The following is a 65,281-nucleotide window of genomic DNA, read 5'->3' as shown; positions in this document are numbered from 1 at the left end:
ATCATACGGACACCACTAGAGAGAGCTCACTACATACAGATTATACAGCCACCACTAGAGGGAGCTCATTACATACAGATTATACAGTCACCACTAGAAGGAGCTCACTACATACAGATTATACAGCCACCACTAGAGGGCGCTCACTACATACAGATTATACAGCCACCACTAGAGGGCGATCACTACATACAGATTATACAGCCACCACTAGAGGGAGCTCACTACATACTAATAATACAGCCACCACTAAAGGGAATTCACTGAATACAGATTGTACAGCCACCTTTAGAGGGAGCACAGGGTGCCTCAGGGACAGAGCAGAGCAGCAGGATCTTATTAGACCCTGCTCAGCTCTGCTCCCCCACAGGGGCCGGGTTTTCCCCAAAACTGGAGTTCCTTTGGATTGTCCCTGTTACAGTGGAAATAGTTAAAAATATGAGTTGCAGTGTCTCTCTAAGATCTTTCTGTGACCTCGTAGGGGACAACTTTTGTGACAATTTGTTTTTTAATAATAATAAAATGTACAATGATCTCCAGCACATCCCCCTGTGTAATCAGGGATGGTCTACAGATAATCCACTACTCCCCATTCACTTTGCATCGGCCTTGTGTAATAGGTCGTTGCTAACAAGTGACGATCGGCATTTTTTGTGTTATCCCTCTTGAAATAGAGCGATGTGACAGTGCGGCCCTCCAACCAAAAAAAAGTTGTACTTCCCTCCCTGGTCCTAGAGACACAGAGACAGGGGCCTGATTTTGCTATTAAGTAAAGTTCCATTAAATTTCCCAGTTATAAGAAAAATAAGTAATAAAAAATAAAGTAGCTGAAGCCCGGCCCAGGTGCTCCGATCCCGGCAGTTTAACCCCTTACATGGGCAATAGTAAATGTAACATCCAGAGTGTCAGCCGACTGGCACCCCCTGACTGGTGCAGGGAAGATGATGTCAATTTGTTTCCTGGTAACTGAGAAATATCAGGTGGGGACTTCCAAGATTACTTGCTGTTCTCTTGATTAAAGACGTAAAGGAAGTCATATGACTTTAAAGATTCAACAGGCTCTTTAATCCAGTGGACGTCTCAGTGACATACATGCTCTTATTATCTGCTTCCAGCATGAAGCCCACCATGCTCCTCCTTGTACTACCACTCCTAATCTGTGCTGCAGCAGGTGAGATCCGCATGCTGTATATAGCCTGTATGGGTAGTGTGTTAGACGCACGTACAGTATACATTGGGCATAGGGATTAGTGTGCACCCTCATTCAGATAACAAGATTTAGATACAATAATAGGCGTCATTTGTTTTGGTTCGAAAAGGGAAATTGTAACCACAGGGAACAATGTTACTTTCAGTTTTGATTCTTAATTGTGTCATGACCTGTAATTGTATGATGAAAGACTTAATGATTTATACTTATCATACAGTCATCTCACGAAAAGTGAATAGGCAAATATTATGGCGGCAGTATCATGTTATGGGTCTGTGTCTTCTGTATGTGGGCGGGGTGTCCTACCGGGGATCTGTGTGTAATCTCTGGAACCTCTCTACTGTATATGTGACTCATCCTAATTGCTAAATATTCTTTCTGTATAAGCTTTGTCTCTAAGATCTGGTATGTTATGGTTAGATTAAATGTCAGGGGACCGCCATGGGGTCCAATATTACCCCTATATTAATACACGCCAATATCAACAAATACTGTGTAGATAATGACCTAAATGTCAGCATGACTAACTCATACTCCCCTCACTGTCTAGAAGATTGTAAACTCGTCTTGAGCAGGCCTCTGATTCCTTGATATAACTTTGCTTTCTTTTCCTTTTCCTGTTCATACTGTATTAGAGCTGGTATTTATATATCTGCTTCTATGTAAGGCCCAGGGCTGCACAATATAGTAGTGATATCTGAATAAAGGATAATCCTCTAAGATATCTGCCTTCAAGAACTGTATACTGCAAAATGGAAGTGTTCTTGCCTGCTGTACTATAAGTCTCACACTTGGATGCATCAAATCATTACAAGGTCGTGTCCCCAAATAAATTGAATTTGTTTTATTAATATCTATTTAGGTCCTAAGGTAGTTAAAATATATAAAAAAAGAAAACATGATGAAGCCAGGAGGGTGTGTAAAGGTGCTGCAGATCATTTATGGGTATTTCCCTAATGACTCATACATTTCTTTACATCATTGTATCACCCGATAATACGTCATGGAGGGGGGGGGGGGGGGGAAATCTCGATAGAAGATGTTTATGTTATTTACAATCCCATTATCTATCAATTTATCAGACATTTTATCATCCCCTTACTGACTGAAGCCCCCCACATTCCTACCTATACTTCTACAGCTATGGAGGAGAACCACGTGCTCTATATAGTCCTGTATGTACCTATATGTGAAAACCACTGAGCTGTGAGTTCAGTGGGCAAATCCTCTTAAGTATGTACCTATGGTTCGGTTAGGGTCCTGGGGATGTGTGTCTAGCATATGAAACCTCCTTATGGTATCTGTGACTCATCTTAAGTGCAAAACATTTTTACTGCATAGATTTTGACTCCTTGATCTCATACGGCAAAGTTATATTTCAGGGGACTGTCATGGGGTCCCAAACTACCCCTGTTCTATAGCAAGAGCATCTATAGCATTTCTTACACATTGCTGAGGACTACATGAGCGAACATGCATTTTTCAAGTTCTGGTTTGGGTATTTGTGCAATTCCGTTATCGATTCTGTTATCACGGAATATAACGGAATGCTATGATGGAATGTACAACAGAAGCCTTTAAGAGGCATTCCGTTTTGCATTCCATCAAAAGAGAAGTCAATGGGCGGCATAACGGATCCGTCTGGTTTCTTTTATGATATGCATCCCGTCACAGCATTCCGTTATATTCCATGATAATCCATAACGGAATTGCACAAATACCTGAACACCGAACTTGGAAAATGCAAGTTTGCTAATCCCTACTGATGACATCACTGGATACTTGCGCCCTTCATCCACAAAGTGCGCAGCGACATCATGTGGTCCAGTTCTGCAGAGATTACTCAAATAAGAATTCAAACATAACTTTATTTACAACATGAATGTCCTTTATTAAAGAGACTTCAGATAATAAACAGCAGCATTAATGAACAGATCTGCACACACTGCAAGGAAAAGGCAAGGAAGAGGCAACATAAAGGGTCACTCCACCTTCACGTAACACAAATTCAATTTAGAATCCCATAATAGGGTGTTGTGCCCAGGTCTTCTACTACAGTCCTCCAAGTCATAAAGAAAAAGTGTTGTGTGTTAAACTTTTTCAGCAGCCACCACTAAGGGAGCTCACGACATACAGATCATACAGCCACCACTAGAGGGAGCTCACTACATACAGATTATACAGCCACCACTAAGGGAGCTCACTACATACAGATTATACAGCCACCACTAGAGGGAGCTCACTACATTCAGATCATACGGACACCACTAGAGAGAGCTCACTATATACAGATTATACAGCCACCACTAGAGGGAGCTCACTACATACAGATTATACAGCCACCACTAGAGGGAGCTCACTACATACAGATTATACAGCTACCACTAGAGGGAGCTCATAACATACAGATTATACAGTCACCACTAGGGGGAGCTCACTTCATATGGATCATACAGCCACCACTAAAGGGAGCTCACTACATACAGATTATATACTACATACAGAATATACAGCCACCACTAGAGGGCGCTCACTACATACAGATTTTATTACAAGACCCGGAGGCTCATATTGCTATTCTCCTTCTTTACTCTGACCAATAGCAGCAAAGAACAAATAAAAATATTGAAACATGTCATCAGCCCCTCCCCATAGTCTCTCTATAACAGACCACACCGCCTGCAAATCCCCCTCTTTCTTTGCTGCTGACCGCAGAGATAAGTATTGCGATTTGTTTGCTTCTATCATTGTGTCTTTCATATATATATTGATTGTCATTTTGGGGATTTACAGTTGTTTTCTCTGTATTTGTTCCCCCCCCCCTTTTTGGGGTTATCTTAGAGTATATATCGATCTATATATATATTTTTTTTTTTTCTGTAGCCTTTTTCCCCTTAGGTTGTTTTTCACCCTAGCCTGCGGCTATCAGGGGGTTAATTCGGCGCCTCCCTCTCTCCTAGTTGTCGGGCGCTCTGTCCTTTTCTTTCCGCTTGTCACCCTTGCTGTGCCCTCTTCTGCTGCTCCTCCCTTCCCCCCTTGTGATCGGATGGGCTATTTTCCCGCCGCCGCTTACCTCCGTGCGGCTGCGGCGGCTTCCCCTTTCATCCTCGCAGGCGCGCCCGAGATCTCGCGAGATCTCGGGCGCTTCCGCTTCCGGTTGGCGTCTTCCCACGATCGGAGCTGCCTGCGCCTCGGCCCGTCCCTCGGCTAGTTTTTTCTTTTAGGTTTCTTAGGTTTTCTTCTCTGTCTGGCCTGGGGCAAATCCCCTTGCCGGCACCTTACCCTCACTTCCACAGCGCCAGGTTATTAACCCTTTAGGGGCCGATCCTGACCTGTGGTTACATATCCTATATATATTTTAGGCATCAGTTGTGGTTAACCCTAATTTACCAACTGGTCAACATGCCTAACCATGTGCATAGTGGCCAGGGCCCTGCAGCAGAGGATGTCCCTCTGGTTGAATTAACCCCTTCTGGGGAGGATGCTCATACTATGGCCCCTGGTGACCAGCCCATTGATTTTCAGGCCTCACTGTCTAACGCCATTGCCGCGGCCATGGGGTCTATGACTTCGGTCATTTCCCAGACAATTGCCCAGGCCCTTGCGGCCCATCCCGCTACCTCCCAAACCCCGCAGCCCGTCATGGTGTCCTCACCCACCGGGCCAGGGCCATCTGCCTCCAGAAAAAGAAATAAAGGTGATGATGTTTCCACCAATGTTGGCGCGCTTGGTCCGCGCAAGAGAGCCCATACGCGTCGGGCAGAACGCACGCGCAACTGGAAAAGTGCTAGAGCACTGCAGGAGATGGATTCCGACTCTGATATCGGATCCGAGGAGGAGGCTTTAGATGACGCCTTTGAGGAGGCAGAGGAGGACCCATCAGGGGTCATGGAGGATAACCCCCTACCTGGGTGTAGCTCCCTAATGTCCGCTGCAGAAGGTATGCCTGCATCTTTGACGGATCCCTCTGGGGAACCATTGTTCGACCCAGATTCGCTCCACCACCCCCGCTCGGCTGAGTGGTTACCATTGGTGCACGTCTCCAAATATTTGGAGGCTAGAGTGCGATGTCCTCTTTCCAAAGAGGCTCGCAATAAGCTTAGGGCGGAGTGCCCCAGACCCGTCATCCCTAACAGGGTGTGCGAGACTCCAGCGGTCGACCCCAAGATGACGCAGTTCCTCGCCAAATCGGGTTGGAACCCGCGTAGGGGTCTGGAGTCGGCGCTACGATCCTGCCAGGATAAACTCCTGGACATATTTGGCCCGCTAGCTAAGCTTTTTGACCTGGCAGAGACAGCTAAAGCCGAGGACAAGCAAGTTGACCCGCTGGAATTGCGCGAATGGGTACAGAGGGCCATTTGCATAGCAGGGAACGTGAATACGTCCTTGGCTATAGAGAGGCGAAAGGCCATCCTCTTCAAAATTGAGCCAAAGCTGTCAAACCTAGCTCTGACGGAGGCTGGAAAGGAGGCCCAGGGCCTTTTATTTGGAGAACCGTTCATTAAGGACCTAGGGAGGTTTGTGGGGGCTTTCACGGCCTTAGACAAGGCCCAGTCCTCCATGGAGCGAGTTTTTCACGGTAGGGTCTCTACCAGGGCCGGCAGCTTCAGGGGCCGCCTGTCCGGCCGTGCCCAATTTCAGTCCCGTGGTTCGGGCCGAGGCTCCTACTCCCAGAGGTCTTCATTCCAGGAGCACAGACGAGAACAGTCTTCGTTCTTCCCTTCACGAGGAAGCTCCTGGCGTCCAAGAGGATATCGAGGAAATCCGTCTTCTAGACGTCCCTACGGTGAGTCTACCAACTCATTTCAATTCTTTAGAGGCTTGTATAGGGGGCAGACTACGTCTTTTTTCCCCAGCTTGGTCCCACATCACCTCGGACCGTTGGGTCCTGTCCACGGTCAGGGGTTTCCATATCGAGCTGACGTCCTCTCCACTATCCCTCCCACCCCCGCACCCGGCGATACTCTCAGCGGAGAACCGCATGCTGGTCGACTCAGAACTGTCGGACCTTGTCCGCAAAGGAGCCATAGAACCGGCTCCGATGTCCCCTGGCCTGATAATCAGCAATATTTTTCTAGTGGCAAAAAAGGGGGGCCAACTTCGGCCTGTTATCAATTTACGCGCCCTCAACGCGTTCGTCAGATACCGCCATTTCAAGATGGAGGGCATCCATCTCCTTCGGGACCTCCTTCAGATGGGCGATTGGATGGTCAAGCTGGACTTGAAGGACGCTTATCTTACTGTCCCAGTAGAGGACGCGTCCAGGAACCTTCTCTGTTTCTCTTGGCAGGACAGGATTTGGCGATTCACGTGCCTCCCGTTCGGCCTCTCTTCAGCTCCCTGGTGTTTCACCAAGCTGATGCGTCCGGCTATGGCGTGGCTGCGCAGTCGTGGAGTTTGTCTCATCATATATCTGGACGACATTCTGATCATGGCCCAGAATCGGTCAGTGTTACTGGATCATCTTCGCTGGACCATGGATCTTCTGTCGGATCTGGGTTTCCTCCTCAATCAGGAGAAGTCTTGCCTCACCCCGTCTCACGTGATGGAGTTCTTGGGGTTTCTGGTGGATGCCACGGCAGGGACGCTCAGCCTACCTCCGGCCAAGGTTCGGTCCATACGGAAGGAGTTGTGCAAAGCTCGCTCGTCTTCCCAGATCCCTCTTCGCCATCTAGCCCGGATCATAGGGCTGCTGGTCTCGTCTATCCAGGCGGTTTTCCCAGCCCCGCTTCACTACCGGGCTCTGCAGCGCCTGAAGATCTCCCACCTTCGGGCGGGGGCTTCCTATGCGGATTGGATCTCGCTGGACGAGGAGACCAAGGAGGAACTATCCTGGTGGATCCACAATCTTCAAGCCTCGAACGGCAAGGCGATCTTCGGCCATTGTCCGGATTTCGTGGTGGATTCGCATGCCAGCCTGTCGGGCTGGGGAGCTCACTGCGAGGGGATCACGACCGGAGGCGGTTGGTCAGAGGCCGAGGCGGGATTCCACATCAATGCGCTGGAACTGTTGGCTGGATCATTTGCAATCAAGAGTTTCACGAAAGGCACGGCCAGATCCTGCATCCAACTACGCATGGACAACGTGTCAGCGGTGAGGTACATCAACGGCATGGGCGGAACCCGCTCCATCATCTTGTCTCGTCTGGCGAAGGATTTCTGGGACTACTGTCTAGCCAAGGAGTTGGTTGTTTTGGCGGAATATCTCCCTGGCGTCCAGAACATTCATGCGGATTGGAGTTCTCGGTATCTTTCCGATTCCAGCGACTGGCAGTTGAATCCAACGGTGTTCCGTTCCTTAATGTCAGTTTGGGGTCCTTGCTGCATCGACCTGTTTGCTTCCCGTCTCAACTCACAACTACAACGTTTTTACGGTTGGCGCCCGGACCCGGAAGCCGAAGCGGTGGACGCGTTTCTGCAGGATTGGTCCAGAGATCTGCTTTACGCGTTTCCTCCATTCCAGCTGATCCCCAGGACCCTGATTCATGTGAGACGTTATTCGGCGGATCTGGTGCTGCTGGTCCCATTTTGGAACTCCCAGTCATGGTTTCCCCACCTTCTGGAGATGATGATAGAGATCCCGTACCTGCTCCCGACGTCTCAGACTCTCCTCCAAGGACCGAATCGCCAGCTGCATCCTCTTCTCCTAGACGGATCCCTGCGCCTGCTGGCATGTCGGATTTCAGGGGTCCCTGGGAGGTCCCAGGAGTTTCGGGAACAGCTCGAGTCCTTGTGGAAAATGCATGGGCCCCAGGCACCAGACGATCTTACAGGTCAGCCTGGGGATCTTGGGCTCGCTGGTGAGTGGCTAGGGACTTGGATCCCGTATCTGCACCTGTGACGGAGATCTTACATTTCCTATCTTCTCTGTTTGACCAGGGCAAGGCTTATCGCACGTTCGGCCTGTTCAGATCGGCTATGTCTGCCTCTCACCAAGGGTTTGATGGTACCCCTGCGAGACAACATCCTTTAGTATGTCATCTCCTGCGCGGTTCTCGGATGTCTCGTCCTCCTAGGCCTAGATTTTCTGCCACTTGGGATGTGTCTTGTGTCCTTTCCTTTTTATCTTCTTGGCCTCAGAATGCGGACCTTTCCCTTCGGCAACTGTCGGCGAAGCTCGTCAATCTCTTTTGTCTGATTTCCTGCAAGCGGGTTTCAGACGTCCGGGCGTTGGACTTTGATGCACGCTCGTACACCCCGGAGGGGGTCTCTTTTGACATCTCGAGGAGGACTAAGACCCACATACGCTCGGTCGCTTATCCTGCTTTCCCGGCTTCACCTTCACTTTGCCCAGTGGCCTGCCTCAAGGAGTATGAGGCTCGCACCTCTCCGCATCGGTCACGTGAGTTCCCGCATCTTTTCCTTTCGACCATTCGTCATTTTGCCCCAGTGACCACTCCCACGCTGGCTAGGTGGATGAAGTGGATCATGGAACTTGCGGGAGTAAACACTTCTGTTTTTTCGTCGCATTCCGCTAGAGGGGCATCTGCTACCTCTTTGGCGGTTTCGGGCGCCAGACTGGAGGACATTTTGAAACTGGCGGACTGGTCCGGAGTCTCCACGTTCAGGGAATTTTACTTCCATCCAGGTCCTCACGTTTTCTCGTCAATTATTGAGAATTTATCTTAACTTTGAACTTGCAATACGAGCCTCCGGGTCTTGTAATAAAATCTGGTGATTTTCCTATTTCATGACGTAAAGTCATGATTTTATTAAAGACACGGAGGCGAGTATTGCCCACCCTATGTTTTCCCTCCCTATGTGAGTTTTTTAAAAATTTTGGAATGATTTTAATAGTATGTCATCGGCATATTGTTTTAACTCTATGAGTTTTTTCCTGAGTAGGTTTGTCGCAACCAATTGTTTGTGAATACAATGCGCCAATTTGCTTCTATCATGGCTTTGTTTTTCGCCTTTTTTCAGGTTGAGATCGGCCTATTCGGTGGTATCCTTTGGTCTACGTCCTGGTTCGGAGGGTCGGCAGTTTGGTTCCAGCCGATCATGTGATGTGGACAGCTTCAGGAGATTCTTCAGCGTTGTTCCTGTTGTTCCAGTTTGCTTCCGGTTGGATGGCGGTTCCGGTTCCTGGTTGGCGGTTCAGTTGGACTTTTCGTGTTTGGACTTACAAAGAAAGAGGAGGTTTTGCAGGCGACGTGGCCTGTTATAGGGGGACTATGGGGAGGGGCTGATGACATGTTTCAATATTTTTATGTTTTCTTTGCTGCTATTGGTCAGAGTAAAGAAGGAGAATAGCAATACTCGCCTTCGTGTCTTTAATAAAATAATGACTTTACGTCATGAAATAGGAAAATCACCTGATTATACAGCCACCACTAGGGGGAACTCACTACATACAGATTATACAGCCACCACCAGATGGAGCTCACTACATACAGATTATACAGCCACCTCTAGAGAAAGCTCCCTACATACAGATTATACAGCCACCACTAGAGGGAGCTCACTACATACTGATTATACAGCCTCCAGTAGAGGGAGCTCACTGCATACAGATTACAGCCACCACTACATAGAGCTCAATACATATAGGTTGTATAGCCACCACTAGAGGGAGCTCACTACATACAGATTATACAGCCACCACTAGAGGGAGCTCACTACATACAGATTATACAGCCACCACCAGAGGTAGCTCACTACATACAGATTATACAGCCACCACTAGAGGGAGCTCACTACATACAGATCATACGGACACCATTAGAGAGAGCTCACTACATACAGATTATACAGCCACCACTAGAGGGAGCTCACTATATACAGATTATACAGCCACCACTAGAGGGAGCTCACTATATACAGATTATACAGCCACCACTAGGGGGAGCTCACTACATACAGATTATACAGTCACCACTAGAGGGAGCTCACTATATACAGATTATACAGCCACCACTAGGGGGAGCTCACTACATACAGGTTATACAGCCACCACTAGGGGGAGCTCACTACATACAGATTATACAGCCACCACCAGAGGGAGCTCACTACATACAGATTATACAGCCACCACTAGAGGGAGCTCACTACATACAGATCATACGGACACCATTAGAGAGAGCTCACTACATACAGATTATACAGCCACCACTAGAGGGAGCTCACTACATACAGATTATACAGCCACCACTAGAGGGAGCTCACTACATACTGATTATACAGCCTCCAGTAGAGGGAGCTCACTACATACTGATTATACAGCCACCACTAGAGGGAGCTCACTATATACAGATTATACAGCCACCACTAGAGGGAGCTCACTACATACAGATTATATAGTCACCATTAGAGGGAGCTCACTACATACAGATTATACAGCCACCACTAGAGGGAGCTCACAGATTGTATTACCACCTTTAGAGGGAGCCCTGGATGTCTCAGGGACGAATTTGGGCGAATATTCGTCATATATTCACAAATTCGTGCTCTCCAATCATTATTTTCTTGATTGCGAAAATCAGCAATCGGAAAATTCACAATAAAAATTTGCGATGCGAAAATTTGCGATCAACACGACTCCTAAAGTCAAAGATATTGCAGCCTTCTCATTGGCCCACAAGCAACAAGCAGTGAGGGATCATGGGTACTGATGAAAAAAAATCTAGAATATTTGTGATTACGAAGATATAGCACTATGTTCTAGATATTTACAAATTCTTAAAGTGGCAATATTCACGATCAACACTATCCAGCACATCCCCCTATGTAATCAGGGATGGTCTACAGATAATCCATTACTCCCCATTCACTTTGCATCGGCCTGTGTAATAGGTCGATGCTAAGTCTTCTTTCACACTGGCGTTTTGGCTTTCCGTTTCGGAGATCCGTTCAGGGCTCAGCGGTTTAAAACGGATCAGTTTGCATTCTAATGCATTCTGAATAGAAAAGGATCCGCTCAGAATGCATCAGTTCAGGCCCCATGCACACGGCCGTTGTTTGGGTCCGCATCCGAGCAGCTGTTTTGGCAGCTCGGATGTGGACCCATTCACTTCAATGGGGCTGCAAAAGATGCGGACAGCACTCCGTACGGAGGCCTCAGTCTCCATTCCGCTTTGGAGACAGACACCATAAATGCTGTTTGCAGCGTTTTGGTGTCCGTCTGATGAAACTGAGCCAAAAGAATGCGTCCTGACACACAATGTAAGTCAAAGGGGACGGATCGGTTTTCTATGACACAATCTGGCACAATCGAAAACGGATGGGTCCTCCATTGACTTTCAATGGAGTTCATGACTGATCCGTCTTGGCTCTGTTACAGATAATACAAACGGATCCGTTCTTAACAGATGCAGATGGTTATATTATCTGAACGGATCCGTCTGTGCAGATCCATGACGGATCCACACAAAATCCAAGTGTGAAAGTCGCCTTACAAGTGACGATCGGCATTTTTTGTGTTATCCCTCTTGAAATAGAGCGATGTGACAGTGCGGCCCTCCAACCAAAAAAAGTTGTACTTCCCTCCCTGGTCCTAGAGACACAGAGACAGGGGCCTGATTTTGCTATTAAGTAAAGTCCCATTAAATTTCCCAGTTATAAGAGAAATAAGTAATAAAAAATAAAGTAGCTGAAGCCCGGCCCCGGTGCTCCGATCCCGCCAGTTTAACCCCTTACATGGGCAATAGTAAATGTAACATCCAGAGTGTCAGCCGACTGGCACCCCCTGACTGGTGCAGGGAAGATGATGTCAATTTGTTTCTTGGTAACTGAGAAATAAAAGGTGGGAACTTCCAAAATGAGTCAAGAGAACAGCAAGTGAAGACTTAAAGGAAGTCACATGACTTCAAAGATTCGACAGGCTCATTTATCCAGAGGACATCTCACTAAGATACATGCTCTTATTATCTGCTTCCAGCTTAAAGCTCACCATGTTCCTCCTTGTACTACTACTCCTAATCTGTGCTGCAGCGGGTGAGATCCGCATGCTGTATATAGCCTGTACAATATACATTAGTGTGAAGCTCTATCCCTGGCTAAAGCCTCGTGCTCTCATACTTCTCTGAATAACACCATTCAGATACAATGATAGACGTCATTGTTTTCGAAAAGGGAAACTGCAGCCACAGGGAACAATGTTACTTTTAGTTTTGTAATTAACTATCATGACCTATAATTATATGATGTGTAAGACTTAATGATTGATACTTGTCATCGTGTCAGTACAGTGTTGTGGCTCCATGGCTTCTGTATGTGAGCAGGATGTGCACCCGTGGATCTGTGTGCAATCTGTGGAACCTCTCTACTGTATATGCGACTTATCATAATTGCAAAATGTTCTTTCTGTAAAAGCTTTGTCTCTAATATCTAAGCATATTAGAGTTAGATGAACTGTCAGGGGACCGCCATGGGGTTCAACATTACCCATGTGTTAATAAAAGCCAATGTCACCAAATACTGTGAAGATAAGTAACTAAATGTCAGCCATGTATGCCGCATACATAACTCATGCTGTCCTCATTGTCTAGAAGACTGGAAGCTCGTTTTGGGTAGTGATGAGCGGGAGGTGCCATATTCGATTTCGCGATATTTCGCGAATATTCGATTGAATATTCGTGTTATATTCGTCGAAATCGAATATTCACATATTATTCCAATTATCGCGAAAAATATGCGATTTTTTCAATCACGTATTGCGAATTTTTTCTTGGCTAGGCTAATATGTGTATTTTACGAAATTTCGTGATTTGCTCTAACTTCGTCTCTTAGAATATTACGAATATTCTAAAAGACGAAGTTAGAGCAATATTATGAAATTTCGTAAAATACACATATAGATTGTAATTTAGCCACCACTATAAAGAGCTCAATACATATAGGTTGTATAGCCACCACTAGAGGGAGCTCACTACATACAGATTATGCAACCACCACTAGAGGAAACTCACTACATACAGATTATACAGCCTCCAGTAGAGGGAGCTCACTACATACAGATTATACAGCCATCACTAGAGGGAGATCACTACATACAGGTTATACAGCCACCACTAGGGGGAGCTCACTACATACAGATTATACAGCCACCACTAGAGGGAGCTCACTACATACAGATTATACAGCCACCACTAGAGGGAGCTCACTACATACAGATTATACAGCCACCGCTAGGGGGAGCTCACTACATACAGATTATACAGCCACCACTAGAGGGAGCTCACTACATACAGATTATACAGCCACCACTAGAGAGAGCTCACTGCATACAGATTATACAGCCACCACTAGAGGGAGCTCACTACATACAGATTATATAGCCACCACTAGAGGAAGCTCACTACATACAGATTATACAGCCACCACTAGAGGGAGCTCACTACATACAGATTATACAGCCACCACTAGAGGGAGCTCACTACATACAGATTATATAGCCACCACTAGAGGAAGCTCACTACATACAGATTATACAGCCACCACTAGAGGGAGCTCACTATATACAGATTATACAGCCACCACCAGAGGGAGCTCACTACATACAGATTATACAGCCACCACCAGAGGGAGCTCACTACATACAGATTATACAGCCACCACTAGAGGGAGTTTACTACATACAGATCATACGGACACCACTAGAGAGAGCTCACTACATACAGATTATACAGCCACCACTAGAGGGAGCTAACTATATACAGATTATACAGCCACCACTAGAGGGAGCTTACTATATACAGATTATACAGCCACCACTAGAGGGAGCTCACTATATACAGATTATATAGCCACCACTAGAGGGAGCTCACTACATACAGATTATACAGCCACCACTAGAGGGAGCTCACTACATACAGATTATACAGCCACCACTAGAGGGAGCTCACAGATTGTATTACCACCTTTAGAGGGAGCCCTGGATGTCTCAGGGACGAATTTGGGCGAATATTCGTCATATATTCACAAATTCGTGCTCTTTAATCATTATTTTCTTGATTGCGAAAATCAGCAATCGGAAAATTCACAATAAAAATTTGCGATACGAAAATTTGCGATCAACACGACTCCTAAAGTCAAAGATATTGCAGCCTTCTCATTGGCCCACAAGCAACAAGCAGTGAGGGATCATGGGTACTGATGAAAAAAAATCTAGAATATTTGTGATTACGAAGATATAGCACTATGTTCTAGAGATTTACAAATTCTTGAAGTGGCAATATTCACGATCAACACTATCCAGCACATCCCCCTATGTAATCAGGGATGGTCTACAGATAATCCATTACTCCCCATTCACTTTGAATCGGCCTGTGTAATAGGTCGATGCTAAGTCTTCTTTCACACTGGCGTTTTGGCTTTCCGTTTCGGAGATCCGTTCAGGGCTCAGCGGTTTAAAACGGATCAGTTTGCAGTCTAATGCATTCTGAATAGAAAAGGATCCGCTCAGAATGCATCAGTTCAGGCCCCATGCACACGGCCGTTAATTGGGTCCGCATCTGAGCAGCTGCTTTGGCGGCTCGGATGCGGACCCATTCACTTCAATGGGGCTGCAAAAGATGCGGACAGCCCTCCGTACGGTTTGCGGACTGCAAAAAACGGAATGGTCATGTGCATGAGGCCTCAGTCTCCATTCCGCTTTGGAGACAGACACCAAAATGCTGTTTGCAGCGTTTTGGTGTCCGTCTGATGAAACTGAGCCAAAAGAATGCGTCCTGACACACAATGTAAGTCAAAGGGGACGGATCCGTTTTCTATGACACAATCTGGCACAATCGAAAATGGATGCGTCCTCCATTGACTTTCAATGGAGTTCATGACTGATCCGTCTTGGCTCTGTTACAGATAATACAAACGGATCCGTTCTTAACAGATGCAGATGGTTATATTATCTGAACGGATCCGTCTGTGCAGATCCATGACGGATCCACACAAAATCCAAGTGTGAAAGTCGCCTTACAAGTGACGATCAGCATTTTTTGTGTTATTCCTCTTGAAATAGAGCGATGTGACAGTGCGGCCCTCCAACCAAAAAAAGTTGTACTTCCCTCCCTGGTCCTAGAGACACAGAGACAGGGGCCCGATTTTGCTATTAAGTAAAGTCCCATTAAATTTCCCAGTTATAAGAAAAATAAGTAATAAAAAATAAAGTAGCTGAAGCCCGGCCCAGGTGCTCCGATCCCGGCAGTTTAACCCCTTACATGGGCAATAGTAAATGTAACATCCAGAGTGTCAGCCGGCTGGCACCCCCTGACTGGTGCAGGGAAGATGATGTCAATTTGTTTCTTGGTAACTGAGAAATATCAGGTGGGGACTTCCAAAATGAGTCAAGAGAACAGCAAGTGAAGACTTAAAGGAAGTCACATGACTTCAAAGATTCGACAGGCTCATTTATCCAGAGGACATCTCACTAAGATACATGCTCTTATTATCTGCTTCCAGCTTAAAGCTCACCATGTTCCTCCTTGTACTACCACTCCTAATCTGTGCTGCAGCAGGTGAGATCCGCATGCTGTATATAGCCTGTACAATATACATTAGTGTGCAGCTCTACCCCTGGCTAAAGCCTCGTGCTCTCATACTTCTCTGAATAACACCATTCAGATACAATGATAGACGTCATTGTTTTCGAAAAGGGAAACTGTCATACAGTCATTGTGTCAGTACAGTGTTGTGGCTCCATGGCTTCTGTATGTGGGCAGGACGTGCACCCGTGGATCTGTGTGCAATCTGTGGAACCTCTCTACTGTATATGTGACTTATCATAATTGCAAAATGTTCTTTCTGTAAAAGCTTTGTCTCTAAGATCTGTTATATTAGCGTTAGATGAACTGTCAGGGGACCGCCATGGGGTTCAACATTACCCCTGTGTTAATAAAAGCCAATTTCACCACATACTTTGAATATAATAACTAAATGTCAGCCATGTATGCCGCACACATAACTCATGCTGTCCTCATTGTCTAGAAGATTGTAAGCTCGTTTTGGGCAGGCCTCTATTTCCTTTGTATATCTTCTTTACATTCTTTGCCTTTTCCTGTATATACTGTATTAGAGCTTGTATTTGCAACTTGACGGCTATGTAAGGCGCAGTGCTGCACAATATGGTGGTGATATATGAATAAAGGATGATCACCTCAGTTATCTGCCTTCAAGAATGGCCTACTGCTGTACAGAGGTCTTCTCAGCTATTGTACTACAAGTCTCAGAATGTCAGAATTCCTTGGATGCACCAAATCACTACAAGTTATCCACAAATAAAATGTCTGCGCCTTATTGTTAGAGTATGAAGAAGAGAAAATGATTCCTGAAGACTGTGATCAAAGTGGTGTGATTTTGGAGTGACGTTGGCCTAATGAGTCACTCATATCTCTAGATCATAACATGGCCGGATACAACACGACATTAGGGGGTGTGACATTTTAGCAGATGAGGTTTATGTTTATTCACTTTACCATTAGGCCACCTGTATTATCAGACCTTCCATCACCTCCTCACTGACTGCTTCCAAGATGAAGACCTCCATGTTCCTGCCTGTACTATTACTCAGTAATGTTGTTGCTGCAGGTGAGAATAATGCACTGTATGTAGTCCGGCGTGTATGGGGAATTACTTGCACCTCTATAGTGTGCGGAAACTACTGTGCTGTGAGCTCCATGGACACATCCTCATGATATCTACATTCTGTCTCTAGAATATACATGTGGATTATAGGTTCTGATGGGAAACGTTAGACACTATGTCGGCTTCTTCTTTATTACTGTAACTTACAGATATAAACTATGTCTATAGAAGTAAACTATGTGTATGGCTTGGGTGGGGTCTGAGAGATAGGTCTAGTATATATAATATCTCTATGGTATCTGTGACTCATATTAAGTGCAAAAGATTTTTACTGTATACTTTTTGTCTCTATCATTTGATATGTCTAGGTTATACTTCAGGGGACTGCCACGGGGTCCAACACTACCCCTGCTCTATAGGTATTGTTGTACAACAAGTTTCAGCATTGGAAGATTTTTTTTTGTAACCTCATAAAAAGGGCAGTGTAATATGTACCATTGTTATATTCTGTATTCAGTGTCTCACAGTTTACCCAATGTTAAACAAAGACAACCAACCAGACAACATCTCTACTGAACATATAAAAATCCCACTATGTGTAAACTAATTAACATTATTCCAAATATCTCCACCTCACACAGTGACTTACCTTCATCGTCCTCCTAGGGTCATTCTACTGTATAATTGTGTATCATACCAGGACTACACTAAACTGATATTAAACAATTACAAATAACAGACTGAGCCCATGATATCATTGTCCTGATGAGCTGTATACAATTCCAGATGATGTCATCTGCAGTATCAGTGATGACTTCTCAGTCTGATATCAATGTAGATTGCCCTCCTCTGAGAGACAGAAATCCACCTCTGTAGTGCTAAATATTGGAGGTACTTACAGAATCATCAATATCCATCAGATTTACAGAGCTTGCAACATGTCTAAGTATATTACTCAAACTACGAGCCTTCTTCAGACAGTTGCCCCTTATCAACACAAAGGATGCTTGGTCATCTGGATAGGAAGCCTCTGATATAGGTCTCAGTGGGTGCTGAGAGTCCCACGACTGGTGTAAGGAGAAGGACAGGCAATTATTTCAAGGAAAAGGGATATGCAGATTTGCTCTCCTCCAAAAGAAAGAAAGCTGTCTCTGTAGGTGCCACCTAGTGGAAGTAACTGATGAGGGGCAAGAAGCCTGAAACAGCTGTCTGCAGAGGGGTCACTTTTCCTGTTAGAGAAGGTCCTTAGTTTGCCAATATCCTTAGTCATGTTGTTATGTTAAGGGGTCAGTCAATGACTATAGAGCAGCTACCCCCACTAGGTGACACTATAGAGAGATCTTTCTTTCTTTAGAAGAAATCAAATCTGAATATAATTTTTGTAGGTTCTACAAAATCCCAGTGCCAGTTCTGATGCTTCCCCTCCCCCAGTATAAGAAATGAAATCCTTGACGATGTGTCAAAAATCCAATATGATCTAAATGGATGTTTTCTGTGGGGTCCTTGTGTCTGAGGATTTCTTCCATCAGGAGATATGATCTTCAGGTCTCGTTTATGAACCCCTTATTCTCCCTAAACTGGAGACAATCTGTAGGATCTTATTACTATACCAGGGCTTCCATCCAGATGAAAAGGTAGAAGATCAGGAATAATGTGAGATTATTATGGACTTTGTCCTTAAAATTCCATAAATTAATTAAAAAACACAAGACGGTTTCTGAGGAATTTCTTGTAGTTTCTGAGAAGATTGTCTCCAGGGTTTCGGCAGCCACCGTCCTGTATGACCTCAGTTGGTCTAAGATCCCAAAGGTTCAGTTCTGGTTCTGTCCATGAGCAGCTCTCTTTCTAGTTGTGTCTTTCTGCCCGAGCTCAGTCTCCTCGGTGTGGAATGTTCTAGGCGTACACTCCTCGCCTGTACTTTTATAGTGGCTGTGCCTCGCCCTTCTGTGACGTCTTATCCTCCTGACATATGTGTAAAGTCCCAACAGCTCAAAAGAGAAAATGCAACCAAGACTCTGTCCTCTTAAAGCTACAGAAACTGCACCCCCCACACCCCTGGTGTTTCCAGTATTGGTAATGGAGGAACCATTCCTGACACATAAACTCTGTGGAGCAGCAGACTCAGATTGTAAAAAACAAAACAGAAAGTTAATTACTTCAGAGCTGCATTCACAATTACTGTCACATACAAGGCTGAATTCTCAATTCTGATGTTGTATTGCGCCTTATACTCAGGTGACATCCGGAGCTGTATTCACAGTTCTGCTATTATATTGCACCATACACTCATGTTACATCTGCGACTGCATTTACAGTTCTAGTTCACCCCCCGCAGTCTGGACGCCTCGAGACACGTGAAGTTGCATCATGTCACATCCAGAGCTGCACTTAGTGCTGATGTAATTATGGCCGCACCCGGCACATCCCCAGCAAACACCCCTGACAGTAATCTGGATCTTCCCTTAGCATCAAATGAAGCCCATTACATGTATTTACCGTACCATAGAAAGGCTAACCCTAACCCCCTCAAACTTGTCCTGCTTACACAGCTGAGAAATTGTTACAATGTATCAGTGTAAATAACTGCTATAGCAGGGAGATTGTTACAGTGTATAAGAGTTGTCAACCTGGAATTACCTACACTAGTACACTGTAACAAGCTCCTCAGCTGTGTAGAAGACCTAAGAAGAGAGCCAAGTGTCTAACAGTGGAAATCCATCCATCAGCCTAGAGGGGATCTCAGAGAGGTGCAGCCCCTGTAATTCCTCCATAAGTGAGACTGGAAAACCCCGGTAGTACCTGAGGGTACAGTAGGTAGAAGCGAAGGAGCTGCATTACCTACCTGAAGTTGGGACAGGACAGTCTGGCTGAAGCCATGTGGAGGAGATAATGGTGTTACTTGGGTTGGCTGGTGACATATAGACAGGACAATGCTGTTCTTTATGTCTGTCATGTCACCAGTGGGTTTGTAGGATAGATCCAAGCATTAGACACCCTGAGTGGGCTCTCTGCACCAGGCTGTCCTTCTTGTGTTCAGTATCTTCATAAAAAGAGTTTGTAGTACATTATAGTTTTAGGTGTTAAAGTTTTTGTGACCTAATTCTTCTTCTTCTTCTTTAAATTCCTCCAGGGAATGCTGAGATCCCAAAATATGGAGCTGTTGGGTCATCATTCACTTTTCCACCAGTAAAAGTTTCTCCTGGAACTCCATATGATTTAAGAATAAGAGACAGCCAAACACTTATAGCCACCTATCATGACTCTGAGAATGTGAGGCCACCGTATAAACACCGGGCTAGCTTCTCAAGAAATGGGACTGACCTGAGGCTTGTTCTGAGACAACTGACCAAAGAAGACAGCAAGACGTATGAGCAAGTGGTGAACATGAAGGTTGTGGCTCAGATACATCTCATTGTGATTGGTGAGTCCTGCTATTGATGACCAGTACTTCACGTTTCCTTAATCTCCTACTATTTCTTCTTTGAAAAGAATACTACAAAGTCCAAAGACCAGGATAAAACTGATAGAAGTCCCTGTAGTGTGCACCTTGCTTGGATAGTGGTCATGTAGTATAATTGTGGACATTGAAGTAGTTGTTGATCTGATTTTATCATCTCAACAATGTACGTTTTTGGAGAAGAAAATGTTAAAATTGGGTTGAAATATCTGTGTTTAGGTTACACTAGAAATTTTATTCTGCAACTGGTTTTGCATTTGTAAACCTGGTTGCAGAGTGCAAGGAACTCTCCAACCTCCACCCCATCCAGGAATGGACTTTTCTGGTTGGTTCCTTAGGTCAGGGTCCATGGAGTACTCAGTAATTGGTGGTGTATACAATGCACAGGACATTAAGCAGACAGGTGTCATAGAGTGGAAATGGGGGTCTGGATAGCCAAGGGTTAATTCCTGGGAAAACAATCACGTTGGTAAAAATGATCAGAAATGAGCACAACTGAGCCTTCAAAGTCAGAAAACACAGTCAGGACTAGTAAGTTCAGAGGTAGGGTCAGAACATATTCGGGGGAAACTATCAATAGAGTTTCTCCAGGAAACCGATCTACATTGTGGTGGAAGCTTCATTTGTGGAAATGTGACATTTTTTAAGATTTTCTGCAGCTTTTCTGCGCAGACAGGCAGAGATTATACAAATTTGTTGGATCTTACTCTAGAGCAGTTTTGACTTGGCCCGGCTACTTTAGCAATGTTTGTGCTAGCGATTGTTAGTCCATCATGAGGTTTTCATCGATCAGTGTGAAGACTTTTTAAAGGAACGCCGATCAAACTCCTGTTAATCAGCACACATTATGACTCCACATGTCCCTTTAAGTACAGTATGTCCTGACATGGTCACCGGACACTGTTGGAGCTGTAGACTGACAGTACCACATTGAAGGGAAGAGTTGTGAGGAGCAGGAGCAAAGTGCTGGGCCAAAGGGTGTAAACCATCAAGCTAGAGAGGACAGATGTGAGAGTTTTTGTTGAGGGCTTGATGGAAAGAAGACAATGCATGTAGAAATGTGTCATCTCCATCTATGGGTCTAGTACAGGAGCTTTTTCTGACTATATAACTTCATCTTTCTATAGAACCAGTGACTAAGACAACCCTCCGGAAAGTGAATGTAACCATAGATGGCAGCCAATGTCATGTCCACCTACAGTGCAGCGCCCAGGGAGCAGATCTCCTCAATGTGAGATTTCATAAAAATGGAGAAGAGATCACTGGGAACATCACCAGGATGGGCAATTCCAGCTTCTTGATTATTGACCCCTTGGATCCATGGTCTCCTAGGACCTACACCTGTGAAGCATGGAACCCTGTAGGAAATGAGACGTCTCCAGAGATTCTATTACCATCTACTGGTAAGTCAAAGTCACTAAAGTACTAACTTTGGGTTCTCTTCACATCTTGGGGCATTGGATTCTCACATAATGAAGTGAATGGGACGTTGTGTCTGTACCTGGTTTTAATTCTTCTCATCGAGGATTCAGTCCTAGGTCCACCAAGGAAGGACGTGGTTTATAACCTCCACTATTCACAATGCCTGAGGATATACCTTGCTGTGTTGGGACAACTAATAGTAATAGATAACCCATGATGATGTCTGTTTCTCTTTCAGACAATGATAAGTGCAAGAATGCAAAATCAAACCCTCGAAACTCGTGTATCATCATAGTTGTCGTCCTTGGTATCATCATCATCATTATTGCTTTCCTACTTTACAGGAAATGTAAGTAGACCTTTCCTGTCAGATGCTTTATTGGAAAGCATTGTCTGTTTGCACCTTTACAACCAAAATATATTAAACTGAGAAAAACTGACTGTAGAACAGATTGGCCATATACATGACTGGACTGGGATTTAGCACCTAGACTTAGAGCCCTGTGCAGAACATCCGGACTTTGGCCCACGTGGGTGGCCCACCGTATAACCTAGAAGAGAGGCCCATCAGAGAATTGTCAACTGGGGCCTTAAATTGAGGTTTTAAGTCGCTTGATTTCTACAACAATAAAAAAGTTTTCAATTTAGGTTATGGCCCAAAAACAGAGCACAGACGAAACCTGCGCCTAGTGCTTATCTGTCATCAGCCACCTGCATTGACGAATACCCCTGTCAGTATAAATAATGCACCCCTTTGTGCCCCCAATATAGATAATTGGCCATTAATGCCCCTCGGTAGTTATTATAGCCCCAGTAGAGATATTAGTGACCAGTTGTGACCCCCCCCCCTCCCCCAGTGCCAACATTAAACAAAACAATTAAGATACTCACCTAACCCATGTGAAGGTGATGGGACACCCGCTCCTCACTGGAAGCAACAGGACCTGACACTCCCAGCGTGATCATGTGACCATCAAGTTCTGCTGCCTCCAGTGAGGACCCATCGAGTGCAAATGGTTGAGGTTTTTTTTAACCCCTGAAAGGCCCTTTTTTCACTAATGTTCCCTTTTTAATGGCTGTTAGATGGGCGCACTCCAGGCTAAACGGCTGTCTAAAACCGCCCCATTGATATCATTGGGGTTCATCTGACATTTCCTATTTTTGACGGCACCTTTATAAAATGGCCATGTGAATAGCTCCATAGACTTTGGCTCTAAATACAGCTGTATGGCGGCCGCTACATAGTGCCGTGGGCATGTAGCCTAAAGCATATGAAGGAGGTATTGGAGAATAGGTCCCTAATACAGCATCAGATGGAGCATCTCTAGGCGGCACTACTGTACTGTTTGGACTTGTAATAAGGCTGCCTCGCAGTGGCGACTCTAGGAACAATATATAGGGGGGGCACAAAGATACCACAGTCAAAAATGGGGGGGCACAAACAAAATAAGTATATATCAATAAGATTACAAAATACGAGAGAATTGCGATATGCAGGGATACAGTTATAATAAAGCAATTTACTTACAAAAGAAGCTATTCAGTCGTCTGCTGTGCCGTCCTCTGCTTGCTTCCACGGATTCTTTCCCCTTCTTTCTGTCTCTCGTCAGTGCACAGGCGCACTGTTATGGTGGATCTGTGGAAGACACACTGTTATGGGGGCATCTGTGGATGACACATTATGCCTCTCATTAGCCCTCATTATGCCTCTCATATCAGCCCCCATATCAGCCCTTATGCCTCATTAGCCCCCATATCAGCCCTTATGCCTCATTAGCCCCCATATCAGCCCTTATGCCTCATTAGCCCCCATATCAGCCCTTATGCCTCATTAGCCCCATATCAGCCCTTATGCCTCATTAGCCCCCATTATGCCTCTTATTAGCCCCATTATGCCTCTTATTAGCCCCATATGCCTCCTATTAGCCCCCATATGCCTCCTATTAGCCCCCATATGCCTCCTATTAGCCCCCATATGCCTCCTATTAGCCCCCATATGCCTCCAATTAGCCCCCATATGCCTCCAATTAGCCCCCATATGCCTCCAATTAGCCCCCATATGCCTCCTATTAGCCCCATATGCCTCCTATTAGCCCCATATGCCTCCAATTAGACCCCATATGCCTCCAATTAGCCCCCATATGCCTCCTATTAGCCCCCATATGCCTCCTATTAGCCCCCATATGCCTCCTATTAGCCCCATTTGCCTCCAATTAGCCCCCATATGCCTCCTATTAGCCCCCATTTTCCTCCTATTAGCCCCCATATGCCTCCTATTAGCCCCCATATGCCTCCTATTAGCCCCCATATGCCTCCTATTAGCCCCCATATGCCTCCTATTAGCCCCCATATGCCTCATATTAGCCCCATATGCCTCCTATTAGCCCCATATGCCTCCTATTAGCCCCATATGCCTCCTATTAGCCCCATATGCCTCCAATTAGCCCCATATGCCTCCAATTAGCCCCCATATGCCTCCAATTAGCCCCCATATGCCTCCTATTAGCCCCCATATGCCTCCTATTAGCCCCCATATGCCTCCTATTAGCCCCCATATGCCTCATATTAGCCTCATATGCCTCCTATTAGCCCCCATATGCCTCCTATTAGCCCCCATATGCCTCATATTAGCCCCATATGCCTCCTATTAGCCCCATATGCCTCCTATTAGCCCCATATGCCTCCAATTAGCCCCATATGCCTCCAATTAGCCCCCATATGCCTCCAATTAGCCCCCATATGCCTCCAATTAGCCCCCATATGCCTCCTATTAGCCCCCATATGCCTCCTATTAGCCCCCATATGCCTCCTATTAGCCCCCATATGCCTCCTATTAGCCCCATATGCCTCATATTAGCCCCATATGCCTCCTATTAGCCCCATATGCCTCCTATTAGCCCCATATGCCTCCTATTAGCCCCATATGCCTCCAATTAGCCCCATATGCCTCCAATTAGCCCCCATATGCCTCCAATTAGCCCCCATATGCCTCCTATTAGCCCCCATATGCCTCCTATTAGCCCCCATATGCCTCCTATTAGCCCCCATATGCCTCCTATTAGCCTCATATGCCTCCTATTAGCCCCCATATGCCTCCTATTAGCCCCCATATGCCTCATATTAGCCCCATATGCCTCCTATTAGCCCCATATGCCTCCAATTAGCCCCATATGCCTCCAATTAGCCCCCATATGCCTCCTATTAGCCCCCATATGCCTCCTATTAGCCCCCATATGCCTCCTATTAGCCCCCATATGCCTCCTATTAGCCCCATTATGCCTCATATTAGCCCCCATATGCCTCCTATTAGCCCCATATGCCTCCTATTAGCCCCATATGCCTCCTATTAGCCCCAAATATGCCTCCAATTAGCCCCAAATATGCCTCCAATTATCCCCCAAATATGCCACCAATTAGCCCCCATATGCCTCCAATTAGCCCCCAAATATGCCTCCAATTAGCCCCCATATGCCTCCAAATGCCCCATATGCCTCCAATTAGCCCCCATAATGCCCCCAGCAGCCACATTTTCTATAAAATAAAAAATAAAAACACTTACCTCTCCTGCTCCTGGACGGACGCCGCCTGCCATTTTCTCCTCAGTCGACTGTGCTCTAAACTGGCGCGCACAGCGTGAGGTCACAGAGCGACCTTACGCTGTGCGCAGCCCTGCACAGCCGACAGCCGAGGACCAGGAAGTGGTGAGTACAGAGCGTTCACCACTTCCTGGTCCTTCGGTACTAATAAGCGCTTCCATAATGGAAGCGCTCATTAGTATTCACTCGGGGGAATCAGCGGGGGGGCACCTGGGGGGGCAAGGAACAACATAGGGGGGGCAATTGCCCCCCCTCGCCCCCCTCTAGCGACGCCACTACTGCCTCGTCAGGACTGTACCGGAGAAGCCGGTACAGCGATCTCCGTATCTGAACATCTGCTCCTCCTCTGTATCTGCCAGACCCTACAGGCTGTGTACCGGCTTCTGTCCGTCTGTCTGCATTCTATTCTGGTGTTCCTGTTCCTGCTCCACTGATTTTGTTTTGTAGTCCTTTTGTGCAGTACCTCAGACCTGGAGGAATCCTGTACACCAACATGTGAGGCATGTTTGGCAATGGTTGTCAAGGAAATGGCTCCCCACCCAGTTCATCTCCTCTTGGTAGGAGTGGTCTCGTCCTGCTTCCTGCCTGAGCTCCTACTCCAAGGGACCATATCCAGTTCTCCTGTGAGACCTTCACTTCAGTAACAGTGTCAGAATCGAGAACATTGCTTCTGAAAAAGATTCAGTGAGTCTAGACAGTAGAGTGATCAGCAAAATCATAGTTTTACAGACCCTGATGCATGTGAGGGACTACAGCTCAAACACCCATCACCTAGACCTTCTCCAGGCCAGTCAAACACCAGGTCTGTATCATACCGTAAATATCTATATCCACAAGTGCCTGCAAGTGCTATTAAATTGCCATATAACCTTAAAGCATACCTCATCATCTTGTGATGGAACTGCACTTTGTACTGAATACTGCTTGATTTACCACAAGTTATATTTTGAACTAAGTAAAGACAAACATTTATTCTATTACTTCTGGCCTGATTCTTCAAACCACCTTTCCACCGATCCACAGGGAGCAACGGCCTGAGGGAGTGCACCATCTCACACAACATCTCATCACGGCTACCATCCCCATCCTCTGCACCAGCTCCTTAGGGGCTCGCTGTGTTTGCACTTATGCCAAATATCTTGTTGTATTGTCTGCCTGTGTCCTGTGCCTTGGTTGGTTCTGTCTTGGTGCCTTTCTATGATGTCGGTGGGTCAGCAGGCAACCACTTCTGCAGTTGGTACAGTGTCTCCACAACCAATGTCCATAACACATGATAATTCATTGCAGTCTATGGGAGAAGAGATTCAATGATCACATTTTAAGTTCCTCTAGGGGGACCATAAAAAAGCAGGGGGAAAAAAGTCAAAATAAAGTTTATAAAAATGCATAAAAATTTAAATCACCCCTCTTTCGGCATATTAAAAAAATAAACAATAAAATGAAAAATTTATAAAAAAATAAATGGAAACTTATTTCTCCTGGACGGTTAACAGAAAAAAAAATCTAAATGGTTGAGTCAGTATTTTTTCCTCTCTTCACCTACAAAAAATATATATTTTATTTTTTTTAAGTATAAAAATACATGAAAATCTCTATAAATATGATACTGTTGTTTTCATAGTGACCTGGAGAATGAAAGCCACTGAATAGTAAAATCTGTGGTGGAATAACATATTTTTCCCCAATTCCATCCCATTAATAATTTGTTTCCAGCTTCCCGCTACTCCGTATGAAATATTAAATGGAGGCATTAGAAAGTACAACTTGTCCTGCAAAAAAAACAATCTCTCATACAGTTAGGTGAACAGAAGAATAAAATAGTTATGGTTCTGTGAAGGCAGGGACTGATAAACTAAAATGCCAAAATGGAAAAATCACCTGGTAATGAAGTGGTTAATGTGTGTAGCTTTGTCATCCCATTGACCTTCATGTCAGACAAAGAGAACATGAAACTTTCCTTCTTCCCACAGGTCAACACACAAGTGGAGAGAAAGCACCGCTAATCAACGAGAAACCATCTGAAGAGGAAAAAAGTGAAGATTCCTCCTGTACAGTACCTAATCCAGAAGAACCTGGAGACATGACCATGGGCAATGGCCAGGGGGGGCCAACAGCCGAGAATATTCCAAACAGTTCAGATCCAGGTCATTGTGGACAAGAAGATAAATCCAGCGTGGAATTAAAACCCCTTGTCTCGGTCCCTGACGGTGGTCAAGAAGCTATTGGATGATGTATATGCAGCCAGCCAGTCGCAGGGGCAACACGTGAGGTGCACGGTAGACTGATGAGGGGCCAAATACTATAACACACTGTTATGGGGGATCTGTGGATGACACTGTTATGGGGGATCTGTGGATGACGCACTGTTATGGGGGAATCTGTGGATGACACTGTTATGGGGGAATCTGTGGATGACACTGTTATGGGGGATCTGTGGATGACACTGTTATGGGGGATCTGTGGATGACGCACTGTTATGGGGGAATCTGTGGATGACACTGTTATGGGGGATCTGTGGATGACACTGTTATGGGGATCTGTGGATGACACTGTTATGGGGGAATCTGTAAATGACACAGTTATGGGGGATCTGTGGATGACACACTGCTATGGGGGAATCTGTGGATGACACTGTTATGGGGGATCTGTGGATGACACTCTGTTATGGGGGAATCTGTGGATGACACTGTTATGGGGGGATCTGTGAATGACACTGTTATGGGGGATCTGTGGCTGACACTGTTATGGGGGAATCTGTGGATGACACTGTTATGGGGGAATCTGTGGATGACACTGTTATGGGGGAATCTGTGGATGACACAGTTATGGGGGAATCTGTAAATGACACAGTTATGGGGGATCTGTGGATGACACATATAGTGTCCCACTAGGTAGGGGTGGGCACTACACAAGGGTCAATTGGTGTGCGCGTTGCTCCTGTTCTCAAGGGACAGAAATGTTATATTTACTTGTGCATTTAATGTATTTTCTAATGTGTTTTTATATGCAATGTTCCCCTCTATGATGCAATAGCAGGCCTAGCAGGGTGTAATTTAGCCTCCCAGACACTAGAGGGAGATAGGGAGCCCCTAGTATAAATGTCCAGGCCCAGACAGGGAGGGGTTAGGTCATAGTCAGGAGTCTGTGGAGACAGAAGTGAGAAGGCACCAGCCCAGGATATGCTGAGAGCCTCCTCCTGACATGCAGCTGGATAGTCCTGGTTCCTAGCTGCACCAGGAGGCTAGATGGAGTACAGCCTGCTTGGAGACCAGTAGTGTATTTCAGGGGACTAGAGGAGTCACCTCGTCAGCCTGAAGCTCCTGAGGCTAAGCTTAGCTCAGTTGAGTCACCCCATTTGCAGGACAGAACCTCCTGGGAGAAACCTGCAGTCATTCACCAGACAAGTCAGGATATTACAAGCAAAGATAAGTAACACTGATAGGCAGAGGCATTAGAAAGCAAAGCAAGGATTTAAAGGGGTTGTCCAGGTTCAGAGCTGAACCTGGACATCCCTCCATTTTCACCCCGGCAGCCCCCCTGACATGAGCATCGGAGCAGTTCATGCTCCGATGCTCTCCTTTGCCCTGCGCTAAATCGCGCAGGGCAAAGGCATTTTTCTGAGTTTCGGTGACATACCGGGCTCTCTATGGGGCTGACAGGAACCCCGGTGACGTCACCGGCACTGATGGGCGGGATTTGGCTCTGCCCTAGCCAGTAAAACGGAAGTTACCGCCCGGCAGTGTGTTATTGAAAACACAAGAGCCTGTGCCCTGCGCGATCTAGCGCAGGGCACGGGAGCGCATCGGAGCATGAGATGCTCCGATGCCAGGCTCAGGAGGGCTGCCGGGGTGAAAATAAGGGTATGTCCGGGTTCAGCTCTGAACCCGGACAACCCCTTTAATACGAGAGGAAGATATAGTTTTTACCAAGGATTTAAGCCATTTAGGCATCCGGGCCTTGGGATAGAAAGCCAGACAGGAGTTCTAGAAAGAACAGTGTACACTATTTCTGAGGAAAGGTACAACCTGATTCTGAGCGCATTGTGGATTTACCCTCTGCGTATCTTGCATAACCAATACCTGCCATCTTGTGGAATAAGCCTGCTTGTAATCTGTGATCTAAAAGACTGTGTTACCATCTGTATGTATAAAGTTGGACTGTTAAGTAAAGCAACGTTTGGTTCACTGCACCATCTGTGTACCTCACTTATTCCAACTATCAACCGGTGTGCCACCGTTACAGGCACTGGCGTCACAAACCTTAAAGGGACCTTGCCCCAGGCACTCAAAAGACCCGTAACATCCAGGGCACCTCATCCACCATCCGGCCTGGTCCCTACATACAGAGTGTGCCCCAGAGGAACCGTGTCTACCTCTCCTTCACTGCCACGCGCCTGCCCAGGGTTCTCCAGTACAGTGAGTAACCCTCGATTGCCCATAACCGTGACCTCACCTCGCTATACCCTGCAGGTCTGGCGTGTTGCACACACTGTTATGGGGGATCTGTGGATGACACACTGTTATAGGGGATCTGTGGATGACGCACTATTATGGGGGGAATATGTGGATGACACACTGTTATGGGGGAATCTGTGGATGACACACTGTTATGGGGGATCTGTGGATGACACTGTTATGGGGGACCTGTGGATGACACACTGTTATGGGAGATCTGTGGATGACGCACTGTTATGGGGATCTGTGGATGACACACTGTTATAGGGGATCTGTGGATGACGCACTATTATGGGGGGAATATGTGGATGACACACTGTTATGGGGGAATCTGTGGATGACACTGTTATGGGGGGAATATGTGGATGACACACTGTTATGGGGATCTGTGGATGACACACTGTTATGGGAGATCTGTGGATGACACAATGTTATGGGGGACCTGTGGATGACGCACTGTTATGGGAGATCTGTGGATGACGCACTGTTATGGGGATCTGTGGATGACACACTGTTATAGGGGATCTGTGGATGACGCACTATTATGGGGGGAATATGTGGATGACACACTGTTATGGGGGAATCTGTGGATGACACTGTTATGGGGGGAATATGTGGATGACACACTGTTATGGGGATCTGTGGATGACACACTGTTATGGGGGATCTGTGGATGACACACTGTTATGGGGGATCTGTGAATGACGCACTGTTATGGGGGATCTGTGGATGACACACTGTTATGGGGGATCTGTGGATGACACACTGTTATGGGGGGAATATGTGGATGACACACTGTTATGGGGATCTGTGGATGACACACTGTTATGGGGGATCTGTGGGTGACGCACTGTTATGGGGAATCTGTGGATGACACTGTTATGGGGGGATCTGTGGAGGACACACTGTTATGGGGGAATCTGTGGATGACACACTGTTATGGGGGAATCTGTGGATGACACACTGTTATGGGAGAATCTGTGGATGACACTGTTATGGGGACCTGTGGATGACACACTGTTATGGGGATCTGTGGATGACACACTGTTATGGGGGATCTGTGGATGACACACTGTTATGGGGATCTGTGGATGACACACTGTTATGGGGGATCTGTGGATGACGCACTGTTATGGGGGATCTGTGGATGACGCACTGTTATGGGGGATCTGTGGAGGACACACTGTTATGGGGGATCTGTGGATGACACACTGTTATGGGGGATCTGTGGATGACACACGGTTATGGGGATCTGTGGATGACACACTGTTATGGGGGATCTGTGGATGACGCACTGTTATGGGGATCTGTGGATGACACACTGTTATGGGGGATCTGTGGATGACACACTGTTATGGGGATCTGTGATGACGCACTGTTATGGGGGATCTGTGGATGACACACTGTTATGGGGGATCTGTGGGTGACACACTGTTATGGGGGATCTGTGGATGACCACTGTTATGGGGATCTGTGGATGACACACTGTTATGGGGATCTGGGAATGACACACTGTTATGGGGATCTGTGAGGGACACACTGTTATGGGGGATCTGTGGATGACACACTGTTATGGGGGATCTGTGGCTGACACTGTTATGGGGGATCTGTGGATGACACACTGTTATGGGGGATCTGTGGATGACACACTGTTATGGGGATCTGTGGGTGACACACTGTTATGGGGGATCTGTGGATGACAGACTGTTATGGGGGATCTGTGGGTGACACTGTTATGGGGGATCTGTGGGTGACACACTGTTATGGGGGATCTGTGGATGACACACTGTTATGTGGATCTGTGGATGACACACTGTTATGTGGATCTGCGGATGAAGAACACTGTTATGGGGATCTGTGGATGACACTGTTATGGGGGATCTCGTGGATGACACACTGTATGGGGGATCTGTGGATGACACACTGTTATGGGATCTGTGGGTGACACACTGTTATGGGGGATCTGTGGATGACAGACTGTTATGGGGGATCTGTGGATGACACACTGTTATGGGGGATCTGTGGATGACACACTGTTATGGGGATCTGTGGATGACACTGTTATGGGGGATCTGTGGGTGACACACTGTTATGGGGGATCTGTGGATGACAGACTGTTATGGGGGATCTGTGGGTGACACTGTTATGGGGGATCTGTGGATGACACACTGTTATGGGGGATCTGTGGATGACACACTGTTATGAGGAATCTGTGGATGACACACTGTTATGGGGGATCTGTGGGTGACACTGTTATGGGGGATCTGTGGATGACACACTGTTATGGGGGGGTCTGTGGGTGACGCACTGTTATGAGGGATCTGTGGATGACACGTTGTTATGGGGGATCTGTGGATGACACTCAACCACTCTCAAACCCAACTGGTCAAACTTGTTAAATGGATCCCAAACACAATATGCACAATAACACCCCCCACCCCCTCCAACACTTAATTAACCCCTTCATGGCCTAAACATTTTTTTCAAAGCTGAACACAAAGCTAAATAGGGCTGGGTGGGCTGGCAAGGGAGGGGTTAATAACAATGATGGAGGATCATGGCCCTGTGGGATAATCCAGAAAACAGCTTTGCATTTTACCCCTGAGCAAAGACCACACAACAAGTTGGACATGCAGGACTTTTAGTCCGGCGGCCTTTCGCCATGCACTGCCGTGCTGCGCTGGAGCTGCACCCCCGTCCCCATTATAGTCAATGGGGATGGAGCGGTGGTCCGGTGAAATAACGGCAGGACGGATCTGACAGGGTGAACAGCCTGTCGGATCCATCCTGCCGCAAGTGTGAAAGTAGCCTTACAATCTCATGGCTTCTGAGCAACAGATCGGTGGTCTTCACAGTCATCTGTCCCTTCTCTCATCGCTCTGCTCCTGTCCCTTAACCCTATCACTGCTGCAGCCGGTCATCAGCCTCAGTGTAAACTGTTCTAGTGACTCGCGGCTCTTTTAACTCAAAGAATTGAATGAGTCTCTAACTAAGTCTGATCTTTAGATTATTTTAAAGGGTTTCTACCACATCGTTTTGACATATTTAGCTGTCAGACAGTAGCGATCCGCTAGTGTCTGCTCCACCAAACAATGCTATCATAATAGCTTTTTGTGCAGCCGTTTCCATAAAAAACGAACTTTTATTGATATGCTAATGAGCCTCTAGGTGCTATGGGGGCGTCTTTTCAGCACCTAGAGGCTCGGTCTACCTTCACAAAATGCCGCCCAGCGCGTCCCTCCAGCACGCCCATCTCCTCTGGAATGCGATCCTACCTCTGAGTCAGCGGACGAATTCTCGCGCCTGCGCCGTGCGCGTCTGTCTTCGGCGCAGTAAATGTCTGACCACTGCCTGCACAGACATCTCCACTGCGCCTGCGCCGATGACCGAGATGTCTGTGCAGGCAGCGGTCAGACATTCACTGCGCCGAAGACAGATGCACCGAAGACAGAGGTAGGATCACATTCCAGAGGAGATGGGCGGGCTGGAGGGACGCGCTGGGCGGCATTTTGTGAAGGTAGACCGAGCCTCTAGGTGCTGAAAAGACGCCCATAGCACCTAGAGGCTCATTAGCATATCAATAAATGTTCGTTTTTTATGGAAACGGCTGCACAAAAATCTATTATAATAGCATTGTTTGGTAGAGCAGACACTAGCGGATCGCTAGGGTCTGACAGCTAATTATGTCAAAACGATGTGGTAGAAACCCTTTAACCTGAGACTCATTCCATTCTTTCTTAGACTCCCTGTACAGCAGGGATGTCAAACTCGTGGCCCTCCAGCTGTTGCAAAACTACAACTCCCATCATGCCTGGGCATACTACAGCTATCAGGGAATGATGGGAGTTGTAGTTTTGCAACATCTGGAGGGCCATGAGTTTGACATCCATGCTGTACAGTGTGTGACTCAGACTCAGAGCTGCTAGTGCTTGCCTTGCCTCAGCTCTGATTGGTTGGTGGGCTGGGAGGGGAGGGGCTGGCAGAAGCAGCTTCCACTCTAGGATCAGATTACACTCCTCCCGAGTCCCGCCCCTCCCTGCTGCCAGCGGCTCTGCTATTGTGTGCTGTGACTCACTGACTCAGCTCTGATTGGTTGGTGGGCGGGGAGGGGAGGGGCTGGCAGAAGCAGCTTCCACTCTAGGATCAGATTACACACCTCCCGAGTCCCTCCCCTCCCTGCTGCCAGCGGCTCTGCTATTGTGTGCTGTGACTCACTGACTCAGCTCTGATTGGTTGGTGGGCGGGGAGGGGAGGGGCTGGCAGAAGCAGCTTCCACTCTAGGATCAGATTACACTCCTCCCGAGTCCCTCCCCTCCCTGCTGCCAGCGGCTCTGCTATTGTGTGCTGTGACTCACTGACTCAGACTGAGCGGCTTCACACGGATTGGTTCAGTGAACTGAATCGATTCAAATGAATGATTCGTTCATGTACCGGACATCACTAGCAAGGAATGATCAATTGCCCCCCTCTAGCGATGCAATAAAGTTCAACTCAAGTCACTGACAAATGAGAGGGGGTAAAGAAAAAGTTTTTTATTTTTTTTTTACATTGGAACTGGCCGGGCCCCCCACAGGGTCTGGGCCCCTTACTGGGGTATTGGCTGTACCCCCCCGATGGCGGCCCTGCTCACGGTTAGCAGATAGCTGCCCTGGGCTGGCAGCACAGTGTTGAGGTGGACAGCACGAAATCCTCCGGGGCACGCTCTGTGGTAGGAAGCATCAGCCAAGATGGTGGTTGAGGTGCCCTTGATGTTAGGGGTGCTTAGGGTGCTTGTTGCGGCTGAGTCCCTTGATGTTTTTTGTTGTGACGCCAGTACCGTTAATCGTGGTACAACCATAGGTAGCAATAATGAGGAGAAATGGGACAGAGCGCAGGACCTAAGTCTAAAAAACCTAGAATCAGTATTCAAACTATACAGGCATTTACGTTGCATTCAATATTTAACCCCTGAGGGTTGACACCATTCAGCATCAGGGGTTAAATATTGAATGCGACGTAAATGCCTGTATAGCTTGAATACTGATTCCAGGTTTTTTAGTCTTAGGTCCTGCGCTCTGTCCCATTTCTGGAGTGTATTTATAAGATAGGGGGAGGCACAAGTTTTTATTTATTTATTTTTCATTTGTTTTAAAATTGCCGGCATCTGCTGTTTGAAATAAGGTTTGAAGACCTATTCCTTTTAAAGAAAAAGAGCACATTAGGAGTTTTAGATGACGTATGATAGAGGAGGTGTTCCTTGATAATTTAAATCCAGTGGTATCCATTTGGTAATTAACGCCCCAGATAAAGCATTACGGCGAAACCCGCGTCGGGCACTACTGACTGTTTGTAACACGCTTTTACAATTGTACTTTTGTATATTGAATATCTTTTATGTGACATATTGGTACTTATTTCACCATTTTGTGACCTCCTTCCCTTGAGATCGTTGGAAGTGTGAATCTGGTGCTATCCCTGGTAAACCGCCTTTTACCCATTGGATTGCGGTTTGGTTCCGAATATCCATTGAATCGACGGCTCCAGGCTCGGGTCCACTACACACACAGAGTGCCCCTACAAAGAATGCCGTCGGTACCTCCACCTGTGTGGTATATTCTTGGAATCTTACCTTTGGAAGTGAAAGTGAAGCGACATCTCACCCCTCTCTATCGTGGTGTAGAGTAATGTCTGCCCAATTGACGGCTTGAGGCGCACTTTCATCACACCTGTGAAGCACTCCTGTTGAGGACATCCATGCGCGCTTGTAGTGGAGTCTTGTGAGTATAACCTATTCATAAGGTGCGGCAACTATTGAAAACATACTACACCATAGTGCGGTTTTTCCATTTTTTTAGGTTTCCATGCCATTGCTGGGATAGATGTGTGCATGTGGTCCTATTAATTGAAGGCATTTTTCGAATGCAAACGCATAAGAATTAACTAAAATAGTAAAAGAACTTTCTCTAGCAGCGCAATCCTTTTGTATTACGATTAATGACAATATAATTATGTAGACGGACAGTAAAATTACACCTAACATGTAGCAGGGAAAGAGAGTTTAGTAACATACTTCGGGAAAGTAACATTTTGTAAAGAAGACACCCCAAGGTATTCCGTGAGGGGCATGATTTTTTTTTTTGGGCACAAGTTAGCGGAAATTGATTTCCGCTAACTTGTGACAAAAAGTTCAATCTTTCATGGACTCACTATGCCCCTCAGCGAATACCTTGGGGTGTCTTCTTTCCAAAATGAGGTCAGTTGTGGGGTGTTTGTACTGCCCTGGCATTTGAGAGTCTCCGCAATCATTACATGTATGGCCAGCATTAGGAGTTTCTGCTATTCTCCTTATATTGAGCATATGGGTAATGAGATATATTTTTTTTTCGTTCAGCCTCTGGGCTGAAAGAAAAAATGAACGGCACAGATTTCTTCATTCACATCAATCAATGTGGATGAGAGGGGAGAGGCGTCTGCCAGGACATAGGAGCTCCGCCCAACATCCAAACCCAATCAGCCCGTATGCCCTGGTAAACCCGATTGCTCCATTCACATCAATCGATGTGGATGAATAAATCATTGCCGGAATTTTTTATTTTTTATATACAAAGTGTTTGCCAAAGCATATGAACGCCGCCTCCTCCTCAGCTCATATGCCTCGGCAAATGTATCTTTTACTGCAGAGGAGAAATCCCGTCTTGCAGCACCGCATACACCGACTTGTGTGTAATCTGACAGCAGCGCAATGCTTCTGTCAGAATGCACATCAGTGCTGCAGCTAGTCGATCGGTTGGTCCACCTGGTAAAAAAAAAAAAACAGGCCGCAACGTAATAGATGTATTAACATTAACTTTATATAACATTTGAAACAGAACATTAACTTTTATAAACTTTATTGAACTTTTGGAACATAAACTTTTTTGCTTACCTGTGATTTTTTTATTTTTTTTATTTTTTTACCATTATAGGACAAACCTCTCCTTCCCCATGGGACAATGTCCAAAGCACAAATCGCCCAGAGATGTGGCGAAGTGCATTATGCACTTTGTCCCAGGTGAAAGGAGAAGTTTGCAGCAGCTGTGTGTGAATGGGCCCTAATAGCCCTGTGTGCCTGTCCTGGTGAGATGATCCCTATGCTAATAGTGTACCTGTGTGTGGTACTTCCGGAAACACTCTCCAAAGCATAAGGCAGGGTGGTCCGGACAGTCAGGACAGAAATAGCAGGTGTCACGCCTTATTCCACTCCTGCTACAGACACAACATCTTTTTCAGGGTGACGGTTAGTTTGAGGTACCAGCAACGACATTGGGGAAATGTCGCTCGTGTAGACGGCTCACTACACTGGTGGATGGGGCCACGGAACCTCCTGGATACAGGAGGTTCTCGATGATCTCTTCCTGAAATTTGAGGAAGGATCCTGTTCTCCCAGCCTTACTGTAGAGAACAAAACTATTGTACATAACCAAATGAATTAAATATACAGACACCTTCTTATACCAGCGTCTGGTCCTGCGGGAGAGTAAATAAGGAGCCAACATCTGGTCATTGAAGTCCACCCCTCCCATGAGCGAATTATAGTTGTGGACACAGAGGGGCTTTTCAATGACACTGGTTGCTCGTTCAATTTGGATTGTCGTGTCTGCGTGAATGGAGGAGAGCATGTAAACGTCACGCTTGTCTCTCCATTTCACCGCGAGCAGTTCTTCGTTACACAAGGCAGCCCTCTCCCCCCTTGACTAGGTCGCGCGGTGCCACAGCAGCCAATCTGTTCTAAAAACAAATGCCTGAAGAGGGGCACACTTGTGTAGAACTTGACCACATAAAGATGGTACCCCTTGCCAAATAAGGGTGACACCAAGTCCCAAACTGTCTTCCCACTGCTCCCCAGGTAGTCAGGGCAACCGACCGGCTCCAGGGTCTAATCTTTACCCTCATAGACACAAAATTTGTGCGTATAGCCTGTGGCCCTTTCACAGAACTTATACAATTTGACCCCATACCGGGCGCTCTTGCTTGGGACGTATTGTTTGAAGCCAAGGCGCCCGGTAAAATGTATAAGGAACTCGTCTACGCAGATGTTTTGCTCAGGGGTATACAAATCTGCAAATTGGGTGTTAAAGTGGTCTATGAGGGGCCGGATTTTGTGGAGCCGGTCAAAAGCTGGGTGGCATCTGGGACGAGAGGTGCTGTTGTCACTAAAGTGCAGGAAACGCAGGATGGTTTCAAATTGTGTCCTGGACATGGCAGCAGAGAGCATGGGCATGTGATGAATTGGGTTCGTGGACCAATATGACCGCAATTCATGCTTTTTTGTCAGGTCCATGTTGAGGAGAAGGCCCAGAAAAGTTTTAAATTCTGAAACTTGGACGGGTTTCAACCAGAAAGACTGGGCATAAAATCTTCCCGGGTTGGCGGCTATAAATTGAGTGGCATACCGGTTTGTTTCTGCCACGACTAAGTCAAAGAACTCCACAGTAAAGAACAGCTAAAAAAAAAAAACAGTGCCGATCCGATCTGAGCGGTATCAACCCGAACTCCAGACTGGGCGGTGAAAGGGGAAACTAATGGTGCGGCTGAAGTTGGGGACTGCCAATCAGGGTTTGCCAGCACCTCAGGGACTCTAGGGGCTCTACGGGCCTGTCTGTGCGGTGGCTGCGACGGGGGAACTACTGCACGTGCCACCGTACCAGCTTCAACTGCTCTTCTGGTGCTCGCCACTTCACCATGTTGTATGGCAGTGCTGGTATTAGGTCCAGGATGGGCTGCGCTGCTGGTGTATGCCTCACCACGTAATCCGACAGCGCCAGCCCCACTGTCACGGCCACGGTTATGGTCGTGACTCCTCAACCGCATGCGGTTGCCTGCGGTTTGGTTTTGGTGTTCAATCACAGGTGAGGGCCGCTGGTGTGTGGCCTCACTTGTGGTTGCCGCGGGCAACTAGTTGTATGGTGTTGGTTTCAGCAGAGCAGCCTGAGCTTGCTGCATGGCATGCGGTTGCACCTAACAACCTTCATGTTGGGTGTTGTGTTTGTTTGTCTGGTGTGCACTGCGTTTTGTGTTGTGTGTGCACTAGGACTCTTCCCTTCACTGTGGCTGCCCGTGGCAACGTTTGGTTGGATGTGTACATGTGGTGGCAGTGTCCCGGCCTTCGGGCTGACTCCCAGGACATGGTTGCCACCCATGTCGTTGCCTGCGGCAACAGCCACAGTGTGATCTTGGTTTGGACACTTCCCCTTTAAGTGGTATTTTCCCTTCCCTGGTGTTGGAAGGGTTAACTCCCTTTCTGTGTGTGTGAGACATTGGGTGTGTCTGTGTGGGTGTGGCCTCTTAGGCCTATAAAGCCTCAGTGTTTGGCATGTATCAGTGGGTTGCTTCAGCCATGCTTAGCTGGAGCAGCCTCCTGTGTATATCATCTGCCAGTGGGGGCCACCCTTGTGGTCATAGGTTTATCTGTGAAGTTTATGTCTTGATATTCAGTTGATGTTTTCCTTTGTCTCTGTTTATTTGCAACTACGGATGTCCTGGTTACCTGTGTGTTATGTGTGCTGTGTCCTCTAATTGTTCTGTGGACATTAGTAGTGCATGCATGGGTTCCAGTCAGCGTGGCTGTGACAGGTACGTGTGGAACTAGTAGTTCGCCTGTCATATCTGTATGTTGTATGTGTTTCCCCATTCCTTGTAGCTTGGCAAGTGGGACCGCTGTTCCTCCGTGTCCAGAAGGAACAGGCCGTCTTACGTTGACTCCTAGTTCAGGGACCGAGCGGAGGGTGAGTTAGGGATCCGAGGTTCCTGAGCATGGACCCTCCTACCTTCAAGGTCGGCCCATGCAGCTAGGAGTTAGGGTCAGGTTAGGGACGCTTTAGGAGGTGACCTGCTCCCTAATCCTGTCGTCCTGGCCGAGCAGTCTAACATCTTCTGGCATCGCACGGCTGAGGGTTTTCTCCATCCTCAGCCGTGACACCCACTCTGCTGCCCTTGAAGCAGATCCTGCGCAACCTGTGGTCTAGCAACACGGGGCCGGGTACGCCTGGTGGTATCAGGGACCTCAACCTCATTGTTCGTACTTTTGGTCAGACTGCCACTGCTTTCTACAGGTTCATATTCTGACCCGCTGGATTTGTCAGATGAGGGTTCCCATGTCACCACCAGACATCTGAGAAGCTCTGACAGACGTCCTTCAGAACCTCCTCCTTGAGGTTCCTTTTGTTTTGCTTTCATTTTCTCATCTCGTTAGCCTCTCTCAGCTGTCATGTAGTTGCACTGATTGCATCCCTTTAAATCCCTCCCCATACTGCATCACTTTGCGGTTTATATTACTTCCTGGAGTGTGTGCATGCTTCGTTCATTTGTGTTTTCCTGTTTGCTGGATCCCAGGTGACCCTGACTCCCTCCGTATCAAGTGAAGGGAGCCGGTGGTCATGTCCCCTCACTATTATAGGGTGTTCAGTTGTTATACAGTCGAGGTACAAGGATATGCGATCATCCACCATTGGGATTTTCGCATAGGCTGAGCAGTTAGGGAGAGAGCCAGGTCTGATGCAGGGCTCTCCCTTTTGTTCCTTAATTTTGGATCCAGTCAGTTGGATCTTCATTTTGTGTCTTCTAGTTTCCTGTACACCTTCCGTGAACTTATAAACCGCCAAAACCGTCTCAAGCATGGATCCGGTTTCACTTTTGACTGAACGCATGCAGGGTCTTTCATTGGAGGTAGCAGATCTCCATAAGACTCTTTCTCAGTTTCAAGTGACCAGTTCAGCTTGCGTTCATGGAGTTTGTTGTGAGCCTAAGATCTCGCTCCCGGATACGTTCTCCGGGGGTAGTGAGAATTTTGTTCGTTTTAGAGAGGCTTGCAAACTCCATTTTCGCCTACTTCCCCATTCCTCTGGTGATGAGGAACGGAGGGTGGGGATCATTATATCGCTGCTCAGGGATAACGCTCAGTCCTGGGCCTTTTTGCTGCTGGTGGGGGCACGGCCCTCTCCGTTCAGTGGATGAATTCTTTTTAGCCCTGGGTCAGATATATGATGATCCGGATCGTATTGCTCTGGCTGAGTCTAGACTACGTCTTTTATGTCAGGGTAAACAATCCACAGAGATATACTGCTCAGAATTTCGGAGATGGGCAGCTGATACTGGTTGGAATGATGCTGCACTCCGAAGTCAATTTTGCCATGGTCTTTCAGAGGGATTGAAAGATGCATTTGCCTTTCATGAGAGACCTACCTCCTTGGACTCTGCCATGTCTCGGGCCGTTCGTATTGACAGGCGTCTTAGAGAGAGAGGAGAGATCACTCCTTCCTGTCATACTCAGTCCAAGGACAGTGTGGCGGTCTCAGTCGCTCTCAATCCCTTCTGAGCAGGGGCCCATGCAGCTGGGTTTGCTTGCCTTTGACAATAAAGGATTCAGCTCTCATAGGAAGGTTTGTTTCTGTTGTGGAGGTATAAATCATTTGGCAAATGTTTGTCCCTCTAGGAGATTCGGGCAGTTTTTTGAGAGTAATAAAGAAACAAAAAGAAAAAAATCCTCTAAAAACTTTCCATCTGTTACTATTGGCAAGGTTGATGCGGAAATTGAAGGTTTTCCGTTTGCTTGTAGTTCCCGTTTTGTCCTACCTGCCAGGGTGGCGCTAGAGAGCAAGAACATTTTTTGTGAGATTTTTGTAGATAGTGGAGCAGCGGTCAATCTCATTGATAGTCAATTTGCTATAACTCATGGTTTCCAGGTATGCACTTTGGAAAAGGATATACCTGTTTTTGATATTGATTCCGTTCCACTTTCTCAGAAATCGTTAAAGGGCATAGTTCACAATATCCGTTTGATTGTGAGTGATACTCATGTTGAGGATGTGTCATGTTTCGTCCTAAGCGGGTTGCCTACTCCTCTAGTGTTGGGGTTACCCTGGCTCACTAAACATAACCCCACCATTGATTGGCAAGCGAGGCAAATAAATGGTTGGAGTGACTTTTGCAGAGAGAATTGCCTCACGACATCTGTTTCTGAGGTTTCTACTAAGACTGTACCATCTTTTCTCTCAGAATTTTCGGATGTCTTCTCTGAGAGTGGTGTTCAGGACTTGCCCCCGCACAGGGAGTACGATTGCCCTATTAATCTCACCCCAGGTGCCAAGCTGCCTAAATCTCGTTTATACAATCTCTCCCAACCTGAAAGGGTCGCTATGCATGCTTATATCTCTCAGAGTCTGAGAAAGGGACACATACGACCCTCGAAGTCACCTGTTGCCGCTGTTTTTTTCTTTGTTAAGAAAAAAGATGGTTCTTTAAGACCATGTCTGGATTTCAGGGAGCTGAACAGTATCACAATTCGTGACCCTTATCCGCTTCCTCTGATCCCGGACCTGTTTAACCAGATTGTTGGGGCTAAAGTTTTTTCCAAGTTGGATCTAAGAGGGGCATACAACCTGGTCAGGGTCAGAGAAGGAGACGAATGGAAGACGGCCTTCAATACCCCTGAGGGCCATTTTGAGAATTTGATTATGCCTTTTGGTTTGATGAATGCTCCAGACGTTTTTCAGCATTTTGTGAACAGCATTTTTTATCATTTAATGGGGAAATTTGTATTAGTGTATCTAGATGACATTTAGATTTTTTCTCCTGATTTCAAAACTCATAAGGAACACTTACGTCAGGTCTTGCTCATCCTGCGGGAGAATAAATTGTACGCTAAACTGGAAAAATGTGTGTTTGCAGTTCCAGAAATTCAATTTCTGGGGTTTCTTCTCTCTGCTTCTGGTTTTCGCATGGACCCCGAGAAGGTCCGCGCTGTGCTTGAGTGGGAGCTTTTCTGAGAATCAGATGGCGCTGATGCGTTTTTTGGGTTTTGCCAATTATTACAGGAGGTTCATTTTGAATTATTCCTCTATTGTTAAACCACTCACTGATATGACCAGAAAGGGGGTAGATTTTTCCTCCTGGTCGGTAGAGGCGCGTAAGGCCTTTTCTAATATCAAGGAGAGTTTTGCTTCCGCTCCCATCTTGGTACAACCTGATATTTCTCTACCCTTCATAGTTGAGGTTGATGCTTCTGAGGTGGGTGTGGGTGCGGTCTTGTCTCAGGGTCCCTCTCCTGCCAAATGGCGACCGTGTGCCTTTTTCTCGAAGAAACTCTCCTCCGCAGAGAGAAATTACGATGTGGGAGATAGGGAGTTGTTGGCCATCAAGTTGGCTTTTGAGGAATGGCGCCATTGGCTAGAGGGAGCCAGACACCCTATTACCGTGTTTACTGACCATAAGAATCTGGCCTATTTGGAGTCAGCCAAGCGTCTGAACCCGAGACAGGCCAGATGGTCTTTGTTCTTTTCAAGGTTTAATTCTGTTGTCACATTCCGCCCTGGGGTTAAGAATGTGAAGGCGGATGCCCTGTCACGTTGTTTTCCAGGAGGTGGGAATTTTGAAGGCCCGGGTCCCATTTTGGCTGGTCTCTGCTCTTTATCCTGAATTGGAGGCGGAGGTTCAGGTAGCCCAGTCAGAGGCTCCTGATCTTTGTCCTCCTGGGAGGTTGTTTGTGCCTCTCGCTTTAAGACACAAGATTTTTAAGGAACACCACGATACTGTCCTTGCTGGGTACCCGGGGGCAAGAGCCACAGTGGATCTCATCGCTCTGAGATTCTGGTGGCCGGCGCTTCGTAAGTCGGTTGAGGGTTTTGTGGCATCCTGCGAGACCTGCGCTCGTGCCAAAGTCCCTCATTCACGGCCATCAGGTCCTCTCCTTCCGTTACCCATTCCTTCCCATCCTTGGACACATCTGTCCATGGACTTCATTACGGACCTGCCTCGTTCCTCGGGGAAGACTGTGATTCTGGTGGTGGTGGACCGTTTTAGCAAAATGGTGCATTTCATTCCTTTTCCTGGTTTGCCCAATGCTAAGACGCTGGCGCAGGCATTTATTTATCACATTTTAAAATTGCATGGTATTCCTTCAGACATAGTCTCTGATAGGGGCACACAGTTTGTTTCCAGATTCTGGAATGCTTTCTGTTCAGAGCGCATCAATCAGAATCTGGAGACATATCTGCGCTGTTTTGTGGCGGAGAATCAGGAGGATTGGTGTTCTTTTTTGTCCCTTGCTGAGTTTGCTTTAAATAACCGTCGTCAGGAGTCATGTGCAGTGATAATTCACCATTTTTTGGTGCATATGGGTTTCATCCGCAGTTTGGGACATTCTCTGGAGAGGGGTCTTCTGGTTTACCTGATGAGGACAGATTCTCCTCGTCTTTGTCATCTATTTGGCAAAAGATTCAGGATAATCTAAAGAGCATGAGTGAGAGATATAAGCGTGTGGCGGATAAGAGACGTGTGCCTGGTCCGGACCTGAATGTTGGTGATCTGGTGTGGTTGTCTACTAAGCATATCAAATTGAAGGTTTCCTCCTGGAAGTTGGGCCCTAAGTTTATTGGGCCTTACAAAATCTTGTCCGTCATCAATCCTGTTGCCTACCGTCTTGATCTTCCTCAGACTTGGAATATCCATAATGTTTTTCATAAGTCCTTATTAAAACCTTATGTCCAACCCATTGTACCCTCGTCTTTGCCTCCTCCTCCGATTTTGGTTGATGGTTATTTTGAATTTCAGGTCTCTAGGATTGTGGATTCTCGTGTTGTCCGCGGTTCTCTCCAGTACCTCGTTCATTGGGAGGGTTATGGTCCTGAGGAGAGGATGTGGGTCCCAGTGACGGACATTAAGGCCACTCGTCTCATCAGGGCTTTCCATAGGTCCCATCCTGAGAAGGTGGGCTCTGAGTGTCCGGAGTCCACTCGTAGAAGGAGGGGTACTGTCACCACCAGACATCTGAGAAGCTCTGACAGACGTCCTTCAGAACCTCCTCCTTGAGGTTCCTTTTGTTTTGCTTTCATTTTCTCATCTTGTTAGCCTCTCTCAGCTGTCATGTAGTTGCACTGATTGCATTCCTTTAAATCCCTCCCCATACTGCATCACTTTGCGGTTTATATTACTTCCTGCAGTTAGGGAGATCCAGGTCTGATGCAGGGCTCTCCCTTTTGTTCCTTAGTTTTGGATCCAGTCAGTCGGATCTTCATTTTGTGTCTTCTAGTTTACTGTACACCTTCCGTGACATCCCATTCCTCATCCGACTGGGTCAGAATCCTGTAGGCCTCTTCAGAAGAATACTTCTTACTTGCCATTTGGTCAGCTAAATTTAGGGGGTATTCCCTGAGACTACCCAAGAAAAAAAGCAAGCCTGTCTTACAAATGGGAGGCTAGCGAAGTACCGGAGGCCGCTGCGATTGATAAAAAATATCAAAACTGATTTTTTTTATTGCCGCAGCGCTTGTGTAGTGATTGTGCAGTGATAAAAAAAAAATAAAAATTTGTCACTGCGGCGGGGCGGGAGTGAGTGAACGCACGTGTGGGCGACCGATCAGGCCTGATTGGGCAAACACTGCGTTTTGGGTGGAGGGTGAACTAAGGTGACACTAATACTATTATTGATCTGACTGTGATCGGTTCTCATCACTTACAGATACTATAAAAGTACCAATGCTGATTAGCGATACCCTAACCACGGTGCGGTGGGCTGGGCGCTAACTGAAGCTAACTACCTACCAAAGGGGCCTACACTAACCTAAAACCTAACAGTCAATACTGGTGAAATTAGTCAGCATGAAGTGGTGTTGTAGTCCGGCTAAATAAAGTTTGATGGTATTGTGCGACAGAGATAGTTGAGAGTGACAATTAGCTAAGAAGGCCATGATATAGGAGGTTTTGGAATGATGACTCCTTGAATGACTCTTGGAGAATTTATCAAACGCTCTCAAGCCGGCCTGATAATTCCTCGCCGTATTGCGCGACAGAGATTTTCTGACCAGACCCTTGGCTTCATCTATGAGAGAATCTAGTCCAGAGTGAGGGTGCTGAATTGAAAAAAAAAAATGAAAATTAAAGCAGGAAAGAGCGTCCGTGGCCCTATTCTGTTCGCCTGGAATGTGGACACATTGCATATGAAAATTGTGGCGGAGGGACAACCAGACTAGTTTGCGCAACAAAGCCATGATCTTGAAGGACTGGGCCCTGCCTTTGTTAACGATGTCCACCAAGGTCTGACTATCCATGACAAAGGTCACAGAAGCGTTAGACCAATAGTGACCCCAAACCTGAGCTGCCGCCACAACGGGATGCAGTTCCAGAAGGGGAGAAGATTTGAGAGCTGCTGAGTCTGAGGCTAATTCTGGCGGCCATCCGGCGGCCAGCCAGTGGGACCTGAAATTGGCGGCGAACCCGGAGGAACCCGCGGCATCGGAGAAAACAAGTGGAGAAGAAGAGTCCCACTGTGGAACGAACAGGGAAATGCCATTCCAGTTGGAGAGAAAACTGTTCCACATGACCAGGTCCGCGATGGCCTGGCTGTCCAGATGGACGACAGAATCATGGTGGCGAAGCTAAGCATCCCCAGCAAGGATTGCAACTCGACCTTGGTCAGAGAATGGGACCGGACCGCCTGAGAGATAGCTGAGCGGATCCTAAGCAATTTCTCGCTGGGGAGGCTGGCCTCCATCTTGACTGTATCCAAAATGATGCCCAGGAAGGTGACCTTGGTGGCTGGACCCTCAGTCTTGGCAGCAGCGACAGGGACCTGAAGACGGGAAAAAATGTCCAGTAGTGTGTGTGGAATGGATGGGACCCATCTGGGTCTTTCTACAATAAGGAAGTCATCCAGGTAGTGGACGACCATGGATAAACCGCCGTGATTGATGAGGATCCAATGCAGGGCTTTGGCCAGTTGTTCAAAAAGCCACGGGCTACTTTTAGACCCAAAGGTGAGCCGGTTGGCAAAGTAGAATTTATCCGCCCACTTGATGCCATAATACTTCCAAAGCTGCGGATGGATTGGAAGCTGTTTAAAAGCATCGGCGATATCTACCTTGGCCAACCAAGCCCCGGCCCCTGCTTGCAGAATGTACTGAATGGCCTCATCGACCGAAGAATATTGCATTGAATATTCCTCAGAGGGAATGAGTGAGTTGAGACTGGGGATGGACGACATATGAGGCGCAGAGAGATCGTAGAAGAGGCGCTTTTTATTAGACGATTGCTTTGTAACAAGGCCAATGGGACTGATGCGCCATGATTGTAATGGAATTTCTGAAAAAGGACCAATGACGAACCCTTTGTCGACCTCCGATTGGATGAGGGTAGTGACTGCTTCAGGATCGCTGGCAGCGGATAACAGACTGGGGCCTGCCCAGCAGCCCTGGGGAAGTGTAATGAGGCCAGTGTGGAAACCCTCTCTGAACCCATCCAACAAGAAGGTGACAAAAGGACGATTGGGGTGGTCCCGCAGAAGAGCAGCCAGTAATTCCAAATTGATGTCGGTCAGTCAGGAATCCTTGGCTGTCTTCCTAGGACAGGAGGGACGGGGATGAGCCCGAAAACAAAGAGAACAAATGTGGAGCGCACGGCAGGAATTAAAGGCGCAGCCCTTAGCATTAAAATTAAAACATACCTGGCTGCTAACAAGGTACACAATTGGTCTGCCCAGCTTATCTAAGGAAGATGAAGACCTGGAGGACCCGGAAGGACCTGGCGAGGGAGCTGACTGCGGGGCTTGCACCGGATTAGGATACCACTCAGTGGAATGAAAAATGGACTGGCAGATGGCACAAAGAGGGGCCTTGAGACACGCAAAGTGTCGGCAAAACAACTCCATGTCCAATTCTGCCCAGTTTGACACGAACTGAAACTGGTTCAGAGCAGCAGCGGCTTTGGCAGAAAAAGAACAATGGTAGTCGTAAAAAAAGCCGAGCCGTCGTATTTGTGCCCCAAGTCCGTAATCCGGTACAAATAAGTGTCAAACTCTTCCCTCCGAGTTGGCTGAGCGGAGCACACCATGTCCCTGTAGAGGCTGAAGGCCAGAATGAACTCGGAAATAGATAACTTCCTATTTAGCCGAGCATCCTTAGCCTTCAACACTACAGAAACCTCTCCACAGTTGATGACCCGATTCTCAGAAATATCCTGGGAGGCAATAAGAATGGACGCCAAATTCACGTCCTTGCCTGCCAGGATATCCTTTTTGATATGCTCCGGAACAAAATGAGAAGGGGCGATCTGAGGAGTGGCAGAAGGCCTACCTGCAACGTCCTGAGGAATGGCAGGGGTGACTGCCGAAACTGGATATTGCGGCGAGACTGCAGGCCTGGTTTCCAAGACTGCTACCCTAGCCTGAATGTCCATGACCGAGCCAGCAAGACCACTGATGGAAGACTGGATCTGAGCTAGAGCCAGCTGTATGGAATCGAAGTTGGAATGTTCCGCCATCGGAATCGGGGCCGTCATCAGCAGGCGATACAATTCATCCTGCTTGACCTGAGAAAAAAGACGAATTATGGCCACCTAGAAAAACTGAAAAAGAAGCACAGACGGATGCGGAGAGAGCGGACGGGAGAATGTGAGAGACTGGAGGCGTGTAAAAATGTCCATCGGATGAAAGACCTACCTAGCAGGACATGAACGGATTTGGAAGCACGGCTCCAAAACCCCAATTGTTTATGTTGGAACTAATGAAAGAAAATGACCCTAAATATAAACTGACGTTTGACCCCGCCCCAGTAACCATCTCTAACCGACTTACCAGGGAGCGCCTCTGGGCATAAGTAGCCAGACGCCCCTCAGAATTGCCTGGACGAAACGTAGGAAAAGCGCAAAAACTAATAGCCAATCTAAAGGAAGGAACAAAACAACGTCAGAATTAAAGATGATAGACGAGCACCCTGAGTGAACCAGGAGACACAGACACCCTGGGCGATCCAGGCACATTGAGACCCTGGGCGATCCAGGAGACACAGACACCCTGGGCGATCCAGGCACATTGAGACCCTGGGTGATCCAGGCACATTGAGACCCTGGGTGATCCAGGCACATTGAGACCCTGGGTGATCCAGGAAACACAGACACCCTGGGCGATCCAGGCACATTGAGACCCTGGGCGATCCAGGAGACACAGACATGAGAATTATTGCTCTGCGTTACCATCACATACATAGAGCCAGATCAACAGCTGTAATAGCTCGCAGGACATCTGCTGAGCGCTGAATGTGAAGTACGTGTGCGGGCAGGTGAACCTGAAGTATGTGCATAACTGCCCTTTAGCAAGCTGGCAGAGTGCAACCGGAACTGAGCCCCCTTGAATGACCCGGGACCCCCACCTTGTATCAGGCCAAATGGCGAATGCTGGTGTGGCTCAGTTTATACCCCTACCAGCTTGCCAAAGAACTGGAACCTAACCAGCCCACTCATGACACCGCCGCACAGCATGGAGAGGCATAATATTACACTGTGACGCCGCTCCCCGCCCCCGTCGCCTGAACTAGCGAGAGCGATTCATGCTTGGGAAGAGCGGCGTCTACACCTTGCACCACCGGGTGCTGGAATCCAGGCTGGGCGTGAGGCTGAGCTAGAGCGGAGCTAGCTGAGCCCTGATTACCTGGGAGCCTGACGATCGGCGATCCAGACCTCAGTAGCGCGTGCGCAGGAGACAGGAAGCGACCTCGGACGGAAGATGAGGGAGCGCGATACCGCAAGTGATGCGTGATGCTCGGGCGCCTGGTTGGATGGTAACGAGGGGCATAAGTAGCCAGACGCCCCTCCCACAAATGCAGGCTGGTAACAGCCTTACCTATTTATTTATAAATATAATGTGTTAAATGGCTTGTAAATCGATTTTTTTAAAGTCACCAACCTGCCAGCGCTGATCATTGGCTGGCAGGCTGGTGACCAACTTCACCTGCGACCTTTCCCGGCCTGCACTGCGCATGTGCGGGCCGGCTTTGCGAGCCGATGCGTCTAAGAGGAACAACCCGACCACCCGGAGGACGCATCCCTGCGTTAGGCAGTCGAGAGGCGGTTAAAGAGGACCTTTCACTACAATAGAAAATCGTTAATTTCTAACGATAATTTGTTTTCCCTAAGTCCTAACAGCAGCACAGATGGGGGTTAACTGCCGCCCATGGACTGGTAGGACCGGCGGAATTTTTAATGAGCCCAAAGATTAAACCAATAAAAAAACTGCAGCTCCCTTAAAGGGAGGGGTTCATCCCCCAGCCCACCGTGTATGTCACAAGAGAAAAAGTACTTTAGGGCGGGAAATTTGTGTGCTGCTGTTAGGACTAAGGGAAAAAAAATTATCGTTAGAAATTAACGATTCCCTTACGTCCTACCAGCAGCACAGATGGGGAGATAGCAAGAAGAATCCCCTAGGGAGGGTCCTCATGCTCGGCAGAAGTAAGGACTGTCTGCCCAAAGGCCGAGAACTCCGATATCCTAGCATCGATCCTATAATGGGAGATGAAGGTAGACTCAGAGCTCCAGGAAGCTGCCTTACAGATCAACTCTAGGGGGAGAAGATTTCTCTCCGCAACAGAGGTAGCTACGGCCCTTGTAGAATGGGCCCTCACAAACTCCGGAGGATCTAAGGCTTGGGAAATGAAGGCTTCCCTAATGGCTTCCTTAGCCCCGGCGACTAATAGTCGTTTTAGACGCTTTACGGCCTTTTAACTTACCGGCAAACAGGATAAAGAGATTTTCATCCATCCTGAACTCTTTTGATCTATCCACATAGATCTGAAGGCATCTAGCTATATCCAGTGGATGTCAGACTGGAACATCAGAGGAGGAGGCAGAGAGCAATACAGGTAGAGAGACTACCTGATTAATATTTTGAAAGGTAGAAACCTTAGGTCTAAAATAAGGTAGAAATTTCAGAAGGACCCTATCCTGTAGAAACATGGTATAAGGGTATGACGCGGAGAAAGCTTGAAGCTCCGAAACTCTTTTGGCCGAAGTTATGGCCAGAAGAAAAACCATCTTAACTGTTAAGAGTTTAAAACTTGCCTCCTCCAAGGGTTCAAAGGGGGGAGATGCTAGCCCCCTAAGAACTACTGACAAATCCCATTGAGGAACGGGTCTCAGTATTGTAGGCTTCAATCTCTCCGCTCCTTTAAGGAAGCGCTTGATGAGCGGGTCCCGAGAATATGGTCTGTTAAGACAGGCCGAGATGGCAAACACTTGGACCTTCAGGGTAGAAGGGGAGAGACCTCTGTCTATCCCATCCTGAAGGAACTGTAAGATCGCTGCGAGGGGCGGATCTGCAAACGCCACCTGGTTGGAGCTACACCAAGAGGTGAAGATCCTCATAATCCGGGAATAGGCCTTTCTGGTAGACTCTGCTCTGGAATGTGATAAGGTTCTCAGGACCGACTCAGAGAGCCCTTCCACTCTGGGAAGGGACTGGTCAACCTCCAGGCTGTCAGGTTGAATCTGTGCAGATCTGGGCAGAGATGAGTGTCCCACGACACCAGGGTCTGCTCCGGGGGGAGTCTCCAATATTGTCCCCGACTCATCTGAATGAGCTGGGTAAACCAGGATCTCCTGGGCCAAAACGGTATGATGGCTATTACCGAGGCCTGATCCTGACGGATTTTCATCAATACCCTCGGGATCATGGAAAAAGGAGGGAAGATGTACGCCAGCCTGAACCTCCACGGTATTGTCAGAGCATCTATCGCAGGGGGTTGTCCTCCCTGTATAGGGAACAGAACCTCTGTACCTTGGCGTTGAACTTGGTTGCCATGAGATCCACCTCTGGCATCCCCCACCTGAGGACTAATTGTTTGAAGATCTCCGGATGTAATGACCATTCCATGGTCGGTAGGCCGCGACTTAGGCGGTCCGCGATGACATTGAGGGAGCCTCTGATGTGAGTGGCGGATAGATGGGATAAGTTCAGCTCTGCCCACCGAAGAATTACCCCAATCTCTAAAAGAAGGGGTATGGATCTTGTGCCTCCCTGCTTGTTTATATAAAGCACGGCAGTCATGTTGTCTGACTGGACTTTCACTGCTTTGCCCCGAATCCGAGGGGCGAAGTGAAGGAGGGCTAGCCGGATAGCACGCATCTCGCGGAGGTTTGAAGAAAGATGCCGCTCCTGAGGAGACCAGGATCCCCGAACTGGGGACCCGTCTAGATGAGCGCCCCAGCCTACAAGGGACGCGTCCGTGGTCAATATGAGCCAAGCTGGTTGGGTCATAGACTTCCCTTCTGGTAGATGGAACCACCATCTGAGGGAATTCCGGGTTTGGTTGGATAGGGAGCACAGGGAATCCAGCCCCTTGGGGCTGCCGTTCCATTTGCTTAAGACCTCCGATTGAAGGGGTCGGAGGTGCCATAAAGCCCAAGGGACTGCATCCGCAGCCGCTGACATGAGCCCCACCATCTTCATGAGGGTCCGTATTGGAGACTCGTCGTGGTACATAAAGGAAACTTGCTAGGTCCTGAATCTGCATTCTTCTTTCTGGTGTCAACTGGAGGGACATCTCCAGAGAGTCGATTATGAATCCCAGATAATGGATAGAAGTCGAAGGGCTCACGTTCGACTTCGGCCAGTTGACCATCCAGCCTAGGCGGAGCAGAAAAGAAATTGCGACATGAAGCTGGTGGGAAAGTAGAGGGACTGAAGGGGCTAGAAGAAGCCAGTCGTCCAGGTAAGGGACAATGGTCAGACCTTGGAGTCTCAATGCTGCCACTACCGATACTACCAGGTGGCTGGCTGACTGACCTTATGGTTTCCATGCGGAACCTGGTCCTCCTTATGAAACGATTGAGAAATCTCAAATCTATAATCATCCGAAGATCTCCCGTCTTTTTGGGTACCAGGAATACTGGAGAATAAATCCCTAGACCCTTCTCCCCTGCCGGTACCTCCTCCAGGGCTCCCTTGGAAAGGTAGTCTTGGATATAGGCTTCCAAGATCCTTTGCCTGGTTGGCAAAAAACTGCGTGTGGCAATGAATCTTCCTGGGGGGGGAGAAATAAGGTCTATTAGATAGCCGGCGGCTACTATATTTTGGACCCAGGGGTCCCGGATTTCCTGGGCCCATACGTGTCTGAAGAAAAGAAGACGCCCCCCCACAGGGAGGTGGGGGAGGGGTACGGGAAAATCCAGAGGCGTAACGGCAGGGATAGCAAGGTTTATCCAAGAGCCTCTGAGAGGCCCATAGTCAGGAGGCTTTGCCTCCCTGGTGGGTTTGCGGGAACGTCTAGAAAACTTTCTAGGCGGCCCCCCCCAATCTTTACGTCCCTGCTGTCCTGGTCGGCCCCTGCGGGCTTGTCTTCCCCTGCCTCGAAAGGGCTGTTGGGGAAGGCTCTTCCCCTTTTTGTCTGAGAGACCCTCCATAATGGTGTCTAGCTCAGATCCGAATAGACGGCTAGGTTCAAAGGGGAGCCCACAGAGGTTATATTTGGACGCGTTATCCGCATTCCAAGGTTTGAGCCACAGAGGTCTCCTGGCGGCAGACACTAAAGCCATAGTCTTGGCCGCCAACTTTAATTGGAGTTGGGCTGTGTCACAAAGAAAATCCATGGCTAAATTGACGGACTTAAAGGCAGCGAGAATATCGTCACGAGAGACACTCTGGTCAACATCCGTCTGGATCTGGTTCAGCTTGGTTCTGAGGAAGGAGGAGACCTCTGTGGCAGCAATGGAAGTCGAGGCCGAGGCTGCGGCCGCCGAGTAACCTCTTCTGAGGGTGCACTCTGCCCTCCTATCTAGAGGGTCCTGCAGGCTAGACCCATCGTCTGCAGGGACCAGAGTGCGCCTGGACAACTTGGCGATCGCCATGTCCACCTTAGGAATGGAACCCCATGATTCCACTAAGGGTATAGCCATAGGAAACATTAATTTAAACTTCCTGGTAAGGACTGGGCCTTTTTCTGGCTTTTTCCACTCCGTGCGCATCACGGAGAGAAGGGTCTCATCTGCCCTAAAGACCCGCTGGGTCCGGCAGGCGGGATCGGAAGACTCCCCTACGTCAACATCATGGTCCCCCGACCTGATGGACCTTAGAAGCTTCTGGGTCTTTTCCGGTGGAAAGAAGCCAGAAGTCGATTCTTCCTCGTCCGAGGAAGATGACCCCACAGAAAGGGGCATAGGCCTATCGGTGGGGGCGGCCACCTCCATAGGCGTTTGGGAGGGAACGGGTAGTCTCTCGTTAAGGAGACTTACGACCCCCTTAATGGAGTCGTCGACATAAGTCTTAGCCCACTGGTACATGTCCTGCATTGAAGGCTCTGTAGCAGTGGCAGAACGACAGCTGTTGCATCTAGAAAACGGGCAGGTGTCCTCAAGAGGCGTATTGCAATCATAGCAAGCCAGGTGTCTCCTCTTGGTGGCTGATTTCCGTGGCTGATCGGGCTCTCTGGGAGAGGCCATAGCTGAAAAGGAACAAAAGGAGAATTTAAAACATCATAGAATGGAAATAAGGGAAATCCCTCCAGATTTTAGAGCACGAACCAGAGGAGAGAACAAAGATAGCTGAACAGCAAAAAAAGACCGGACTGAAAGGCAATGTCTCACAAATGGCAGGAGACTCTGGAGCTAGCTTGTTAAAGCAGCGCAACCAGAAACCGACTGAGGGAATCAGGGAGCTTAAATAGAGTAGCTCCGCCCAGGGGAGTAGTGAAGTCCAGGTCTAAAACCTCCCCCTTAATACAGCTATGCAAACAGTCCTCCCTTGCAAAGAAAGGGGAAAGAAAAGCCTAAGCCTAAGTGAGAGTGTCCCCACACATCCACCTATTCCCCCCCGCGAAAGAAAAAACGGCCGGAAAAAACCCGGCCGGCTGACGCCGGGAAACCGGAAGTGACGCCGCGGCTAGGCCCGCGTCACTTCCGGTCATGGCGGCGCCCAGGTCAAACTTAGCAGCGGAGCGCTGCCGAGTTATCGCAGGGGAAATGACCGGAGGGGAGGACCTGCGAGCGTGTGGAGAAAACCACTACCGCAATAGGGCGCAAATATAAGCGCACTCAGATAAAAAAAGGGACTAAAGGAGACCTTCTCAGGTCAGTCACGATAACGTCCCTAACTCCCTATTTAAAAAATAAACCAGGGAGAGAAAAAAGACTCGCCAGTCCACCTGTCCAAAGGACAGAAAAAAACACGGTGGGCTGGGGGATGAACCCCTCCCTTTAAGGGAGCTGGAGTTTTTTTATTGGTTTATTCTTTGGGCTCATTAAAAATTCCGCCGGTCCTACCAGTCCACGGGGGGCAGTTAACCCCCATCTGTGCTGCTGGTAGGACGTAAGGGAATCTAAACTAAACATACAGACATGGAGAGCGGCGCCCAGGGATATCCCTGCACTTACTGTTATTTATGGACGCCGCTCCGTTCTCCCGGTATAGGCTCCGGTATGTTCAGATTTTTAGCTCAACTGGGAGGAGCCTGCCAGCACTCAGCTCATAGCCTGAGAGAAAAAAATAACTCTCAGGCTATGAGCTGAGCGCTGCGATTGGCCAGTGCTACAGCCTGGGAGAAGGAGACGCCGGCAGGCTCCTCCCAGTTGAGCCGAAAGTCTGAAGATACCGCAGCCTATACCTGGAGAACGGAGCGGCGCCCAGGGATAATAGTAAGTGCAGGGAGATCCCTGGGTGCCGCTCTCCATCTCTGTATGCTTAGTTTAGATTTTTTATTGTAGTGAAAGGTCCTCTTTAAAGTTTGGGTTGGATAGGACAGGCTGTTCACAAAGGACCAATTTCAGGGCCTGAAATGCTTCTTCTGCCTGAGGATTCCACCAAATCCTGACTGACTTACTTTCAGCAGATCGGTCAGGGGGTTTGATGATCCTATGGCCAATCACGTACCCAAATAACGAGCCTCCTCTAGCCCTATGGTACACTTTGGAGGATTTTCAGTCAAGCCTGCATCTCAGAGTGAGTCCACGACTGCCTGCACATGGGACAAATGAGACTGCCGGTCTCCACTATGGATAATGATATCATCCAAGTAGGCGGATGTGTACTTCCGATGAGGTTTTAAGGCTATGTCCATTAGCCTCTGGAACGTGGCTGGGGCCCCATGTAACCCAAAAGGTAAAACGACATAGTGGTAAAGTCCCTCCGGTGTGACAAAGGTGGTCTTTTCCTTTGCTGTCAGAGGTACCTGCCAAGGCCTGGCCAAGTCTTTCACTCAGCTCATCAACCCGGGGCATTGGCTAAAGGTCGAACTTCGACACTTCATTCAATTTCCGTAAATCGCTACAAAATCATAATGATCTGTCCGGCTTTGGAATCAATACAATGGGACTAGCCCACTCGCTCTTGTTTTCTGCAATGTGCTCTGTTACACTCTTATGGGGAGTAGGCTCCTGCTCCCATGTCTCTTTGGCAATGTCCAGCAGGCCTCTGGGATATCTGCCATACAACAGTTCGAATGGGAAAAACCCCATTGAGGACTGGGGTACCTGTCAGATGGCGAATATCAAATATGGCAGAAACATATCCCAGTCATTCCCATCTTGGGATACTACTCTTTTCACTCTTTAGGGTTTTATTAAACCTTTCCACCAGCCCATCTGTTTGGGGGTGGTACACTGGGGTGCATAACTGCTTGATTGGGAGCAGCTTGCACAACTCTTTTGTCACTTTGGACATAAAAGGAGTATCTTGATCCGTAAGGATCTCTTTGGGCAACATAATGCGGCAAAACATGGCAAATAGTTCCCTGGCAATAAGTTTGGCTGAGGTATGTCGGAGAGCAATGGCCTCCGGATACCGAGTCGGATAGTCCACTACCACTAATATGTGTTGGTGGCCCCAAGCCGACTTTACCACGGCCCCCACAAGATCCATAGCAATCCGCTCAAAAGGTACCTTTATAATGGGAAGAGGTACCAGTGGATTACGGAAATTTGCTGTGGGAGCAGTGATCTGACACTGGACACGACAAAACCTCTTAACCTCTTCATAGACACTATGCCAAAAGAACCGCTGGAGTATACGCGCTAGTGTCTTTTTGACCCCAAGATGACCTCCCATTACATGTGTGTGAGCCAAGTCTAATACTGCCTGGCGGTAGGGCTGTGGTGCTACTAGCTGCTCCACTACTTCCTGTCGGACCTTGTTGACGAGGTACAGTGAGTCCTGGGAAACAGCCATACGGGGAAACACCGCTTCTGCGCCCGGTTGTTGGTCTACCCTATTGACTACAGTCACTATCTCTCTGGCTCATACCAGTGGGGTCATGGAGTTGGGCGGTCCGGAACGTGTCCCGGGACACCTCTAGCTCGGGGAAAGATGTGGCCTCAACGGCCAATACCTCTAGAGGAAACCTATCAGGGTTACACTTTGGCCTTATGATGAGTATCCCTATGGCCGGTACCCTAGAATCAGGCTCGTCAGGTTTAGGACCCGGGGAGTCTTTCTCCGCTTATGTCTCCATGGTGATCTTCTGACTCCTCTCCCCTAGTGTGATGTGTGCGCGCGTCACCCAGGGCCGCCTCCGGCGCCTCACGCCCGTGCGTCCTGACGTCGGAACCGCCCGATCATGTGATTTCATCACGTGATGTGGGCGTGCCGACGGGACGCCGGCCGTGGGGTGGCTGGACTCGGTATTGATCGGGTTTGCGCGCGCCGGTACTCATACACACCTGGGGACAAGTGAGTACTGGCTCTCCGATTGGCTGTGGGAACCTTTTTATGCTCAATTCACAGTGACGGCGCTACCCCCTGACGAAGGTACGCCGAAACGCGCGTTGGGGTAGCGCCACCCTGGTCTTTCTGGCACACGGCTCCTATTTTTGGTGAGTTCCTGTCTCCTGCTGTTTCCCTCTGGTCATTGGTATTACTGTCATCCTTCTTTTTGTTTCATTGGTCTGCAGTACAACTCTATATTGCACGGGCTGTCTGCACACCAATGACTAGATTATATTACACATACAGAGGTGTTTTAGCGTTTGACAGGTGGCTCACCAGGTACTGTATATCAGCTGCACACTGTACATGACTTTGAGCATTGACTCCTTATTTGATGTTCATGTACCTTACGATTTTTTGTACCGTGTCTCTTGGATCCGTGTGCTTGTGCCCCCAGGGTGGCGTCTCTTCTTTTTTCTGTCCTCCGCTTCTAATCTCGTTTATGGCATCATTTATTTATGTGTTTTACCCATGTTATTTTATCATGCTTTAATAAATTATATACTATTTTTTGGTATCATGAGCTCCGTTTCCTTTGTTTCTTTCTCCACAAGAGGTTGCACTCTGTCCTTCCATATGGACCAGAATTTGAGTAAGTCTCTTCTCAAAATAGCCCAGTATGAAAGATTCTTTACCACTCCCACCACATGATGTACTTCCCCGCTCGGCATGGCCATGACAACCATCGCCGTCGGATACTCTCAGATATCCCTATGGATACAGAAAACTGAGACCTTTTGTTCAAAGGGATTTTCCTGAGATACCAGTGACCCGTGCACTATGGTCACTAGACTCCTAGAGTCTAACAGTGCATTAATCCGGTACCCATTAATGGACACCTGGCACACAGAAGGTTCACCAGCCCTCAGCAGGGTGTCTTCTGTACAGACAGGCCCAGCGTAGAATGAAGACTGGCAAGCAAACCTGCAGTCCATAGGTTCAGTGGTCAAGGGGCAACTAGCGGCCCGATGTCCAGGCCCCTGGCACCGCCAGCATCGGATATATGTGTCCTCACAAGCCCACGGGGCACGCTTAATTGGCCTTTGGTATGCATTTTCCCCTGCTTAGAATTGGGACTTTTTCCCAGTCTCTATAAGTGGGGCCGGGATCGGGGTGTCATTGAGAAGTGTCCCACACTATATCCTGGGTGGCCATGTACCGTTCAACCAGGCTAACCAACTGATTATAAGCCTGCGACCTGGCAGGCCGAGACTATACAAACGCCCACTGGTACACTTGATGGGCCCGCACATATGCATAGACCTCCATGTGGGCCAGGACCTCACCTTTAAGCCTCCCATAGTTTTGGGCGTCCTCACAGCTGAGGTCAAAGTAGGGCTTCTATGCATCCCCCACCAGAAACGGAGCCACCACTTCAGCCCACTGGTCGGACGTCAGATTCTCCCTCTCTGCTGTTCATTCAAAAACTCCACGTCGCCTTCTGGAGTCATCTACCTCAATGCTGACCGAAGTTTATCCCAGGCTGCTGGCTGGAACTGGGTCGCCCCAGGATACAGCGAAGTCACAGACGAGGAAAGCGACAACACACAGCTTTGGGCAAAAACAGAAACTTTACTAAAACAGTAATATACACTCAACAATGTGAAGGCGCACCAAAGATCTTATACCCCAGGCCCACAGTCACTGTCCTGTTGGACAGACCTATAGCGATGGCGTGCACAGCAGAGCCTGCAAGTCGATACTGTGCCGCAAAAGAGAACAAACCTATCCAATGGCGCACACAGCAGAGCCTGCAAGTCAATACTGTGCCGCAGAACAATTCTGTAAAGCCTGCCAAGAATGCAAGTCCTAACTAACTAAAAGACTATTTGCAGGCCTAGACTTAGTCTCTGATGCTTCAGGCGCCACTCATATAATGCGATGAGTAAACAGATTTACTGACCTGTGTCCATTCTGTGTCAGAGAATGCCTCTTAACCGAGATGGCCACCAGTCCCTTATCGCACACGTGGCCTTGCTTGGTAGACAGACCTCTGTCCAAACACTGTAGCAGTCTTCCTGAAACAATCCCTCTTCATAATGGCAGGATGTAGGTGAGGGACAATGACTAGTACCCCTCCGCTGCGTCCCCAATCACTCCAGAACACTCGGCAACCAAGATGTAACCGGATTCACAAAAAATCCTTCCACCATGTCGGCTCTCTCTCGCACACATCCTGGTTCTTCTTCTAGTAGCAGCATGAGTCATCCTCTACTTTGCATATTTAAATCCAGCAGTCACTTAGCTGTAACAGAGAACCAGCGGCCTCCTGTGGCCGAAATTGCAAAATGACAATCACAAAGTTTAATTATGCACCAACACTATACAGGAAGAGCTGTTCCAGTGGCGTAACTAACGGGGAAGTGGCTGCTTCGTGGCCCGGCACCCGGCCCTGTCTATCCCTGCACAGCTGACAGGCTGACTCTGAGCTACGAGACCCTGGTGTATTTAAATCTCATTTGTCTTTCAGAAACGTTTCTCCTGGATTCAAACTCATGACCTTTCACATCAGAGGAAAGGCATTTACCCACACAGCTATTAGAGCTGTAATACCAGTTCCTTAAAAAAAAAGTAGTTATGCCCAGTTATGTGCCCCTTACAGTAGTTATTTCCAGATATGTGCCCCTCACAGCACTTATACCAGATATGTGTCCCTCACAGTAGTTATGCCCAGATATGTGCCCCTCACAGTAGTTATGCCCAGATACGTGCCCCTCACAGTAGTTATGCCCAGATACGTGCCCCTCACAGTAGTTATACCCAGATATGTGTTTCTTCACAGTAGTTATGTCCAGATATGTGCTCGTCACAGTAGTTATACCCAGATATGTGCCCCTCACAGTAGTTATGCCCAGATACGTACCCCTCACAGTAGTTATACCCAGATATGTGTTTCTTCACAGTAGTTATGCCAGATATGTGCCCCTCACAGTAATTATACCCAGATATGTGTTTCTTCATAGTAGTTATGCCAGATATGTGCCCCTCACAGTAGTTATACCCAGATATGTGTTTCTTCACAGTAGTTATGCCAGATATGTGCCCCTCACAGTAGTTATACCCAGATATGTGTTTCTTCACAGTAGTTATGCCCAGATATGTGCCCCCTCACAGTAGTTATGGACAGATATATGCTCCTCACAGTAGTTATACCCAGATATGTGCCTCTTCACAGTAGTTATGTCCAGATATGTGCCCCTCACAGTAGTTATGCCCAGTTATGTGGCTCTCACACTAGTTATTTCCAGATATGTGCCTCTCATAGCAGTTATACCAGATATGTGCCCCTCACAGTAGTTATGTCCACATATGTGCCCCTCACAGTAGTTATACCCAGATATGTGCCCCTCACAGTAGTTATACCCAGATATGTGCCCCTCACAGTAGTTATGTCCACATATGTGCCCCTCACAGTAGTTATACCCAGATATGTGCCCCTCACAGTAGTTATACCCAGAGATGTGCCCTATCACAGTAGTTATGCCCAGATATGTGCCCCTCACAGTAGTTATACCCAGAGATGTGCCCTATCACAGTAGTTATGCCCAGATATGTGCCCCTTACAGTAGTTATACCCAGAGATGTGGCCTATCACAGCAGTTATGTCCAGATATGTGCCCCTCACACTTGTTATACCAGATATGTGCCCCTCACAGTAGTTCTTCCCAGATATGTGCCCCCTCTCAGTAGTTATGCCAAGATATGTGCCCCTCACAGTAGTTATGTTAAAAAAGTGCCCTCTAACTGTAGTTATACCAGATATGTGCCCCTCACAGTAGTTATGCCCAGATATGTGCCCCCTCTCAGTAGTTATGCCAAGATATGTGCCCCTCACAGTAGTTATGTTAAAAAAAAGTGCCCCCTAACTGTAGTTATACCAGATATGTGCCCCTCACAGTAGCTATGCTCAGATATGTTCCCCTTATTACAGGAAGTCAAAAAATATACTCATCTAGTTCCTCATGATCACAGTTCATTAATTTGCATATATTAAAGTATTCATTTTTTTTCTCAATTGCGGGCATATACGAACCTGGGACCAACACAGACTGGCACTGATAGGTGGCTTAGCGCTGTCCTAGCCATTTTACAGGCTAGGGCAGCGCTAAAGCATGTCCATTAGTGTCGGTGACATCACCGGGCTCACTGATAGGTGGACGTGTAGTGCCCTAGAGCAGGGAGTACTTTGACATTTGTGGACATTTGCCTATATCCCCCTATAAGACTTCTACTGTAGGTAACTTTGATACCTAGTGTACATACACATGGCAGCTGTCCCAGCACACTGTATATGGATGTAGCAGAGCTGGGTGTGTTGGGGCAACTGCCATGTGTATGGTTGTACACTAGGTATCAAAGTTATCTACAGTAGAAGTCATATATATATATATATATATATATATATTTTTTTTTTTTTTTTAAGTGACTGGCTGTACAGCTGTCATTGCTGTGTGGGTAAATGCTTTGCCTCTGATACAGAATGTCATGGGTTCAAATCCCATCATAAACTTTTCTGAAAGACAGGCTAAATAGGAACACGAGCACCAAATCTTCAGCACTAGAGGCTGCATCGCATCGCTGAATGGAGGTAAGTAGAAAAGTGTTTTTTTTAAATACCAGACTGTTACTTTACTGCCACGGGGTAGGGGGTAGGGGGGCTATTGGCGCCATGATACTGGCACATGGAGGGGGGAGGAGAGAGGCACTTGATACTGGCACATTAGGGGACAGGGGGAAAGGATGGCACTATGATACTGGCACATGGGGGGGGCAGAATGGACATCAATCATGAGGGGCAGTAATGTGAAATGATGGGGGGGGGGCAAGAAATGGATATGAATCATGAGGGGCAGTAATGTGAAATGATGGCGTAGATTCGCTTGTGTTGACAAATTCCTTGCACCGACCCTGGATAGGTGTATAGTGTGAATCCAGCACAGTAGTGTGTGTGGTGTATGTAGCAGAGCTGTATGCGACAGAGGCATGTATAATGTGCACAGCACAGCTGTGTATGTAAAATGTGTAACACAGTGATATATAATGTGCCACTCAGAGCTGTGTGTGTAGTAGAGCTGTGTATGTAAAATGTGTAACACAGTGATATATAATGTGCCACCCAGAGCTGTGTGTGTAGCAAAGCTGTGTATGTAAAATGTGTAACACAGTGATATATAATGTGCCACCCAGAGCTGTGTGTGTAGCAGAGCTGTGTATGTAAAAGTGAAACACAGTGATATATAATGTGCCACCCAGAGCTGTATGTGTAGCAGAGCAGTGTATGTAAAATGTGTAACACAGTGATATATAATGTGCCACTCAGAGCTGTGTGTAGCAGAGCTGTGTATGTAAAATGTGCAACACAGTGATATATAATGTGCCACTCAGAGCTGTGTGTGTGTGTGTGCGCGCATGTAGCAGAGTTGTGTATGTAAAATGTGCAAAAACCCTGATGCTCTCAAAAAGAGCACACAATATAAAACATTGTAGTTTGATACCTTTTAACCCCTTAAAGACCGGGCCCATTTTCATTTTTCCATTAGCCATAACCTTTTTATTTTTCCATTCACATAGTCATATGAGGGCTTATTTTGTGTGGGACAAGATGCATTTTTTAAATGTCGCCACTTAATTTACCATGTCTTGTATCAGAAAGCAGGAAAAAAATAAATTCTTTGTGGGTTAAAAAAAAAAAAAAAAAAACACACATAATTCCGCCAAGGTTTTTGAGGTTTTGACATCTAGTGTTCACTAAAAATGACGTTGTTATTCTGCGGCTCAATACGATACAAAACTTGCATAGTTTTATTTGGTTTAATTACTTTATAAAATTACTTTTCTATATTTCGGTCTATGTGAGGGCTTGTTTTTGTGTAAGGATCAGTAGTTTTCTTGGGGGGGAGGGGGCCCCATACAAAAATTTGCTGTGGGGCTCAGTCACTTCTAGTTACGCCCCTGAGCTGTTCCACAATCTCACAGACACACCCTGCTCCTGCTGCTCACTTTCAAAACACAATCGTGGACATAAGCCACGTATAAACCTCAGAGTGGATTGTGGGGAGTAAGCACCCACCCGGCACTTTGCTTACTCCCAGTAAAAGCCATGCCCGGATTAGCTGTTACCAGCTATATAAGGTACCAACAGTGTCCACTATCTATCTTAGTAGACACTCTAACTAGTCGCTTCCACTCCCCCAAGGCCAGGTACCTTGGTGGCTCGTCTCAGGTGCACCACAGAAAACCACAATATGTATCTCCTTAATAGGTTTTCTGCACCATTCTGGGAGATACATACCGCCCTTCATATGTGAGGCCTGTCACTGCCTCACAGTATATATCTATTTTTTCATACTAGGCCACGCCTCTAACTCCGCCCAATGCATAACTATACACACCCAGTCCCCTTAATGCTCCCACATAGTAATTTTTTCTCCTTCCTGCCAGTACATAGTAGTTATGCCTACACTGTGCTTCCTCACAGTAGTTATGCCCAGTTATGTGCCCCTTACAGTAGTTATTTCCAGATATGTGCCCCTCACAGCACTTATACCAGATATGTGTCCATCACAGTAGTTATGCCCAGATATGTGCCCCTCACAGTAGTTATGCCCAGATACGTGCCCCTCACAGTAGTTATACCCAGATATGTGCCCCTCACAGTAGTTATACCCAGATATGTGCCCCTCACAGTAGTTATACCCAGATATGTGTTTCTTCACAGTAGTTATGTCCAGATATGTGCTCGTCACAGTAGTTATACCCAGATATGTGCCCCTCACAGTAGTTATGCCCAGATACGTACCCCTCACAGTAGTTATACCCAGATATGTGTTTCTTCACAGTAGTTATGCCAGATATGTGCCCCTCACAGTAGTTATACCCAGATATGTGTTTCTTCACAGTAGTTATGCCCAGATATGTGCCCCCTCACAGTAGTTATGGACAGATATATGCTCCTCACAGTAGTTATACCCAGATATGTGCCTCTTCACAGTAGTTATGTCCAGATATGTGCCCCTCACAGTAGTTATGCCCAGTTATGTGGCTCTCACACTAGTTATTTCCAGATATGTGCGTCTCATAGCAGTTATACCAGATATGTGCCCCTCACAGTAGTTATGTCCACATATGTGCCCCTCACAGTAGTTATACCCAGATATGTGCCCCTCACAGTAGTTATACCCAGATATGTGCCCCTCACAGTAGTTATACCCAGATATGTGCCCCTCACAGTAGTTATACCCAGAGATGTGCCCTATCACAGTAGTTATGCCCAGATATGTGCCCCTCAAAGTAGTTATACCCAGAGATGTGCCCTATCACAGTAGTTATGCCCAGATATGTGCCCCTCACAGTAGTTATACCCAGAGATGTGGCCTATCACAGCAGTTATGTCCAGATATGTGCCCCTCACACTAGTTATACCAGATATGTGCCCCTCACAGTAGTTCTTCCCAGATATGTGCCCCCTCTCAGTAGTTATGCCAAGATATGTGCCCCTCACAGTAGTTATGTTAAAAAAGTGCCCTCTAACTGTAGTTATACCAGATATGTGCCCCTCACTGTAGTTATACCAGATATGTGCCCCTCACAGTAGTTATGCCCAGATATGTGCCCCCTCTCAGTAGTTATGCCCAGATATGTGCCCCTCACACTAGTTATGCCCAGATATGTGCCCCCTCTCAGTAGTTATGCCAAGATATGTGCCCCTCACAGTAGTTATGTTAAAAAAAAAAGTGCCCCCTAACTGTAGTTATACCAGATATGTGCCCCTCACAGTAGCTATGCTCAGATATGTTCCCCTTATTACAGGAAGTCAAAAAATATACTCATCTAGTTCCTCATGATCACAGTTCATTAATTTGCATATATTCAAATATTCATTTTTTTCTCAATTGCGGGCATATACGAACCTGGGACCAACACAGACTGGCACTGATAGGTGGCTTAGCGCTGTCCTAGCCATTTTACAGGCTAGGGCAGCGCTAAAGCATGTCCATTAGTGCCGGTGACATCACCGGGCTCACTGCTAGGTGGAAGTTTAGTGCCCTAGAGCAGGGAGTACTTTGACATTTGTGGACATTTGCCTATATCCCCTATGCAAAGTTAAAACGTCTTACTTTATTTCTCTTAATATAGTTAACTTATGCTGTTTATTAC

At 47.4% G+C, this 65,281-nt stretch overlaps 1 protein-coding gene across 3 annotated transcripts; it reads left to right on the top strand.

The window, feature by feature from the left end:
• Nucleotides 1–15,002: 15,002 nt before the first annotated feature.
• Nucleotides 15,003–27,523, top strand: LOC122938939. 3 transcript variants are annotated; one of them, XM_044294843.1, is made up of 6 exons: nt 15,003–15,660; nt 16,624–16,729; nt 19,857–20,147; nt 21,311–21,586; nt 21,844–21,954; nt 27,172–27,523. In XM_044294843.1, the coding sequence occupies exons 2-6, from the start codon at nt 16,675–16,677 to the stop codon at nt 27,429–27,431; spliced, it is 993 nt and encodes a 330-aa protein (XP_044150778.1). In that variant the 5' UTR covers nt 15,003–15,660; nt 16,624–16,674; the 3' UTR covers nt 27,432–27,523. The 3 variants fall into 3 exon arrangements, with proteins under 3 accessions (XP_044150778.1, XP_044150760.1, XP_044150767.1); XM_044294825.1 differs by lacking the exon at nt 16,624–16,729; XM_044294832.1 differs by having other exon boundaries at nt 15,003–16,729.
• Nucleotides 27,524–65,281: the final 37,758 nt, after the last annotated feature.

Source organism: Bufo gargarizans, chromosome 1, assembly GCF_014858855.1.
Source record: "Bufo gargarizans isolate SCDJY-AF-19 chromosome 1, ASM1485885v1, whole genome shotgun sequence".
NCBI lineage: Eukaryota > Metazoa > Chordata > Amphibia > Anura > Bufonidae > Bufo > Bufo gargarizans.
Note: the sequence above shows the minus strand (reverse complement) of the source record. Positions and strands in the feature narration are given on the sequence as shown.

Excerpts from the sequence above, each read along its gene's own strand:
- LOC122938939 (XM_044294825.1), top strand. The coding sequence starts at position 15,582 with ATGCTCTTATTATCTGCTTCCAGCTTAAAGCTCACCATGTTCCTCCTT. Across the intron at positions 21,587-21,843 it reads GATTCTATTACCATCTACTG|ACAATGATAAGTGCAAGAAT; the intron begins GTAAGTCAAAGT and ends TTTCTCTTTCAG. Across the intron at positions 21,955-27,171 it reads TTTCCTACTTTACAGGAAAT|GTCAACACACAAGTGGAGAG; the intron begins GTAAGTAGACCT and ends TTCTTCCCACAG.